Genomic DNA, 65,929 nt, shown 5'->3' on the forward strand with positions numbered 1-65,929 from the left:
ACGCTGGGACCACGGAGCCCCTGAGGGACTCCAGGCCACGTGTCGGGGGTGTGATGAGGACAGCCCTGTGCCCCAGTCAGAAGAAGCAAGCTCAAGTCCGTGGCCGTGGGGTGTGTGTGACCCCCCCCCCCTTCGTGTGGAGAGCTGGGTGGCAGCTGCTGGAGGCACCCGGGTCATCCCTGGTCCCCACCTGCTGATGTTTCACTCCGGCCGCAGGCAGTGCTGTGTATCCCAGAGGGAACTGGACCCAGCGGTCCTTTCTGCACACACCTGCTCACATTCTGGATCTCCTAGCCTCCGTGGGTCCTCTGCACTTGGCCATGTGTGCCCTCAGGGCTCCCCCACGAGGCACAAACCTTGTCTTGCAAACGGCCCTGTCCAGCCATGTCCAGTTGTGTCTCCTCAGGTGACAGGTGGTGAGGTCAGCCTTTTCAGGTCACGGCTGCTGAAAGGAAGGTGCACTTGGCTTTATTTTTTAATTTTTTTTAAGCAAGATTTCTAATATGGTCTCTAAAAGATGAAGACAATACATTTAGGACTCAGGTGCTTTTTTTGTTTTTTTTCCCCAAGCCAAACTGTATCCAGCTTTATTAAAGATACTTTTCATAAACAACCATGGCATTTCAGGCAGGACATGGGCAGACAATCGTTAACAGTATACAACAACTTTCAAACTTCCTTTGTCAATGGACTACCAAAATCAGAAAGCCACTATAAAACCCAATGCAGTCTTCATGTGATGCTCGGAGCAGGGAGGTTTAGAGTGAGGGCGGACAGTTCACATTTAGCATGTTGTTTAACAACTTTTCACAAGCCCACCCTGACTTTCAGGAGATGAAATGAAAATGGCAGGGCTCTCCATCTGAAGATCCACGAGCTAAAAAAGGACCTCCTTTGAGGGACGCCATCTCAGTGGTGACACTCTGTCAAGTCCAGATTGCCTGACGTACTGGGAACCATGTCTTGGGGGTCAGGTTCCAACAGGTCTCTGGGTTTAAGGGAGTCGAGTCTATGTTGAAGGCAGAGAGGGAGAAGAGGACATAAAAACTGAATTTTAGTTTTTTCCACGCCACCAAAGGATTTGTACCCGGGCGGCTCATGGGTGTCAACATCAAGGAACCCCTCCTCCTGGGAGCCAAGAGGAAGTTTCTCAAAACTAGGAGGGAAAGGTGTTTTTCCCCGTGTGTCAATCTAGCTTCAGAGATATTCTATTAGTGACATATGCCCTTCCCCCAAAACAACAATGAAGTGTTTTGTGTGTTAACAACATAGCTTAAAAAAAAAAAAAAGTAAAACAAAATTCTGCATTTTTATAAAACTTGATAAAAAAAAATAGTATTTCGAACTGTACAGTCACCAGAAGTACACAGTTACCAAAAACGCACACCCTTCCCTTGGCATCTCCAGCACCTTCAGCTTTCTGTGCCTGGTCTGTTTTGGCATCTCCGTTTTCTGTAGGGTTATTCCCATCCTTGTTGGCATCAGCTTTCCCCTTTTTTCCTTTTGGGTACCTTCTCTCCCTTGTTTGCTGGGGCCTTTCTAGGCTTGGGCTCTGGCTTTGGAGGAGCAGGTTACGCAGATAACCCTGCAGATCTTCTCTGCAGCTCGTCCTTCACCTTGGCTTTATCTCCTCTAGCATCCCCCTCAGCCTTTCTCTTGGGCACGGTGGCGACGGCGGCGGGATGTAAGCGCTGGACACGGGGATGTAGCATGTAGCGGCGCGTGAGCTTTGGCCGGTCCGGGGGTCGTCTTCTTCTCAGGTGCTTTGTTTTTAAGTGAATTCTGGACTCCGTGGGGAAAGCGCCAACCATCTCATCCACGCCAAGGAAACCCTGGTGTGTCTTGTCCTGATTCTCAGCCCATTGACAATGGGTTGGAGACGGAGGTGTGGGAGTGCTGTGTCACTGAGCGAGTTCTCGGGACCACACATGGAGATGTGGGGGGAGGGCATGATCCCGCAGGGGGCTGTCTGGCAGCTGGGCGAGCCCCAGCTCTATGACCATGACCTGCAGAGCTCCTAGCCCAGCCACTTCTAGCTCACACAGGGGAACTGAAGCCCAGAGACAGGTGTGTATTGTCTGCAATGGAGCTGGGATTAAGAACACGGGGGCCCTGACCCAGCTCGATCCTGAGAGAAGCTACCAGGCCGGGGGAACAGAGCTTCTAGACCCCAACATTCCTGTGGTGGGAAATCCCACAGTAGAACCCCCCAGCCTGGGAACTCTCAGGGTCAGACAGTGTCCACAGTGCTGTGGGGCCTGGGACCTTTGTCATCCCACCTGGGTTCAGGGCCAGGGCTGACCCGGCTGGTTGGTCAAAGCCTTTGCAATCAAAGGTGCAGGCAGGGGAAGCCTGAGTGAGGGGCTGAACCCCTGCAGACCCTCCACGACTTTGAACCCCCAGCCTGGGAACCCGCACACTCCCCTGGGCGTGGATGGCGCCCTGCAGGTCAGTGCAGGCCTGCGGCATTGTCCAAGAGCTTGGAGAGTCCCTGGGAGCCCCAGAACGCTGGGCAGGTCCCTGGGGACTGGCCCCGGGGGAAGCCAGGTAACAGCTCTGTCCCTGCAGGACGCCGACTAGTGAGCCCATGGAGCTGCCCGGGCTCCCCCTGCCAAGTGGGCCAGGTGGGGACGCTGCCCTGTGTAGCCAGGCTCCGGGATTTTCCGGAAGAGCAGGATATCTGGCTTACTTGTGGCGTCTCTACCCCTTGAATTGTGGAAAGGGATTCAGAGACTCTCGAAGCTGTGTGGGTAGAGGGCAGCTGATGGTGGGTGGTGCTCACTGTAGGGGATGGGAGCTGGGAGCTCCAAACCCTGGCCTTCTGCCTGGAAGAAGCCGCGTCCTGGGACCAGACACACAGCAAGCCCATGAGGCTCTGCACAAAGCCAGCCTAGGTCTCTAGATGGAGGGATGGTGTCAGGGCTGTCGGCCAGCAGAAGCCCATCCAACGCTGTAACGGGAAGTGGGCACCCAGCCCCCAGGCTGGGCCCGTCCTGCCCCCTCCATGGAGCCAGCAGTGGCCCCCAGCCCCCAGCACATCCACCCCTGTGGCTGAGAGGCAGTCACCAGGATGCCTGGTGAGAATACACATCGGGGGTGTGGACGGGCACTGGCTTGGGGCCCCCACACTTGCTAACCTGTTTATGCTCCCAAACACTGATAAGCTGAGTGTCTGCCTCCCTCTGTCTGAAGAGCGGGACAGAAGCACAAAAAGGTTAAAAAAAAACTTGCCAGATGAGGACGCAGTGGCCCTGGTGGGGATGCTGTGAGGTAACTCTGCTCATGGCCTGATTATCTGAAGAAAGACGTGCCCTTTGGGACTGGGATGCTACTCAGACTCACCTGAGGACCCAGGTCACTTGGGAACTTGTTTAAAAATCCATATTTCTGGGGCACCTGGGTGGCTCAGTGGATTAAGGCCTCTGCCTTCAGCTCAGGTCATGATCCCAGGGTGGTGGGATCGAGCCCCGCATCAAGCTCTCTGCTCAGCAGGGAGCCTACTTCCCCCCTGCCTCTCTCTCTGCCTGCCTCTCCACCTACTTGTGATCTCTGTCTGTCAAATAAATAAATAAAATATTAAAAAAAAAAAACATATTTCTGGGCCTGACCTGGGAGATCCTGATGTGGCAGGTTTGGAGTCTAGAATCTGATTTTAAGGACAGCCCAAGTGACTTACGATGAACAAATATGGGTCACAGGAGACGCTGCCGGTCTTTACTGACCCGCTGCCGGCGTTACACTGGAGCCTGGCACACAGTAGGTACTCAATAAGTGTTGGCGGAGTTCCCCAGCCAGCTGCCCCCAGGCCCAACTACAGAAACCAGGCCCCAGAGAGTGGGGAGCTCTCCTCGGCTCAGTGAAGGCAGGGCCCTCCCAGAGGCTTCCCAAAGCACCTGCACCCCCACGTTGGGGGGTGTGGGGGGAGGTGAGAGCCTCTGGGATCCTACATCGCCCTCTCCCACCCGCCCCAGGCTGCTCTTCTCCTCCCAGCTCGGGAATGCTGACCCGGGACTTCCTATACAGATACGCCAGAGGAAGGTCAGGGAGGAGACTGGGCCCCTTCCAAGCAGGGCGGGCTGCTGCCGCTGTGGGCGTGACCAATGACCTGGGCTGACTGCTCTGGCCACCTGACTGGGGCCTGGAGGGCCTGGCGGGCTGAAAACGTGCACCTTCCTGTCCCGCCTGCGCCAAGTGGCCGGCCTTCCTGAGAGCCCCAGACGGCCACCCGAGGCTTGGTGGCAGCCCCAGGGAGCCTCCCTCCCTCCCTGGCCGGGTAAGTTCTAGGGGCCCTCCCTGCCAGGAGGAGACGCCCCTGCACTGCAACCCCCAGTCCCACGCTTGGGGCCACTCCCAGGTGGGTCCTGGTCAGGCTGGGGTTCAGGCGGCCACGGGAGGGTATCCTGATGTCCCCACGTCCAAGAAAGGGGCGGAGAGCTGGGCGGGTGAAGCTGGGTGTCGTCACGGTAGCCATGGTGAGATGGGGTTGTGCCTCCCCACCTGTGGGGGCCTCTGCGGGGTTCAGGAGGCTGTCGCCCCAGGGGCTCTGATCCTGGCTGAGCACCTGGGAGCAAGTGGTTCTATATCTCTGTGCCTCAGTTTCCCTGTCTGTAGGGTGAGAGCGTCCCAGGGGCCCAGCACAGGTCTGCCCTTGGTCAGTGGCCGCTCTCCAGTGCTTTTGACCTGGAGCAGAGCAGGAGCTGTGGCTGGCGGTGGGGGGCAAGTTTACAGTTTACCCTTGCCCTGATGCTGCCCTGCTCCTCTGTATATTTCAGCACCACGGTCTCTGCACCCTTTTTCCTCCAGCCTCCATCCTAGCCCCCAGGGGCCGGAGTCCTAACAGCCCTAGGGGCAGTGGAGGGGCAGCAGGAGAGGGACGGGGCCTGATTTGGGAGGGACAGAGGGGAGGCTCTGCCCCCACGGTCCCCCCACCCCGTGGGGGAGTTTGCACAGGCTGACAGGGTGAGGGGCCTCTCTGGGAGCCCGGGGCCAGGTGCGGCTCCTCTCCACGCCTCCATTCCTGGGTGTGCACAAGAAGCCTCGTGACTGCCCCTTCCACAGTGGTTGCAGGCTTCTCAGGGGACCGGTGGAGGGGTCCTGGTCCTTGATTCACAGAGAGGCCGAGGCTGTGGGTCGCACACCCTGCCCAAGGGTAGCCGCTGGACTAGAGTGGTGACTACAGTGGTCCTCCCAAGGCCTGCCTGGGTGAACCCAGATCTTTGGCTCTGCCCACCCCCCACCCCTGTGTCCTCCGAGCCCCGCTGAGGGAGGCTCCCTGGCCGGCCCAAGGCCACAGCCTGAGGACAGGGAACTTCGCCCCGGGGCTGTCGGGTCCAGGCCTGGCTGCACCTGTGGAATCTTCCGGCCATAAAGTTTCTCTCTCCACACACTTTGTGAGTGTTTCGGCTTGCTGGGACTGTTTGGTTGTTTTAGGACAGTTTTAGATTTACAAAACAATTGCCAAGATAGCACGGAGTTCTCATAACCCCTCCTACCCAGTCTCCTTTGACTACTGACATCTTATATTAGATGGGTACATTCGTCACAACCGAGGAACCAATATTGATCCATTACTATCAGCTAAAGCCCACACGTGGTTCAGATTCCCTTAGTCTTCATCCAGTGTCCCCTCCCCCATCCCAAGATCCTGTTGGGGACATCAAGTGACATGCAGCCGTCCCATCTCCCCAGGCTCACCTGGGCGGCGACAGTTTCTCAGATGTCCCTGGTTTGCGATGACTTTCGTGAGGAGTACTGGCAGGTGGTCCGTGTGGCATCCTTCCGTGAGGACTGGTCTGGTTATTTCTCATGATCCGTGGGGGATTATGGGTTCTCGGCAGGGGGTGGGGGGGAGACCCCAGGAGTGCAGTGCCCGCCCGTCCCATCAGGTCAAGGTCACATGCCATCAATGTGACCTGTCACAATGATGGTGACTTTGACCCCATGGTCAAGGTGGGCTTTGCCAGGTTTGCCTGTCCCCTAGTCCCCCTGCCAGCTCTCCCACGCTGTGCCCTTAGCGGGGAGGTTACCGTGACCCGCACACACCTGGGGACTGGGGGGGTCCTCTTGAGGGTCACTGGGAGCTCTCCTGCTCAGGACATTTATCCCTTCTCCCTCATTTATTTGGTCATTTATTTATGTTGGATAGACTCACATACTAATTTTATACTATGGGTTATAATCTAGTACTGATTAATTTAGTTGCTCAGATGTTTCTAGCCTTGGTCATTGGGAGCTCTTTCACTGGCTCCTCTGTCCTTTGGCACACCCCATGTGTGTGATTTCATTCATTCATTCATTCATTCGTTCATTTTTTCACTTCATTACTTGCTGGCGCCACAAGCCAGGCCTATTGTGTACCTTTGCTGGCCTAGTCCTGGAGTCAGCCATCCTTCCAAGGGTCCTGGTTCCTTTAGTCGAAGAATGGTCTTAGGAAGCGAGATCTGTGTGTGCTCTGAGTGTACCTGTTGCTACCTGGGTCTTTTGGACACCGATCTATGAGTATACTAACCTATGTGTGTACATCTCTAAGTTGGTGGCTGTGTGCATCTGGTTTGGGTGCGCAGGTCTAAGCGCTTCCCCAGGTAAAATGTGTCTCCACATCTCATCCGTCCCCATGGGGACCATTCCAGTCCCCTCTCCTTCATTTCCTCCAGCCCTGAGAAACTTGGCTTTCACATCTGCCCTCCTTCTACTTGGTTGTTCAGACTCCTGCTGCTCCTCACGCATGGGGAGTGTAAGAATTCGTCCCCCTGCCCCGTGGGGAGCCGGATGACCAGCTGGAGCCCCGTGCAAACGCGTGGTTCCTTTTGGCTGTTCATGTGTGGGTAACATGGTCCTCGTCGTGTCACGCGGCCTGCATCCCAGCGTCCCCTGACCTCCTGCACCCACAAGGCTTTGTGCCGCGTGCTGCATGCTGCCATGGTCCTTGACACACGTGTGACGTCATGTAGCCACTGCCACTGTTCCCGTGACTAGTTCACTGCCTGCATAACGCCTGCACTCCCCTACTCAGCCTTTCTGTGCTCTGAGCCTCTAGCTTTGGCCACTGGGAGCTCTTCACTGGCTTCTGTGTCCCATCATTGTGGGGGTCTATCTATCCATCTGTCACTTATCCCACCCTCCCTCCCACCTCCTCCAAGGTGGCACTACAAGATGCTCCAGGCTTGGTGTTTAGTCCCGAGGGGAGTGTATGTCACATGCCAGGGTCCAGCTCAGAGCCCCCTCCTCCAGGCAGTCTTCCCAGCTGTCTCCAGGCAGGATCCCGGTTGTCTGGTGGCCCCTGGCTCTTTGGTGCTGTCTGGTTTCCATCCATTTTCTGGGCTGTGGTTACCTGTAGGCTGAGCGCTCTGGGGGCAGGGCCGTCTGACGTGTGCTTGCCCCAGTGCGTGGGGCTGGTAAGTTCAGGATGGGCAATGTGGCTAGTCCCCCACTCCTGCCCTCATTGAGCAGCAGTGACAGTAGTGCTCTACTTTGTGCGACCCCCCTCTGCACGCCAGGAGAGGCTAGAGCCCTTGAAATTTTGCCCTTCAGTACCCCTGCATGGTAGCACGTGGCCAGCGTGGGAATTCACAGGGCAGGCATGTGGGGTGGCTGGACAGCAGAGCTGTCCTCTGTGAATGCAGGAGGGCTCTGCTAGGGAAAGGGAGTGGAGGACATGCCCATCCCACAGTGAGTGAGGGGGACCCCAGGGCTGGCACCCCGGGCTGCTGCCAGAGCAGTGTCTCGGCCTGTGAATCCTCGCAGCTGGGCAGCTGGCGTGGGAAGGGTGCAGGTGGGATGTCCGCGGGCAAGGGGCAGCGGGGCAGAGCCCACGGGGCAGGGGGCCACGGGGAGGAGACGGAGACCCTGACCCTACCTCTCCCATGTGGGACAGAGGGCAAGAGTGCTGTGTCTCAGTCCTGCCAGGCGCCTTCCCAGGTGCTCCAGGTCTCACCAGCCAAGGCTAGGAAGCTCACTGGCAGCCGTGCCCGGCTCCAGGCCTGAGTGCTTCCCTCCGGCCCGGCAGCCTCCCCGGAGAGCTGGGAAGAAGGCCAGCGCCTGGAGAGTGGGCAGCTGGAAAAGTCAGCATCTGTCCAACTTACCGCATCAGAGGTGTGTTGCTCAGGGGTCTGCCCCTTTTGCGCCTTTAGACAGGTGGCCCTGTGCCTGCGGGCTGGTGTTCAGTGTCCTGTGGGGTGTGGCCCGCCCCCACCCCCTTTATTGACCCTGTGTCTCTGTCATTAAGCACATTTGTGTAAGGCTATGCCTCCAGGTGCTCCCAAAGGTGCTCCACAGAGATGCTCCCTCTGTGCTAACTAGGTGACGGTGTCTACAGGGACCCTAGTCACAGCGCCACGGGCTCCGGACACTCCAGGATTGCAGGAGGGTGGGCTTGTGTGCTCAGGGCGAGGCTGGGAGGAGACAGTGCTGAGGGAGATTGTGGGGAGTGGGGGTCAGAGCCTGGTGGAGCAGGTGACCGGGAAGAGGGACATGCGGATGCGGCCAAGGCTGGAGGCTCCGTTGTCAACAGGAAGAGGGGGCTGCTGGTGCTGGTGACTGTGGTTCAGGGGAAGGTGGGGGAGCTGTGGGCAGTGGGGGGGCAGGTGTCCAGTTCCCCTCCCAGGGGAATGCCCTGCGGCTCCAGCTCTGCCGCCAGGCCTGAGATAGACGGCACCCTGGGCTGATGCACGCAGACAGGAGGTTCTAGAAGTCCTGACCGGCGGGAGCTCCCAGGGCCGGTGTAGACAGAGAGGAGGAGCAGGCGCAGGAAGAGGAACACCAGGAAGGGGGAGGAGGTATGCAGTGGGGTGCTGAGGTCAGCTGGGCTGAGGAACCTGGGAGGAGAGGGCCGCTGGAGGTGAAACATGAGGGAACTGGCTGTGTAGACGAGGCCGGTTTTGAGGGGCCCTGGGTGGGTGAGGCCAGGCTGAGGAGGGAATGAGGAGGTGTTGCCAAGAGGGGAGCTGAGAAATGGGAAGCAGCCAAACAGACCCCCTGAATGTTCTCAGTGACCTGGGGGCTGACAGTGTCCCCCTTCTCCGCCTCAGCACCGCGCCAGGGGAACTTCCAAGGGGCCTACGGAAATTCCCACCTCAGACCTCCACCCAGCTGCCTCCCTTGACCTGGGCCTGGTTTCCAGGGAGATGGGTCCTGGCTGGGAGGACTTGCGTGCCCCGGGAGGCTGGGGTTGGGTTAATGTTTGCATAAGCCTGGTTCCAGATCCACCTCCTGGTGACTGCGCTGCGGAGAATGTCCAGAATTCCAGCCCAGAATTCCACCCGGGGGCCCACCCAGAGTCAGTAATGCTGGTGCTCTGGGGACTGAGGTTCTGCGGGATCGGGGTATCCCTGGGGTTTCATCTGTGAGCAGGGGTGGCGGAGACCTCTCTACCCCATATCCTCCATGCTGCGCCCTCTGGGTCACCCCATGACTCACAGCCAAACAGTCCAGGGGGCTGGATGTGCCTGTCCCTCAAAGGGAGAAACTCGGGTGCTCCTGAGACTGGCCACTCCCCTGTAGTAGAGGAGGGCCCCCCTGCGGTGTGATGGGAGGACGCGCTCCCAGGGCCTTGCTCCCCGGATGGGCCGTGAAGACAGCCTTTATGCATTTCTGACCAGCTTCCTCTGAGGACCCAAGGTGCCTTATTGGGGATGCTGAGAAGGGACACCCCTCCTCTGAAGGCTCTGTTTCTGGCCAGGTCAGATGAAGGAGCACAGTTTGGAGGACTGCCCGGCGGATACGCCCGGGCACCTGGCCAGCTCTTGGGCCGGCCCTGCCTGGCTAAGGAGGAGCTGCTGCACCACCGAGTCAGCGGTCCCTGGCTTGAGGGCGCCGCCTGTCCTGATGGGGTCGGATGACCATGACCCGGGCCATGGCGAGGGTGTGGGTGTCTTCAGTCCTGGTGGAGCTCGGGAACTGCTGACAGCTTCCTGCAGCCCAGTGCCCCGGCCCGGGGTGACCGTCTGTCATCAGAAGCCTGTTTGGTCCCAATATCTTTGTTTTGCAAAGTGTAGTTCCTGAAATCTCGGGGATTAGAGCTTTACTCGTCTTCGGGGTGGTTTCAGCCACTAAGGCAAAAAATAACAAACACGGGCTGAGTCTCGCTGAGTACGGCCCCCTGTTCTAGCCCTTTCTGTGTGTCTTGGGGCAGCTGGGTGCCAGGCCAGCTGTCTCTGTCTGTCTCTGTCTCTGTCCCCAGACCCCGGCATGCTAAGGACAGGCATCTCTAGCCCCACCTTCCCGGTTCTGTAGACCCAGGCAGGGTTCAGGGAAGTGCGCATGCACCATGGAAGGTCTGAGGTGGTTCTTTGCATGTTTGCCTGTCTGGGAGACGGCACTAGGCTGGGTCACATCGGTATCTCGCACATGTGGAACCGGAGACCAGGACAGACGATGGGGTGTTGCTTAGCATGGACCATGCGGACATGGGGACCCGCTTTCCTGCAACCCTGGGGGAAGGGCCTTCCCTTCCCGCATCTTGGTTCCCCATCTGTAAGCCTGTTACCCAATCACCCATCTTTATGTCGTGCTCATCTCCTGTGCTCTAAGTGCTGGGTCTTGCTGATCCGTGACAAGTTAGCTGTCTGTGTGTGCAGTGACTGTCGTAAGCAGGGTGGTCAGCAGGACCCAGCTCCATGCAGTCTATCCTGTGCTAGCCTCAAGCCCGTTCCTGTCCCTGGCTCCAGGGCTGGCCTCCACCTCCTCTGCCTGAACCTCTGTATATCCCAGTCCCTTTGCAGCAGGGAATGCCTTTGAGCGGAATCCTTCCTGCTTTGGTGGGTGAATCCTGAGATGCTTCCCACAAATCCCCACCCCACCCATTCTCTAGAGCAGGACCCACTAGAGGGCTGAACCCAGCCTGGGTTTGTCAATAAGATTTTACCAGCACACCGAGCCCCTGCTTTGTTGATCGTTTTGGGGACTGCTGCCTCCTTGGCCTTGTCTGTTCGAGGTATCCGGGACCCACCCAACAGCCCTTTACAGAAAGCGTAGCCACTGGGCTCTCGCTTGGCTTGTTTCTACTGCCCAGGGCCCCAGGTGAGTGGGGAGTAGTCACATAGCCCACCCCGCCCCCCACCCTGAGGGTCTGCACATTCCTGAGAGTCAGAGATCTGGCCTGTTGTGGATTAACCCTTAGGGCAAGAGTGTGACCCAGCCCCTCCAGCTTCCATGGTGGAGCAGGATTATCTAGGTGGAGGTGGGGTTTACGTGCTCTTCTGTCCAGCCCTGACCCTGGGAAGACCTTTACACCCCCTCTTTGCCTAGGTCCTCTTCCTCTGAGACTTGGCCCAGAGGTGTCCACCTCCAGGAAGCCTTCCTTGATTTCATCCTCCTCTCCTTTCCATCCCAGGCTTCCCTTTGCCACTGCAAGGATCGAGCTACATCATCCCAGTCTGTTTCCAGGTCTGTCTCCCCAACTTGTCTGCGAGTCCTGCATGGGTGGGGACCTGGAAGGCAGAGCTCAGACAATGGAACCAAGATCATGGGTGGTGGGGAGAGGTCCGAACCCCAGAGAGCAGAGCTATCTCAAGGTGTGGGACCAGGAGGAGCCTGAGCCATGTGCCAGGGAGGCCATTGGGGGATCCCAGCTGGGTGTCAGGGACGCCTGGGTTGTCACAGAGAATCAGGGGTACTTTAAGAGGACACGACAAGTTCAGAAGCGCCTTTTGTCTTCATTTGTCTCCACTGCTTGCTACCTACCCCCTGAGGTAAACAATAAAAATAAGCAGAGGGAGGAAGGTATTTCTCAGCCCCTACATCTGGCCCCTGCATCTCATCCTAGGGCTCTGTCCCTACTGAGTTGGCGTCCAGGTCTGAGCTGGTGTCCAGGTCTGAGCCAGGGTCGGGGTCCAAGCTGGGGTCAGGGTCTCATCTAAGGTATGGGTCTGAGCCAGGGTCTGGATCCGAGCTGGGGTCCAGGTCCAAGCCAGGGCCAGGGTCTCAGCTGGGGTCTGGGTCTGAGCTGGGGTCCAGGTCTGGATCTGAGCCGGGAGCAGAGTCTCAGCTGTGGCCTGGTTCTGAGCCAAGGTATGGGTCTGAGCCAAGGTCTGAGCCAGGATCCAGGGTCTGAGCCGGGGTCTGGGTTCGAGCCAGGGTCAGGGTCCAAGCTGGGGTCCAGGGTCCAAGCTGGGGTCAGGGTCTGAGCTGGTGTCCAGGGTCTGAGCCGGGGTCTGGATCCATGTCTGTGGTCCTAGTTTCTGGCAGGAGTTGCCTCAGGACTGAGCTCCTCTGAGGAGGAGAATGTCTGCCTGTCAAGGACTAGATTTAGGGAGAAGGAGGAGCCCCTATGAACACTCGGAGAATGCCCTAGAAGATCCTGCAGAAGGCTTGGCTGAGGGCTTCAGGGCTGTACCCCTCCCGAGGTGCAAACTTTCCCAAGGGAGGGACTCAGAACCAGTTTGGGGACTTTCCAGTGCTTCCTGGGGCGCATTCATCTTGAAGGAAGCCTTTAACCGTCTTCCATGCAAAAGATGCTGAGGAGACAGGGACCCAGAGTGGCAGTGTGGGTTTAAGGGAGCGCAGAGTGCCGGGTCCCCCCTTGAGGAGGCCTTGCCAGGGGATCCTTGTCCATGTGGCTCTCCAAACCTCCGTTTCCTTGCGTGACGCCCTGAGGCTGCAGGGAGGAGGTGGCCAGGCCAGCCTCCTGCCCTGGGCTCTAGCTTGGGGCATGCAGCCGCCGTCAGTCCCTGGGCCTCCGCAGACACACGTGCTTTCCCTGTGGTGGTAACCGTGCCCGCGGTGTCCACACTGGCTAGAAAATGTGTCTCTTGCCTTTGTCCTGGGAAGCCATCCCTCTTCCCCAAAGGTGCCTGTTCCTTGGCCAGGGAAAGAGCCTCCCTGGGGTGATTTGGTGGCTTCCTCTGCAGCGCCCTCAGGGGGACGGAGAGGCTGCCGAGGAGGAGGGCATGAGCGGAGAGCTCTGGAGACGCTGAGGCTGTGGACAGCCGGGCAGCACCCACACGTGCCCGCACACCCTACAGTTCAGTGAGACGTCACCCATCCTTGTGATGGGAAAGAGACCAAGGCGAGTTCTCTCTCTCTCTGAATTGCTGCCTGAAGAGAATTAAAATCAGGGTTTGGTGCTGGAAGACACAAGGATCTGATTACAGCGAATACTCCAGACTCGGATGGGACTTGCTCACCAGAGCTCCTGGGAATTGGGCTGTGGTTTCTCAGGCTGCTTGTCTCAGGCCTTAGAGACTCGGGGCATCTCCTCTGGCGCCAGGAGAACCTGAGACCCCAGCTGTGTGCAGGTGCCGCGGGGTGGGGGGGTGGACCTGAGACCCCAGCTGCTGGCATTGCCCTCGGGCGGGTGACCCTGGACAGTGGCCGCCTCCATACCCATCTGCCTCGGTCCAGCGGATGGCGGTAAGACTCACACTGGGAGGGCTGTAACCCCTGGATCCAGCATCTCCTTGGCAAGTGACGATTGGAATTTATTACAACAGTTGTGCCAGGCCCCAGAGGTGTTGCAGGTGTTGGGAGGAACTCAGAGTCCTCCAAATCTGATTCCGCCGTCTGCACGGGGCAGAGTGAGGCCCAGGGAGTGATGGGCTTTCCCAGAGGGACTTAGGACCAGGCTGTGCGGGCCTGCCCCATGCCTACCCTGTAGTGGGGACCCTGGTTTGGAAAGTCCCGTGGCCTAGAAAGCACATGTTCTTCCTCCAGAAGGCTCTTGGGGTACACTTGCAGAATGTGGGTATGCTCTGGAATTGGGGTGCACAGTGCAGAGTCAAGACCCTGGCTTGGGGTGTGCTGTGTGGATTTGGGGTGCGATGTGCAGAGTCAGTGCTGGGCACAGTTGGGGAAGCCCTTGGAAACTACCCCCGGCCTGCGGCCAAGAGCACAGCTGTGGAGACAAACAGGATACAGAGTCCTGGGCCCCCAGCAGGGGACAATGGCCAAGAGAGGAAATGTGTCCAGGCCCTTTTATGGATGTGGAGCTCATCTGGGACTTCTTTCAGTATAATTTCCAGAAAAACAGAGAAGAAGCCAGGCATCTCGTGTTTTGCACATTGTGGGGTTCTGAATGTGGGCTGAAGGTCCCAGCTCACAGACAAGGGACGGAGGCTGAGAGGAGCAGGGGCTCCTCCCTCCTGCAGTGGGTTGGAGAGGTGCCCTTGTCCAGCTTCCGCCTATGGCCCCCCGAGTCCTGCCCCGCCCCAGGGCTGAGAAACCAAAACCCCAAGGTCCTGTGGCCAGCACAGCAGAGCTGTCCGGTAAGGTGCTGTGCCTGGACGCAGGTGCCCACCTCCCACCCCATGCTGCAGCCTGAGCTCTTCCCTCCAGTGAGCTGCCCAGAGGGTGGTGGAATCGGGGGCTGGGGGAGGCTGTGGGCCCATCTGCAGGTCCCAGGTGCCAGTGACAAGGGGGCCCGGGGCACCTGTGTCTGGAGAGAGGAGGCAGGCTCGCCCAGGAGAATGCCCCCAGCGGGGAAGCACCCACCCTCCAGAGAACGTGCAAGAAATCCAACTTCTGGTCCTTGCGAGGGGTAGGGCATCACCGTTTCCATGGCTGTGAAGACAGAGGCTCAGGGAGCGGGCTGCACAAGGCTGGAGGCAGAACAGGACTGGAGAGGAGGGGGGAGAGGGAGAGGCAGGTGTCTTCCCGGAAGGGGTGATGAGGACTTACCCCTCCAGAGGAGCTTCAGGACAGGGTACCTGGACCTCATTTGCCTCCGCCCCGGACCCTAAAGGTGGGCAGGAGAACAGGGCCTCCTGAAGGCCAGCAGGTCGCTGAGGCCGAGGGGAGCCGTGACGGGTGGGCAGGCAGGTGGACAACAGCATTCACAAGCCGCCCTGTCCTCCACCCACTTCCTGTGCCCATTGGCATCTGGGAGTACGGGGCAGGATGGTGGCCCCACAATTGTATGCATGGGAACCTCTAGACATGATCTTGTTTGGGAAAAGGGTCTCTGTGGATATAATTAAGGTAAGGGTCTTGAGACGACATGGGCCCCAGATAGAATACGAAGGAGAAAAGCCACAGGGAAGGTGGCTGGCTGCTGATGCGGGAGACGGAGTGATGTGGCCAGGAGCCCAGGAGTGCCCTGGGGCCCTGGAGGCTGGAAGAGGCGGGAAGGACCCTCCCAGAACACCCAGAGGAAGCACTGCCTGGCCTGCATCTTGGTTTAGAATTCTGGCCTCCAGACTGGGAGGGATTAGGCCTGGGTGACTTTAAGGCTCCCAGTCCGGGGAGGTTTGTCCTGGTCGCCCCAGGGCATTGTCACAATGACGGTCACTGCTGTCCTTCAGAGAGACAACTGCTCCCACTCCATGGAGGGGACAGCCCAGCTTTGAGTGGCCACACCTCCCAGTGGAAAGGAGGAGCTGCCAGTGGGAGCTGCCGCCCCTGGTCTCTGGAACCCCCTGGGTAGCTTCCAATTGGCCCTGTTAGTCAGCTCGCCGTTATGGGGTCAGTGAAAAAGTCCTCCCCATCCCTCTGTGTGGTCTCCATGCAGTGGGACCTGGCCGGGCTGGGTGTGCTGGGGGCCCAGGTGTTAGGCCTGGCTCTGCGGGTGACCTGCTGTCCCACCCCCGAGGTGAGTGGCTTGCCTGCTCTTGGCCTCCATGGCCCACTCTGCCCAGTGAAATGCCTGGGCTCCAGCCCTGTGGGGAGGGAGGGGACTTCAGGACTTTGGGGCAGCAGCGCATGACCCCAGGATGGGCAGCGTTGTGTCACCTGGAGGCAGCTCAGCCTGGAGCAGCAGTTTGGCCCCGCATCATTCCTGGTGACTTTTACCTGGAGGGGTGTCTGGTTGTCATGGGTGGGGTCTGGGGGGTGGCCTGGGGCAGACTGGCATCTAGTGGGCGAGACCAGAGATGCAGCTGGGTCCCAAGTGTGCACAGCAGCCCCTCCCCCGTGACAAAGAGGCATCACCCACGTGTCAGTGGTGGCACCCTTAGTACCCTGGCCTGAGGGCTCAGTGTCTGTCAGACTTGGTTCTGGGCCCTTCTAGTCATCACTGGCCTTGGGCATATCCCACGACCTCTCTGACCTCGGTTTCATGTCTGCAAAGCAGTCACCTGAATTAGAATTAGAGATTTTTCCTAGTGTTAATCCAGGCTGTGTGTGTATGCCTGGTCTGTCTCACACAGGATGGAGGAGGAGGTCACTGTCCTGCTCCCGATCCCTGGAGCTGGGTCGGAGCTGGGCCCCTGCCTCAGGGAGGGTGTGAGGCTGCCCGCAGTTCATTTCCTGCTTGTCCCAACTCCCTGGAGCCCAGAGCCCCGGCGGGGGGGGGGGGGGGGAGGGGGTCCCAGGCCCAGTGGGAGGTCAGCAAAGCGGGGTGGGGTGGTGGTGGTGGTGGTGGTGGGAGTCTGTGATCTGAGAGGCTTCTGTCCCTGGTGGGCCAGTAGGCGGGGGCAGCACCTGGACAAGGGAAGGGGGTGCACATGTGTCTGTGTGTGCACGCACATGTTTGGTGTGTGTGTGCAAGTGTGCGTGCATGTGGGCATCTTTGTGTGTGCACACGTGTTGTATCGTGTATGTAGTACATGTGTCAGGTATGAATGTTGCGTGTGCACACAAGTGCCATGTCACACACATGTGTATATGTGTATCACGTAGCAATGCTATGTGTGGCGTGTGTGCACACATGTGTTGGGTGTCGTGAATGTGTATACACGTGTGTCGTGCATGAGTTGTGTTGTGGTGTGTGTGTGTGCCCGTGTGTCGTAAGTGTGTGCACCGAGTGGAAGAGGAACAGAGTAGAGCTGAGGGTGGCTGGGCCATGGGACGGGCAGCTGGGCACTTCCCCAATCCGGCGTGTTCCCTGGCCTCTGTCTCCTAGCTGGTGGGGGCTGGGCGGTGGGTGGGACGAGGCCTGGAGCCAGTCCAGGGAGGAGCTCAGGATCCGCAGGAGGCGCCCTGGGCCTGCCTCTCACCACCAGCCCCAGCTGCGGTGCGGTGCAGGGAGGAAGTGTGGCAGGAAGCAGGGGGTGGTGGTGGCCGCTGCGCAGCCAGCCGGGCCGTGGGCGGCCGCCGCCTGTCCTGGCCGCCAGAGACAGCCCGCAGGGCCAGCCAGCCAGGAGCGGGGAGCGGCCCCCCGGGGGCTTGCTATCCTGCTACCTCCCACCCAGCCGGGAGCTGCCTCTGGGGAGTGGGAAGCAGGTACCAGGGGGCGCTGGGGCAGGTGGGACGAGGATGGTCTGGGCAGGCATGGTCCGTGGAGCTGGGGGCTGCTGCGCAAGGGGGGTTCGAAGACTAGCCTTCCACTTTCACTTTCTTGAAGACTCTTCTGCTTCTTGGGATGGTGGGGAGCAGAGCTGAAGTCTGGGGAGTCCGGAAGGCTGTGGGTGCCCGGGAGGAGACCGTAGCCAGCCGACAGAGCCCCTTGCTTCTGTGATCTGGCTTGACATACCCCCTTCCCGTGGGCACTCAGCGCGTGCCAGGGTCTGGATGAGGCGCAGAGCCTAGCCAGCAAGAAGGGAGTGGGCCCCCACCTTGAGGAGGTTGCCACATGGGGCAGACACCCCAACGGACAGCACGAGACATCCCAGGGCAGCTCTGCAGCTCTGACCTGGCCGGTCTGAGGTCACCACCCCAGGGCCTCTTTTCCGTCTGCTGTGGGGATGCAGGGGCACCAACCAGATGGGTGTGGGGGAGGATATGGACCCAGGACTTGTCATGCCAGGTCCTGTGCTGTGTACGTGCTCCCAGAACACCACTGAGACCCTCTCTTGGCTTCCAGCGGCCCCCCCCGCCGCCCCTGCCACTGGCCGGCTCTGTCTGTGGCAAAGCAGCATTGCAGGGAGTAGGTGGAACTGGCTGGTGCTGGGAGCTATGGCTGAACTCCTGGTGGGAGGCCAAGTGGGGCCAAGGCTGGGTGCCTGCAGGGTGAGGGCAGGCCCTCCAGCCTGTGTTGGAAGCCCATCTGAGCCCCCTGGCAGGCTGTGTCCCTGGAGCAGCTCACTGAGCCTGGGAAATGGGCACAGTGCTGTCCCCGCCCACAGGTCATCAGGAAGATGAGATGGACATGCTCAGTTAGCACCTGAGGGTGGCGGCTGTCTGGTGACAGTCAGGGCCACTGTCGGGGACCAGGACGCATGATGTATGGTGTGTTGTGTGCCCATGATTCTCACAGGATGCGCTATGTAGGTGAGGTCCACCTGCACTGCCCCCCCCCACTGCCCCACAGAGAAGGAGAAGGCACGGGGGTCGCAGGTGAACAAGTGTCCCTGGGCTCGGCATGCTGGGGGGCTCACGGTGATGGGAATTGGCTGCAGGGGAGGGTCCTTCTCTCCTCTTCTGGGTCCTGGGGCTCTAGGCGTCCTGGGCTCCTGCCCACACCCCTCCATCTGGCCTCTGTGGTCCTGTGGGCCCCCCGCCCCGTGTCTGTCTGCGTCCCTCCTCTCACAAGACATCGACACTGGATTAGGACCCCCTCCCCACCGGTGCAGCGTGACCTCATCCTAATGAGTCAAATCTGCAAAGACCCCATTTCCAAGTAAGGCCACGTTCCAAGGTACCAGGATCTGGGGCGATACCATTCAGTCCCAACCAGGGATGACCAGACAACCCCCTAGAGGTGCTTCGTGGTGAAGTAGACAAGGCCTCCATGGGCCCATGAGGTATTGGTTCTGTATGAGCCCTGTGAGGGCTCCGATCAGAACCCCTGCCCCCAGACCGGCTCAGGGCTGGAACGGTACTGCCTCTCCCTTTGTGGAACCCACACATGTTCGGTCCCAGCTGTGATCTGGAGTGCCTTCAGTGTAGTCTGTCGACCTCGTCATGGGGCAGGCGTGTTTGCTCTCACGCTCCTGGTGGGGGTGGAGGGGCAGAGTGAGGCAGAGAGAGCTCTTCCAGACCTGTAGGAGCACGCAGCTCGGTGCTCCTGAGGTCCCAGGACCCGGGGCCTGGGAGGCCAGGCCAGGCGGTTACAGGAACCGGCGGGGAGGGGACTATCCTGCACAGATTGGGCCCACTTCCTCATCTCGCCGGGGACTAGGAAGTCCCATACTGAGATTGTTGCTGGGGCCCGGCCTGCTCAGGCCCATCATCGCTGGGCAGGTGGGAGGGTCTTCGAGCCGGGGAAGCCTTCCCTTTCCTCAGGAAGCTGTCTGTGAGGCAGTGGGGAGCAGGCCCGCGGGTGGGACTCAGGCACTGATGGGCCAGTCCTGACCCAGGGGGGAGGCGGGCAGGACGAGCAGCTGCCACAGGACGGGGCAGGATCCTGGGAGATGCCTGGCTAGCTGCTGGGGGGATGTGGCCTGGCAGGGTGGGAAGCTCAAATGCCCTGTGTGGGCTTCGGAAGGGAAGAGAAGAGAGAGGGCAGGCTGGCCTCCCAGCCCTTGTGCGTCCTGGCCCCGACACCCGACTGTGGCTGGCTATGTGCAAGAGCCGCGAGGTCCGGGATCCCAGTGGGTGAAGCCAGGAGGGAAAGCACCACCAGGTTGGGCTCTCCTGGGGTCCGGGGAGGGCGGCCGGCACACAGAGCTGTGTCCCGAAAGGTGGTGGGGGTCTTCAGTGCTTTAGGAACATGGAGACAACCCAGGGACCAGGGGGTGTGGGGTGCCAGGGCCAGAGTGACATGTAAGCCCTTTGACAATGCTATGTGAAGAAGGTTCTGGGCATCTGCGGTTCCGACAGGCCTTCTTCCCCTGGAACAGGGAGCAGCCGCCTTGCCCGCTGCTCCCTGGGCCAAGCAGCTCCGTTGGAGAGGAGCTGCTGGCCAAGCTGTGTGTGGGATCCCCTGAGTGCTCCCGGTGGTCAGGTGCAGCCTTCTCCCCACCCCCCACACTGTGCCCCATCCCTCCGAGGGGGTTCCAGATCAGACTCAGGTCCTGTTGGGGGTAGGGGTAGGGACTGTTGGAGGCATGGCTTCTGTAAGCCTTGGGGGCCTCGGGCTGCTAGGGGTCTGGACAGCCCGCTTCACCCCAGTTTCTCTGCAATGAGGGGCTGTTTGGGACCAAGGCCATGGGAGGGGCACCAGATTAGTTCGGTTAGAAGCATGGGGTGTCCTGCTTTTGCAGCTCCCAGGGCCACTCCAACTTTTCTGTCTCTTCTTGTCTTTTTCATTTGGATTGTAGAAGTGATCCTGGCTTGTGATGGGCTGAAAGGCCGGCCTTGCCAAGCCCTAGCAGTGATGATTCTAAACACTTAGGCGAGGCTCCAAGGGGCTACCGACTGAGCAAAGCCCCTGTGGGTTGAGGCTCCCCCAGGTCCTGTCCAGGGAACCCAGGAGGTGAACTCAAGGGCTGAGTGGTGCCCCTGGGACTCCTGCTGGGGTCCGGTGCACAGAGGCTTTTGGGACGGGAGGACACCGGTGGCTGGACTGGGTGTGTCTGGTGCCAGGCAGTGGCTCCCACGGGACCCCTGACCTCAAATCCCCAAGGACCAGGAAGGAGGGTGGGCAGGGGGCCTCGCTACTGACCCTGTGTGTCCTGTCCAGCTTGGGAGGAGCAGACGGCAGGAGGGATTGGCTGGCTCCCCTGGGATCAAAGGGTTGGGAGTCTGGGGGTCTGGGAACCCATTGTTGCTCTGCAGCTGCCCAGCTATGTGGCTGCTTGGGCCACCCGTGCTTTGCTTGGTCAATTCTGAGTCCTTGGAACAGTTGGAGCCAAGGTGACCTCGGGTCTCTGGCTGGCTCTGCCCACCCCACCCCCACCCACAGCTACTGGGGGCTGTCCAGGCTCTGTCTTGAACTGTGCCCATCATGGGGGTCCAGCTCCCCACCATCCACCAGGATGGGGGGTGGCCAGGAGGAAGCCTGATTTGCTTCTGGGTTGGCATTATTGTCCCTGGAGAGGGGACCGGAGGGTGCCTTCCTGTCCCCGGGTGCTCCATGCAGAGGGAATCCCTGCCGGGCTGTCCTGGGTTTGGTTTGAAATCTGAGAGCTCAGTATCAGGGCTCGGGGGGCCCACAATGAGGGGGTTCCCTTGCTTGTGCGATCTAGCTGTACTCTTGGCAATGTTCTGGGCAAGCCAACAGGACCATCCCTTGTCTTCTCTGTCCCCGAGGCTTCTCCTGCCTCTGTGGCTGCAGCGGGAGGTCTGCCCTTGCCTTCCCCAGCCCTGGCCCCCCTCTTGCCAACTTTGCCTCCACCCCCGCCCCCACGTGTCCCATCTGAAAGGGGATTTAGTGTCCTGTGTCCTGATTGGTGACAAAGCCCCAACCCCAGGAGCACGGTCTGTGCATCTGTAACAGCCTCTCATCTCTGACCCCAGGAAGGACTGAGGCATAATGACCGCTCTCTTGGCAGTGGGCGGGGGGCAGGGGTGGCGAGGGCACCCTGGAGTGGGGAGCCATTGCCCGTTCTGCCTCATTCTGCCTCGGCCACTTCCTTCTTCTCTGCCATCCGCCACCTGCTTCCTTCCCTCCCTGGACGGCCCTTCCTTCCTGACCCGTGGCATGGGACGGTGTTCCGGGGCCCTTCTGGAGCCCAGGCCTCTTCCGGTGGGTGAGGCAGAGCCCTCTTGAGCCAACTGAACCCCGGGGGTGGTGTTATAGGGAGCAACGGGACCTCCTGGGAACCCGAGACCAGATCACAGCAGAACTGGGGCTTGTGGGAAGCGGAACTAGGTGGGACTCTCCGGGGGTGGGGGGTATCTGTTCCTGCCGGAGCAGGACGGGACGTGTGGTGGGCCTGCTCCTGTCCGAGGCACCTGGGTGTCCCCCGAGGACTTCTGCTCGGTTCCCATGTCTGTCCTGCATTGGTGGGAATGTTCGAGCAGCCGTAACAAGTCAGGCTCTGAGCTGCTTCCTGGGGTTCGTGGGTGACTGGCCTGCATGGCTTCCAGCCACTGCACCTGGGCCACGCTGGCCCGTGTCTCAGAGATAGCCTGAGGCGGGGGCTCGTCGTTGCTGGAGAAGCAGCAACAGACTCACGGCAGAGCTCTGACAGATGTGCAGAGGGCGGCCCGGCGAAGGGGAGGGCATCTCTCCTCCCGACCCCAGCCCTTGTGGCAGTGTTCTTGGGCACCTGCCTGTGTTCCCGGGGAGGACTCCCTGCTAACCAGCACCCTTTCCTCTTCCCTCAGCGGCCAGGGAGCATGCGGAGCCCCCGGTGCTAAGGCCACTGCCGGGCATGGAGGGCCCAGTGGAGGAGCCAGCCCCGGAGAGGAGAGGGCCCACAGCGGCACCCTCGGGAGGCAGCGGTGGTGGTGGCCACAAGGTCCCGAGAGTGGCCATGAGTGCATCCGTCGTCTGGGAGCGAGCAGGGCCCAAGGAGGCCAAGGCTATGGTCGGAGGTGGTGAGTATAGTGCACGCCGTCTGCCCATTGTCCCACAGCCCATGAATGGCACAGGGTCTGCACGGTCAGTGGGTGTGTGGGGACAGACGCCTGTGCCCAGTGAGTCACCATGAGGGACGAGGGCCCCAATAGTGTTTCTCCAGGAACACAAGTGTGTCAGTGATCAGAAAACAGGCACGTCAAAGGGGGAGGGTCCAGAAAGTTCTGGAACGGCGCCCCCCCACCCCAGGCCAAGAGGGCACGTGACTCCTCGGTGAGTGACAGCTTCAGACGGGCTGAGACACAGCCCTGTCAGCCCGAAAGCCAGGGTTCCTTTTGGGCTGCCCCCTTCTGTCTGTGGTCAGCAGACGGTCAGCAGACGGTCAGCAGCAGGACAGTATCCCCTGAGCAAGTCCACATCTCTGTCCCCAAATATGTAGCAAAAGTGATTTTGCGGGTGGTGTTAAGTGAGAACCTGAAGATGGGAAGGTAAGCCCGGGGTCCGAATTGGAGACCTTGACGTTGGCCTGGCTTCTGGCTTGGAAGGTAGAATCAGAGCCACAGGCCAAGGGTGCAGGCCGACTCCCCTGGGAGCTGGGGACATGCTCTCCCCACGGAGCCTCCAGGAGGTACCAACTCTGCTCATGCTTTGGTTTTAGCCAGTGAGATGGTTCCCGAATCCAGCCCAGCAACACAACACACTGGTTTGTTTTCAGAGGCCTCCAAGCGTCGTCTGTTAGAGCCAGGGAGAGCCTCACACCCCCTGTGTCCTCCTTGGGCCTTTGTGACCTAGGGGCAGGGGACGTGAGGGGTGGGGGTTTGTGTGGACACACAAAGGTGTCCACACAAGGTGTGGACACACCTTGTTTCTTCCAGATTACCAGGGGCATTATGCCCTCACAGCCCAGAGTTGCCTGTTCTGACCTTGACCCCACTGTGCTCTGTTACAGATGCCACTCCTCCCCCTGGTGGCTCCGGGCTGGCTGCTGGGACCCCTCCAGTCCAGATGGGCACCTACCCCACAGGTAGACCTGCACAGGCACCACAGAGTGCGGCAGGGTTTAGTCCGGGTGGAGCCATGAATGTGGGCTCCCTGGGTGTGCCCCTTCCCACTGCAGGTTCAGGAATGTCTAGTCCCCAGACCCCCAAACTGGGGATCACTGTGGGGGAGGGGAGGATGCTAAAGTGAAGATGGCCAGGTCCCGCGCCCAGATTCCGATTTGGCCTTGCTGGGAGATAGGGCCCAGGATTGCACTTCCACTGGGGGCCTGAAGGCTGAGTCCAATGCCCCAGAGGCTGGGCCATGTGAAGGGGCGAGACTCTGGAGAGGGGTCGCATGTGGGACGTGTGGGAAAACCAGACCAACCAGCTCACTGTGCTGTGGGCGGGCTGTGGGGGGTGCAAAGGGAGGGGCAGGGCCCCTGGGAGAGGTGGCCAGGACAGCGTCTGGGGAGGGGGCTCTGAGGATTGGCAGGATTTCTGTATGGCGCACACGAGGGGAGGCAGCCCTGTGTGGTAAAGGAAGATGGGGCGGTTAGAAGCCCCCGGACCCTGAGAGCCCACTTGCGGCCCCCAGTGGGGGTGGCCTAGAGACCCCACTGTTGCTGGCGGTTCACCTTGGTGTCGACACCCGCCTGTCTTCCCACTTCCTTCCGGGGACCCGGTGCTGCCTGTGGTCACTCACGATGACCAGGGGGTATTGAGCAAGCAGCAGATTATTTTGGGTCTGAAAATGCTGCCCGCCCTCTTACGGGAGAAGGAGGCGTCATGTCTCAGAACCAGTTGTGAAATGTTGGGCTTGCTTCCTGCTGGGGGAGTGAGTCTGATTCCAGACTCCAGAGGTCTCCATACTGCTCTCCTCTTCCTCCCCCTCCTCCTTGGTCTCTTTCTCCCCCCTCCTCTCTCCCTTCCCATCTCTCTCCTCCCCTTTCCCTTCTCCTGCTCCCACTCCCTTCTCCCATGTCCCCTCCACCCCTTTGGAGTAGCTCATGCTCTGGGGCTCTCAGTAACACAGTTGGGGGTCCTCTTAGGGGGCAGGGATGCGGGCGGGCAAGGGGCGTTTGAGAGTAGATGTGAGCTGTAGAGCAGCCTTGTTGGAGGCCAGGATTTGTTTTGGAAAGAGTGCTCCACATGGACCACGTGCAAAGGCCCTAGGGCAGTGTGTGTTTTAGGGGGAGGGATGTCCTAGAGAGCCTGGAGCGGCCCCAGCGTAGAGGGGAGGGAGAGAAGAAGTGATGGGGGCAGAGTAGAGCCAGAGGTTTGAGGCTGTGCTGGTAGGAAGGTAGAAAGACCTTGCATCTTACTATCCCTGAGCAGGAAAAGCCTGCATCCATGCCGCCCAGTATGGGAGCCACACAGTTTATATTTTCATTTAACTTAAATAAAATGAAAAATCTGATTGCCACAGTTGCACTGGCCATATTTCCAGAGCTCAAAGGCTCGACATGGCTGGAGGTGGCCTGGGAGGGTTGAGAGCGGGGCGTGCAGCCAGCCAGAGCTCCCTGTCAGGGGGCCCTGGGGTTCTCCGTGGATCAGAGGATTGCGTGGTGGGAGGGCAGGGCCTGGACAGCTGCCTGGGGCAGACCTATAGGACCTGGGCCACAGAGAGGGGGCCCACTGTGGGTTCACCTGGTTTTGCAGTTCACGGGGGGACTCAGGTGCTATGTGGTGCAGGGAGGTGTCCTTGGTCTGAACCAGGTCGGGGCTGGGGGCCCCTTTGGAAATGGGAACGACAGGGTGGGGTTGGGGTTGGCTTAGAGGACAAGATGGTGAGTCGTGGGACGCCTGTGGGTGATCTTCTGGTGCTTGAAGGCCCCTGTCTGGTGTGGTGGGGAGGTCGGGGCTGGAGGTCACAGTGACTCTGGTGGCTTTGCTGAGTGCTAGCTCCGTGCTGCCCTTCCCAGACCTGACCCTGCAGCTATTGGCCGTGCGGAGGAAGACGGGGCTGCTGGACCCCAGCCTGCAGCAGACCGTGAGGAGCCGGCTCCGCCTGCTGGAAAATGACAGCCGGGAGGTGGCCCGTGCACTGGGGGTGAGTGCGGCTTCCCGGGGGGCCTGGGAGGTTGGAGGGGGTGGGGCCCCTTGGAGGGGCTCCAAAGCTGAGAAGGGGGACAGAGGACGGGGTGGACCTAGGAGGAGGGCTCTTGATGCTCAGCTCTCTGTTGCTGAGGGGCCAAGGCCACAAAAAGGGAAGACACCCCTAGAACTCACCACGTGGTGGCACTGTGATTGTCCCTGGCTATTCTCCTGGATGTCTGGGTCAGGGAGCCACTGATCACACCTGCAGATCCAGCCACATGTGGCCCGTGGTGCTCCCAGGGTCTCCTCTCTTTCTCCGTGCTCCCGACCCTGCTGAGATTCTTAATGTCTCTGTCATGGGGAACGGAAGGAACTGGCGTGTGCTGATCTTACTCTGATGAGGGGGCCAGGCCCCTGTTGGCCTCTGCACAGTGGACTTTCAGGCAGGACCATGGCCCACGAGGGGGCTGGGCTGGGCAGCCACCAGGTGACCTTGTAGTAAGCCTGCCTGACCTTGGCCTCTGTAAACCCAGTTTCCCCAGCCACCCGTCAGGGATATTTGGTGAGGTGTGGATCCTGCAAACGGCCGGGAATCTCAGCCCAGTGCTCTGCCGCGGGGCCGCCCTGAGTGACGCCAGGCCAGGGGCAGAACCCCAGCTGTGCCATGTACTAAGGGTCAGACCCCAGATAAGAAACGTGGCCTTAGTTTCCGGTCTGTCAAGCAGACCCCAGAGTAGCACCCTTCCCTCGCACAAGTACCCTGTGCCTTCTAAATGCTGGTGTTCAGTTCATGCCCGATCGCCTCCCGGGCGTTCATGGGATGGGAGTCAGAGGAGGGGGCGCTGGAGTTCGGACAGTCCCCGCATCAGTGCTGTGGGAAGGGCTGGGAGGCAGGGTTGGGTTGCGTAGGGCTAAGAGTCCAGCCTGCTGGGAGAACCTGCTTGTCATGGAGGGTGGGGTGGAGCATGGAGTCCCCAGGGGCTCCAGGAAGGAGCAGGGCATGGCACAGGCACTGGGGAGCCATGGCTGGCTTGAGAGCCCCCCTCGGGTCATAAAGGAATTGGCTCTGGGCTTCCACCCCCGCCTGGTCACCTGTGCAAAATGTTTCTGTTGTGCGGCTCTGTCCTCTGGGTGATCAGATGCCCAAACACCCCTACTCGGGACTGTTTTTCCCCCTTAGGAGTTGTCAGCCAGGCTGCTATCTATCCACAGTGACCAGGCACGGATCGTGGTGACCTTTAAGACTTTCGAGGAAATCTGGAAGTTCTCCACCTACCACGCTCTTGGTAAAGTGGGACCCCTCTCAGAGCAGTTGTGGGAACTCCACTCAGAGGACACTTGTCACACACTGACCAGGCGCTTACTGTAGTAAATCGGGCTTTAGCCAGGGATGGCTCACACGGAGCAGTGGGACTCGGGAGTCCGTGCGCACCTGCTTGGGGAGCAGTGGTGTGATGGGAGGCGGGGGCGTGCAGAATCTGTGCCAGAAGGTGGGCCGCCTTCCGAGTCCTTCCCGGGCTGAGCTGGGTGCAGGACTTCGCATAGCCAGACCCCGAGGGAGGCTGAGCTCAGACATGGTGGTTTTCAGCCCAAAGAGCTTTCTTTCTAAAGCAGTTCCGTCCATTGGGCGGCGTCTGTGGGGTCTGGCTGCGTCCTCTGGGGAACTGCTCCAATACCTTGGTCCGAGGCTGGGAGACTGGAAACTAAGAGTGACAGTGTCTTGAGTGTCTTGTGCTGGGCCTGTGCCAACCCCCAGCGCATGTGCTCGCCTTGAATGCTCCTGCCCCATCTTGTGGGTGAGGAGACTGAGGGTCATTCAGGTGACTTGTGCTTGTCCACACTCGCCAGGACACAGGGAAGTCCAGGCTGTCTCACACAGCCCTGACGGTCAGACCAGGGGCCTGTCTGGGTTGTAGATGTCCCGTGAGTCCCAAGGCAGAGCAGGGCTCCCCAAGCCTTGCTTTGGAGCCTGCTGGTGACCTGGTCCATCTGGCCCCCAGGCTTCACTCATCACTGCCTAGAAAACCTGCTCGTGGACCAGGTCTTCTGGCTGCTCTCGCCTAGTGAGGACGAGGAGACAGCTGTCCACGTCCACGTGGACCAGGAGGCCTTGACACGGACGCACGAGAGCCTCCTCGCCCAGGAAGGTGAGCGCCGCATGGAGACGGAGACTTCGGCTGGCTCCACGCTCTGTGGGGGATGCCCGGTGGGGAAGGGCCCTGGAGGCTGTGGCGCACCTGGGAAGACTGATGGGGCCTCATCATGCAGGGAGAAGTAATTATGGGCGACCCCAGGCCTCGTCATTCTGCTGTGACGACCTGATCAGGCTCCCGGGGAAATAATAGTGAAAGTGCTTCTGAAGAGGCATGCCCACCCCGAGGTCCTGACCTGAAACTGCTTTGAGTGCCAAGGTGGCCTCATCCTTGGGTGTGATTCAGCAGCAGATGGAGCCCAGAGCTGCCTGTCTTAGCCTGGCCTCAGAGAGGAGAGGAGGCCAGGCTCTCAGCAGAGGTCCACACACACAGGATCCCTGAGATCGCAGGTCGGGCCCTTCAGACGGGGAAACTGAGGCCCTGAGGGTCTGAGGCTGGGGGAGGCATGCGGAGCAGGAATGAGCAGAGCCTGGGGCCGGGGAGACCCGAAGCAGGGCTTCCTTCACACATGTCACCTGACAGGACTGGCGGGTCCCACCTGGAGGACTGTCCAGCCACACTGAAGGACGGTCTCTGTCCCTCTAAAGGTCCTTTCTTCGTCTTGTGTCCTGACCACCGCGTGCGGGTGAAGACCAGCCCCCAGGGTGCAGGGAGCGGCCCCCAGGCACTCAGGCGAGGCTCGAGGGTTCCCCAGGGAGAGGCAGCCCCGGCAGTGGACCCTTCTGCTCCTGGCTCCAGCACGTCCTCTGAGGACATGGCAGCGGCAGCTGCTCCAGAAACTTTGATTCCATTTCATCAGTAGGTACCGACCTTTGTTTCTCTGCTTCCTGCCCATCCCACGGGTTGCTGGCTCATGGAGACCCATGTATGCTCCTGTTCTGTGGCTCCTACTGTGTGGCTGTGGGCTCCTACCTGCATGAGGAGGCTGTTGTTCCCGGATGGAGCTGTGTGGGCAGGAGGGTACCGTACAGAGCTCTTGCTTCATATTCTGGCTCATTATTATTATTTTTCTAAGTAGTCGGCTTCATGCCCAGCATGGAGCCCCATGCGGGGCTTGAACTCATGACGGTGAGATCAAGCCCTGAGCCAAAATCCAGAGCTAGATGCTTAGCCCTTTGGAGCCCCCCAGGTACCTCTACTCTGGCTTGTTCTAGAAAGCTTCTGAGGGAGTTAGCTGCGTAATGTGTACCCATAGCCAGGAGACACAAGGCAGATAGTCTGGGGAGGGTGAGGACGGGTAGCACAGACACTCCTCACATGCTGAATGTGGGGTGTTAACAGGGCTTGGAGCTTCCTGGCAGCCAAAGCAAAGAGAGAAACTCGATGACCTGAAGTTCAGAAGCTGTGAACTAAGAGGCAGTGGCTCAGCTCCTGTCCTGAGTGAATGGAGGGAGGGCCCCCAGGATGCCAGCCGGGGTGGGGGCGGCAGGAGGCACCTGAGTGGGACAGCACTGGGATCCCTGCAGGTTGTGCTGCATGCATGGGCCTGACGTGTGTGTGTGTTTAATCGGTCAGGTAGTGGAATTTGCTCGGGTCCCTGGGGGCTGCTGATCTGTACAGTTGACACAGTTTGAACTTTCCCTGAAATCCTTTCTTGTCCCACTCCAGGTGGGCTCTTAGGGTCCCCTGGGACCCCATCGACGACTCTGTGAGTGGACCTGTGACATCAGATATCTCACTGATGGGTAAATGCTTTCACTAGCCTTTCTGCCCTGGGAAAAGGGGTGGTCGACTTGGGGCAGGCACCAGCATTCTGGAAGCTTCTGTGTTCACCCTGAATCCTCCATAAGCTGGAGAAGGTGGTTAGACTCCTGTCCAGTTGGTGCTGCAACAGCTAAGGCTCAGAGAGATCCCATGGGTTGGTCTAAATTCATGTTACGTGGTACAGTGAAGCCAGGGCAGGTCCCTGGCTTGCTTCTTAGGTCTTCTCTTGAAAAGACAGCATGGGCCCTTGGCTTGGGGCTCCTGGTCCAGTGCTCTCTGCTCTGCCCCAAGCTGGCTGCTGCAGGGATGGCCTTGTGTACCCACTCAGTGAATATAATGCCCCATGGAAGAGGGACCTATGTTTATTGCATCTGCCCTGGGGGGTTTCCTGGCCTGACCTCACCAGCATAGGACAGAGGAGAGATCCCTGACCATGGGGGGGGGACACCCCTGGGCCTCAGTTTCTTTTCCTCAGTGTAGGGATCAAGTGCCCCCTCCAGGGACCACTAGAGGCCCAGCCCCTTGGGTGCAGAGGCCACGCTTCATCGCAGCCTTGATCACCCATTCCTGGGAGAGAGCCCCCGGGGTCTGCCCCCAGCGCTGACCGTGTGACCCTCCCCTTCCCTTTCCCCTCCCCCCGCAGCCACAGGCCTGGCCACAGCGGTGGCAGACTACCAGGGCTCCGGGCCTGAAGAAATGACCTTCTGCAGCGGCGACATCATCGAGGTCCTGGGCGCCCAGGTGCCCGGCCTGCCCTGGTGCCTGGGCCGGCACACGGCCTCGGGCCAGGTCGGGTTTGTGCGGACAAGTCTCATCAGTGTGCAGGGCCAAGTATCTGAGTGAGTAGCTGAGGCTCTGCCCCCTCCTAAGCCTGCCCTTGTGCCCTAGTGTGGGGCTGCTCCCTGAAATCCCATTACACAATGGTGTTCGTGCTGCCATGACTGTCAGGGCTGAGAACGTAGAGAGCTCTTCTGTCCCAGTTCTCTGCTCCATCCTCCTGTGCCCCCCACCCCCGCCTTGGGTCTTCCTAGAAGGACATGAGGCACTGGCTCAGGGCCTCCCTCCTCCAGTGTGACCTCATCCTAGCTAATTACACCTGCAAAGACCCTTTATTGAATTCTGCATGTCCCCACTGTGTGGCCCCAGGCAGCAGCAGGGGCGTCCTGGAGAGCGATCCAGGAGCACTGCTGCGCCCCTCTGTGGTGCCTTTCTGTTCCCTTGGCCTTGAGCTTCTGTGGTGAAGGCCTCAGACAGGGAGCCTGGCTGGCCGTCCACGGGGACTCCCAGCACCAGGAAGGTGCGGCAAAGTCTGACCTCCTCTCTCTGTTGGAATGTGTTTCTGCACTAACTTCACCTTCAGGACCCTCTCTCTGCCAGCCCTCACAGCTGGCATTCCTTGGAGTCCTGCCTGGGGACCCTGGGTCTAGACGATTCCCGTCACGTCTCTGGGTGGGGGGGCGGGGGTTGCACAACTTCTGCATTGATGGCTGGGCTCTGCATGGCTTAAACCCACCCTGACCTTGTCCATCCAGGCTCTGAGCTGGATGAGCTCGTCTGTCCCCTCCCTGACTGCAGGGTGATGGGGCTGGTGGAGAGCCCGGCAGGTTGTTGTTCGCTCAGCATGTCTATTCCAGACCCTGCGTTTTCATCCTTTGTTCAGTGAGCAAACTGGTGGCTGAGCTTTCCCCCACTCTCATGCATTATTTCAGACTTAGGGTAAAGTTGCAAAGAGGGCAGGGAGTTCATCTCTTCACCCAGATTGCCCAGATATGAGTGTGTTAATGACAGTTTTCCCCCATTTCCTTGCGTATGAACCCCACGCAAGTTGGCTCTAACAAGCTGCCTCTTTTCTTGGTGAGTGGGGTGGCATATCCCCAACACCGGGGCACTCTGCCGTGTCCCCACAATCGGGAGATGACCCTGCTGCAGAGCTGCTCTCTGCGGACCACGCTGAGATTGTGCCAGCATCCCAGTCCTTGCCCTCTAAACCCAGAGAAAGTTCCTTGTCCTTCGGGACGCCCGCCCCTGAGGAATACAGGCCTGGTGTTTGGTTGGGTGTTCAGACGCTGCTATGAGATTTTCTGCAGCATCTCAAAATAGCTCCTTCCAGTCTCAAAGTGCTTTTCAGAGTTTCATACTATGCTGCTAATTCAGTCCTATAAGGTGCAGATCGCCTCTTCCTTCTCTCCTTGCTCTGCGTCCCGTTTTCTGTCTCCCCGACTTGGAGCAGGCTCGTGCCTGGTGTTTGTGTGGGGTGCCGTAGGGAGCACCCACACAGGCCGTAAATGGAGCCGCAGGAGCTCAGGATGGGGAGGGACTGATTCTGTCCACAGCTGTCAACCACCCGCCTGGCAGGGGAAGGGGCAATTGAAGTGGGACCTTGCAGGCTGCCTAGAAGCTCACTAGAGAGTGGAAATGGGTCTTCCTTAGGAAGTGTGCCATTTTAAGTAAAGCGCCTTCTTTTTTTCCAGTCTGGAAAATGTGATTTTTCTGAATGAGGAAGAAAAGTCATTCTTCAGCAGTGAAGGGCGCTTTTCTGAGGAAGACGCCAGGCAGCTGCTGAGGAGGGTTTCTGGTATGGACGTCTGCACAGTGTACAGCTTGGGTAGGTCACAAGACCTGCAGCCAGCCGCCCCCTCCAGCCAGGTGCCCAGGTCGGTTTCTGTGGGAAGATTCCCAGAAGGACAGGGGAGGGTTTGGAGCCAGACTGCTTTCCCATAGGGCCGCACTGGCTGGTGGCCTCCAGCCCTAGCTCCCCAGCCCCAGATATGGGCGTCCCCCTGTCCCCTCAGTGGAGTGGGATTGTTCTGGCTTCCGTGCACTGTTCACGGTAACCCCCGTATCTGTTCCCTTTCCAGGAGGCCCAGCTTCCTCCGTTGGTCCATAGAGTGCATGAATGCCAACCTCTGGGCACTTAAAAGTGACCAACAGATGCTCTTGCTGCCTGTGGGGCTTCTGGGGCAGTAGACAGGCCAGACACAGAGAGAGGGACAGAGAAAGGGGCCCGGAGATGCCTCCAAGTGACCCTGAGGCTCCTTGCTGCCTGAGGAGCATGACCTAGGAGCTACTATCCCTCTGCGGGGGCGGGGGGTAGAATGCAGGCCTGGGGCTGGCCCACTGCCCACAGGCCTCCCCTCCCATGGTCTCTGTGGGAGCGACCGTTCTCCCATTGCAACAGGGCAGGCCTGGGCTCGTATGGCTGGGGTCTGGCAGGGTTGCCTGACCTCTGCGGGGGCCAGGGCTGGACCCCAGGGCTGCCACCCCTTGAAGATAATGCTTCTCCCTTTGACCACACCACCCTGTCCTCAGGGGAGCCATGGCTGTGGGTGAGATGGGGAGCACGTCAGCAGCAACAGGGGGAATGGCGCTGGAGCAAACTCGCTGGTCGACGGCCAGGGTGCTGTGGTCACCGGTTCCTTCATCCAGAAGATGGAGGGGAGTACATGTGTGCTCACACACACACACACACACACAGGTGCACACACCTACACATCACGTGTGCAAACACGCACACACATCACACACCTGTCCACCGTGCATGCATATCCATGCACACACCAACACAGCATGGGTGCAAACGCATGTGCACATGCCTGCACATCACACACATACACACGCACCTACACATCATACGTGCACACATGCACACACCACACCTCTATACCATGCACGCACGTGCATGCACATACATGTGCAAACACACATGCGTACACACACACCACACATCGCACATGCACATTTACACACACACTTCTCACGGCGTGCATGCTGACGTGCGCCGTGGGAACTTCTCCACCAACAGCCGAGTTAACCTTTCTGGGTTCCCACAGACTGGTTTCTCTTCCTTGAAAGGCAAACTCAGATCTCAGCTGAGCATGTAAGGCCGGCGTATGATGTCTTCTTCTCTCAGGAAGGCCTTCGGCACCAGTCAGTTGGTTGGGGGGGGGGGCGCACTGGGGGAGAGGACCTTTTCTGCAGGGGGCCACAGAGCTTCCCGTGAGGATGCACATTTGTCATAGCTGATGTCACACTTCATAGGACGTTTCCCAGCCAACTGCTAGCATCAACCCATTTTCAGGAGGTGGAAAACAAGGCTTCGGGAAGGCCTGGCCCTGGCACGAGGAGGATGGAGATGTAGGTGGAGCTCCCCCGGTTCCTAGGGAGAGCCCATGAGGCTGAGGGCTGCCTGTGATGGAGAGCGCACCCCTGTTCCCAGAGCAGTGGCCGCAGAAGCACGCAGTCTCGGGGGAGGGTAGGGGCCGGCAGAGCCTGCTAGTTGGGGATTCTCATCCCCTCGTCCAGGGGAGGCCCCAGCCCCACAGTCCCTCAGGCTGCTGCAGTGTTCCTGTCCCTGAGTCACTGCTTCCTCCTGGCATGGCCTCTCCTGGGGTGCTAGCCAAGGGTGACGCTTCTCTTCTCTCCAATTTCAGACAGATTAGAAGAAGCCGAGTTTGAACAGCTGGGAGATCAAGGTAAGTTCTTCCCACAGGGCAGAGTCCTGTGTCCCCATGGGGATGGGGCAGGGCTTCCCCGAATGATGAAGGCAGAGATGCAGAGCTGGGTTTGAATGGGGTGCTGGGCAAGGACCTCACACCTCCGTGGGGGAGGATGGTCAGGTGGGGCATCCCCTCCATTGCCTGAGCCCATGCCTGACCGGGGGTTCCTTTCTTGAAACCTAGACCAGTTGAAATCTCTATTTGGAGAGGGTAAGGGGTGTAGGGCCTGGATTTGGAGCTTTGAGCTGCAGAAACCCCTCTAGGACCCGCCTCTTCTTCCCCTGGGAGCTGGTTAAGGGAGAACCCCTCCTCCCTCCACACCTCCATCTCATCCCCCTCCTTCCCCAGACGGTCTGATCAGTGAGATCCTGGGGACTTGAATGCCCGAGGCCCCACTGGGGTTCCCTGGGCATGGGGTCCACTGAGATGGAAACAGGGAAGGGCCACTTTGGGTAATGGACAAGGAATGTTCTGGATATTCCTGGGCTGCTCCTGGCACCCCCTGCAACTTGGGGCTGGCTGAGTGAGGGGAGGCAGGACCTGGTGGCATTGAAGGGGCTAGGGTCGCGTTCACAGCCACGCCTTAGGTAGTTGGGTCAGACATTTGCCCCTGAACCACACTGAATTCTTTCTTACTCGTTTAGTTCTATTTTATTCATTCAATTCTATTTTAACTAAGATAATTAATTCTGAACATATTTTTTGCAAGTGAATGTGAAAGAGAAGAGTGTTTCGATGCTGGTTCCTTCTTCGCAAACACACTCCCCTTTAAGCTCGTGTTTTCGCAGCAGGAAGCTTAGCTCTGCGCTCCTGGGCCCTGGAAATGCCTCCGGGTACTGGCTCCATCCAAGGCCACCAGTCTGGCAGGCGGGCACTGGAGGCAGCGGGTGTCCCCAGATTCTCCAGCACTTCATCCCTTTAGTAGCTGTGGGCTTCATATTCTCAAACCAGCCAGGGGGAACACTGGGGTGTCTGGGAGCCATTCTTCAACCTTCCTGCCAGACATGGTCCCAGGCGCCAGTGGGACAGAGGGACACAGATGTCGCTGTCCTCCAGCGACGGGTTTCATCCGTTCTGTGGGTGGCTTTTGAACATGTGCTGACCTATTGCTCTGACTGGCTGGTAATGATTACATGGGGGTCCTGCACCTGACAAGAGTCACCCCCCCACCCCAAGCACTGGGAAGTCCCTCAGAGGCAGCTGTAGCTGGGAAGGTGGACATCTCTGTCCGTTAAGTGGTTTTAATTCTTTCTGGAGGGAAAAGAACTCTGAGTGATCACTCAGAGTGCTTTCAAATGAGAAGCATAGGAAGGAGTTCACTGGGTATAAAGCTTAGCCAGAGGGATCCCTATTCTTGTAATCATGACTGAATTCCCACTGAGCATTGGGTGCTGGGCTCTGGGCTCAACCCTTCATGTAAATTTCGATTCCTGGGTAGGGGAGACTCAGGCAATACCTGATAGGGACCCTGAGGCTCAGAGGGCTGTCTCTACCCCAGCCTAGACCCAGATCAGACTCTAATCCATCTGGGGGTTTTGGTGCTTTGCAGAAATGCCTCTGCCTGGCCTGCACCCAGATCCATGTGAGACCCTCCAGAAGGTGAAGAATGTTCTAGAACAATGCAAGTCCGGCCAGGGCTGCCCCGAGGAGCCAGTGTCCTGGGGTCTGTGCATGGCGTCCAGTGGTACAGGCTCCCCGCACAGTGAGGAGCCCTCCTTCTGCTTGGACTCGGGGGCTGACTGGGCCCACCCAGAGGTGCTGGGCTCACTGCTGCTGTTCCTGGATGCGCCTGGGTATGAGGCCTGCTTCCGTGGCCTATATGACCTCTCCCTGCCGGGGCTGAGCACCCTGTTCCCGGGCTTCACCGACGAGGAGGAGCTGGCTGAGCACCTGGCACAGGCCCGGGGGGCGGCCAAGAAGGCCGGCTTCCCCATGGCTCTGGCCAGGCTCTGCTTCCTCCTGGGGAGGCTGTGCGTGCGCAGGCTCAAGCTGTCCCAGGCCCGCGTATACTTCGAGGAGGCCCTGGGGGCACTGGGTGGTCACTTTGGCGACCTCTTCCTCGTGGTGGCTGTGTATGCCAACCTAGCCACCGTCCATCTCAAACAGAAGAACAGGGACAGGTGTGCCCAGGTGGTCCCCAAGGCCTTGGCCTTGCTCCTGGGGACGCCCAGCCACCTGTGCAGCTCCGAGGCAGAGTCGCCGCTCCTAAGGCTCGCCCTGCGGCGGGCCATCCTCTGCCACAGCCCCCAGGCCGAGGCCCGGGCCTGCTTCCTGCTGGCCAAGCACCACACCCGCCTCAAGCAGCTGGAGGAGGCCCTGCCCTTCCTGGAGAGGCTGCTACTGCTGCACGGGGCCATGGGCGCTCCAGAGGCCGCATGGCCCGTGGACTGCTACCTGCTCCTGGCAGACATTTACAGCCGCCAGTGCCTGCCGCATCTGGCACTCGGCTGCGTCCGGGGGGCCTCGCTGCGGGCCCGGGGCTCACCGGGCAGCGCACTCCGGAGTGTGGACCTGGTCCTCCGAAACTCGCCCCGGCTGCACCGGCCACCTGCCCAGACGGCACTCTACCTCAGGCAGGCGCTGGCCTCTGTGGCCCCCAGCCCGAGCTGGGCGCTGCGTGGCCTGCTCTGTGCCAGTCTGGCCCAGCTGCACAGCCGCCATGGGCAGCAGGACACAGCCATCTCCTTCATGATGCAGGCCGTGGACGTGGCCATGGGGGCTGGCAGCCACCTGGCCGTGGACTACATAGTGGCGCTGGCCTGGCTGTATGTGCTTTGTGGCCAGAGCATGGTGGCCCTGGACATCCTTGAGTCCATCCTGGACATGGCCGTGGCCAGCGTGGACCAGGAGGGCGTGATCGCTAACATGGTGGCTGTGGCCCTGCGGAGGACAGGCAGGATCCGGCAGGCGGCTGAGGGCTACTACCGTGCCCTGCGGGTGGCCCGGGCCCAGGGCCAGCTGCAGAACCAGGCGGTGGTCCTAGCCAACTTTGGGGCCCTGTGCCTGCAGGCCGGCGCAGAGAGCCTGGCCCAGCACTACCACCGGGAATCTGTGACGCTGTTTGCACGGCTGCCCAGCAGAGAGTGCGGCCCGGACCTCACCTGGGTGCTTCTGCGGCTGGGCCACCTGTACACCCGCCGGGCCCTAGCCCGGCAGGCCAAGTGCTGCTACGAGTGGGCCTTCCTGGTTGCTGTGGAGACAGACCACGTGGAGGGTAAGCGTCCGCCGTACCTGGCTCCTGGCCCCACGCTTCCCCAGGTCCTGACTGTGCATGCTGGTGTCCTGGGAGATAACGTGTTTTCTTCCAATTGCTGCCTGGAGCACACCCTCCCGGGATTTGCGACCCAGAGGCAAGCGGTGGTTTTCTCCATTATCCAGGGTGTTGACTGATGGAAACCTGCAGATGTTTGCAGCTGCTGTGAGGCTGACTGGGCGGCGGCTCTCAGAGTATGCCAGGCTCTGTGCCAGCTCTGCCAGAAAGGGCACCCACATGGGCTGGTGGCCAAGTATGGGAACCCGATGCCCAGGTCACAGGAGGCACAATGGGGGGGTACTCCCTGTGATGACAGGAGGCTCCTGGCCCTGACTCTGGGACCTGAGGGTTGAGCCACACATGGGGTGGAGGGCAGGCAGAAGGTGCCATCTGTGCAAAGGCTCTGGGGTGAGTAGGCTGGGCCATGTAGGGCAATACAGTGTTTGGGATGGGCGTGTTGGATGGTGGGTGATGTGAACCTTGGCTGAGGGTTAGGCAGGGGCCAGGAAACCCAGACTGTGGCCTGGAATTTTCCCCAAGAGCACTGGGAAGCCATTGAGGGATACAGGACTCTCACTGAGCCTGGAAGGAGACCCTGCGGACCTAGGAGGAACCAAGAGCTGGGTCCCCAGATGTGCCCTGCAGCCTCAGGCAGGTCCTGGTCATGCTCACAAAGCTTCTGTCCCCCCTGAACCTCGGGGACACTGAGAGTCACGCTGAATCTTCTGTGAGCTGGTTTCAGTAGCCTGTGTCTCCTGAGGCCTGTCTGTTTTATCGAGGTTGACCTTTGTCAGCATCGATCGCCCATCTTTTCTGTGATCCTTTCATTTCTGTAAGATTGATGCTGAGGTCCCCCTTTCGCTGCTGATTCTAACAATTGACAGCTTTACTTCTGGTCTGGCTAAAGAGAAGTCCACTTTGCCCATCTTCCCAAAGATTCATCGCTCGGTTTCTTTCATTTTCTCTCGGTTTTTCTATTCTCCCTGTTACTAATTTATCTTTGCTCTGGGGCCTCTGTTGTTCCTTCCTTTTGGGTCTAGTAACCCCCTCTTTTTCTTGTTCCCTAAGGTGGACATTTTTTATCTGAAAATTTTTTTTTTCTTCCTTTTTAACATAGGCGTTTATAGCTATAAAGTCCCTTTAAACGCTGCCATCCTGCATCCTGTAAGTTTGGGTATGTTGTCCTTATATCTCCACTCATGTCCAAAACCCTTCAATTCCTGTTGTGGTGCCTTCTGCCGGCCGTGGGCTGCCCAGGAGCCCATTCTTCACGCCCGCCTATTTGGGAATTTCCCGAACTTTCTTCCTACTGATTCCTGGTCTCATTCCATGCTTTATATAAGACGTCTGTCCCTTCACAAGTCTTGAGAGTGGCGCTGGGATCCGGACAACAGGACGCACAAGATCGTATGGCCACGGGGTTGTTCTGGTCATCTGTGCCCTTTTCCATGTCTGGATCAGTTTAGTTGGGAAAGCGCTTGACGGTTCTCAGCCCCCAGTTCAGGCAAGGCAAGTAAGGCTGTGGGCTTGGATCCTGGCTTTGTGAAGGAGCTGGAAGCTGGGTCAGAGTTCCAGCCCGGCCATGTGCTGTGTGCCCCAGACTCGGAACTCTGCTTCGGACTCCATGTGCCTGCCTGCTGCATGGGGGAGGCCAGTGATCCCTGCCTGGTCAGCATGGTGTGAAGACAGCCCCTGTCTGGCCAGGAGGGGTTTTGGGAAGCAGAGAAAGGCAGGCCAGGACCCCCAGGCCTAAGAATTGTAGAAGTGGTCGGCAACGTGTCTATGGCAGGTCCTGCCCAGGCTTATCACAGTGTGCGACCTTGAGCAGGTGGCCTCACATGTCTGGACTCAGATTCCCCACCTGCTGTGACCCCAGCTGGAGGCGCAGAAGGAGCAGGCACAGAGCAGGGACCTTTGAGCTCAGCAAACATCCCATGTCTCTGCAGTGTAGGACAGTGATGTCCTCTTCCTGTCTCCCCCGCCCAGGCCAGCTGCGAGCCGTCCAGCGGCTATGTCATTTCTATAGGACCGTCATGCCCAGAGAGGCCCAGTGTGTCGTCTACCATGAGTTCCAGCTTTCGCTGGCCCGCAGGGTGGCCGACAAGGTGCTGGAGGGCCAGCTCCTGGAGACCATCAGCCAGCTCTACCTGTCTCTGGGCACTGAGCGGTGAGGATGCCGGCCCCGATCATGGGGCAGCCTCTCCTGGGGGACCGTTTCATTCCTAGTGTCAGTCAGGCTGTGAGCCAGTAGGCCTGGGGGGTTGTCATGGCTCACAGGTCCCGGGACAGATGTCTTCTGCCCACATACCTCCTGACCTCCCAGTGGAGGAAGAGTGAATTTCTGGGCCATTCTTCACGTCCTGATGGCTTTTATAAGCTGACTGCTGCCTGCCCTGAGTCTCCTCTGGCCAGGACGCCTCTGAGCCAGACAGCCTGTCCCCAGCAGTCCCCCCTCCAGATGTCAGGACGGTGGCCATGTGGACCTGAAGGATTCTTATCCCTGAAGAGGTAGCTGGCTGGCCCACCTTCCTGTGGGCAGAGTGCCAGGGTCACGTGTCCTGGGTGACACCCACACTGAGCATCCTGAGCAGGTGGGGTGACAGGATGGCCCGGGGAGACCTCTGACCATACCCCCTGTAGCTGGGGACTCCCTGAGAGGCAGGGAAGGAGCCTCTCCGCTGATCTCGGCCTCCACCCCACACCCTTGGGCCTCAGTTTCATGGCAGGTATAATGGACAATGACCTTGATCGATATGTCTCAAAGCGGGGTCCCCAGACCAGCAGCAGCTGCATCCCAGGGGAGTCTCCTGAGAACGTACCTTCTCAGGCCCCAGCCCAGACCCACTGAGAGCAAGGCCGTACTATCATGGCCGAGTGTGAGAACCACTGGCTAGATGTTTGCTGAGTCTCCGCCTGCTGCTAAGGGTCCCAGCTATGGGCGGAGAGCTCGCATGCCCATGTCTAGCGAAGGGGGTGCAGAGACAGGGTGGCCCGCTCCCCCTCCGTATGCCCTGCAGAGAGCCTGGTCCCCACTCAGGCGCGGGAAGGAGCCGCCCTGGCCTGGGAGCATGCTCTGAGCGGCTGGCTCTGCTTCCAGGGCCTACAAGTCCGCGCTGGACTACACCAAGCGCAGTCTGGGGATCTTCATCGACCTGCAGAGGAAGGAAAAGGAGGCGCACGCCTGGCTGCAGGCAGGGAAGATCTACTACATCCTCCAGCAGAACGAGCTGGTGGACCTCTACATCCAGGTGCCGGGGCGGGGCATGCGTTCAATCACCCTCCATCCCCGACCCGCTGTGGGCACCTGCTGTGTGCCAGCCCACCTCTGCCATCCCCGCCCTGGGCCCCCAGCACCCAGCATCTTCCACAATAATCCCAGCCCCCATCTGCTTGCCCACCACCATGTTGGTATACAGCAGGTGCTTCCTAGATGCACAAGTGATGCGTTCCCTTGATTGACACACAGAAGAACTTGCATCGGCAGCATGTGGCCCATCTTCTTAAAAAATGCATTTATCATGGGAGCTCTGTTTCCAGCCACGTTCCCACACATGACATGATTTGGAGTAAACTGGGAGGCTCATGAGGTTCATGAATGTTTTCATTTTTGAGCACCTGCTATGTACTTCCCTGGGACAGGGGTCCAGGATTGCAAGTCGGCAGCTGGCGGCTGAGAGAGGGCGGCAGTTTTGACAGCTTGTGGCTCAGGGGTGTGGGCAGCGGTGTGGTGGTGCAGACAGGGGTCACAGGGAGGGTGAACAGAGGCTGCTTTCTGTAGCAGGGTGAGTGGGGCTAGTGCCCACCTGGGAGGAGGGGCTCCCAGTGGTGGGAAACACAGGGGCAAAAGCCAGACATGCATGGGAGTGACAGGTCTGGACTGCCCACGGCGCCTAGTCCACTGTTGTCTGCTCACATGGTGTTTGCTGAGCACCTTGCTGGGCCCAGCAGAGAAGCGACATCCTGAGCAAGGGGAGTGACAGGATGGGAGAGACGGGAGGCGTGCGCGGGCAGCTGTTGCCAAGGGCAGTGGAGGAAGATGGAAGGGAGCATGCCAGGGTCTGGGAGCGGTTGGCAGGACTCAGAGCCCCCTCTGAGCTCAGTCGCAGAGTCTCAGACTCAGGGCCCTAGCTGGACGGTGCTCCCCCAGGATATTGTGGGAGCTGATGTCTCCAGTTGCACAGGGTCTGGAACCAGGCCAGTCCCCGCTGAGGGACGGAGGTGTGAGAAAGGAGATACCCAGTGCATCCTCGGCATGCCCTTGAGGGTCTGGGGGCGGGCTAGGGAGGCCGTGAGCTTGCAACCGATCACTGTGGTCTCATGAGAGTTTCTCCATGCCCACAGGTGGCACAGAATGCGGCCCTGTACACGGGGGACCCCAACCTGGGGCTGGAGCTGTTTGAGGCAGCCGGGGACATCTTCTTCAATGGGACCTGGGAGCGGGAGAAAGCCGTGTCCTTCTACCGGGTGAGCTGGGTGATGAGGACTGGCTCTGGAGCATGGCCCCCCACAGGCTGGGGCCTAGGAGTGGGGCTTCATTTCTGGGTGCCTTTGCCTGGGGTGATCTTGACCACCCCTCCACCCCCAACCTGGGAGGAACAGAGAAAGGAGGGACCATCTGAAAGACAGACACAGCTCTAGGCTTCCAGGCCCTCAAACAGCTGGGAGGTGAACCCTGCTCCATCTTGCCGATGAGGAAGTCAAAGCTAAGGAAGGCACAGGACAGCACTGTCAGTGGGGGCACCGGCCCCAGGGCTCTGAACTGTAGGAGCCTCCCAAAGAGGCCGGCTTCTCCCTACCCGCCCAGCTCCTGGCGTGCAGCTCTGCCCTGGGGACAGAAAAACGCATTTTTAGATCTCAGTAGGGGGTGGGTGTTGGACCCTCCCGGTCAGACTCTCATCGCCCAGGGGTGGGGAGCTGGGCTGAGGTTCCCAAGATGGGCGGTGGGTTGCACCACAGCTTACTAATGTCCCAGTAGCCCTGGGGCCATCAGGGCCACTCCAAGCTGACTTTTCTTCCGGGGACCGGAGCTGAATAAGATGCAGCAGGATGATGGGGTGGGAGCTCCCTGTGCACGTCGGGGGCTCTCTGGGGATTCTGGGCTGGGGCTGGCTGCAGTGGGTGGGGCTCTCTGGGGATTCTGGGCTGGGGCTGGCTGCAGTGGGTGAGGCCTGACCCGCTGCCTGTGTGGCAGGATCGGGCGCTGCCGCTGGCCGTGACCACGGGGAACCAGGAGGCGGAACTGCGGCTGTGCAACAAGCTGGTGGCCCTGCTGGCTGAGCTGGAGTTGCCCCACGAGGGCCTGGAGTTTGCCCACATGGCCCTGGCACTCAGCATCACCCGGGGTGAGCCCTGCATCCCTGCCCCAGCGGGGCCTTGGCCTCAGACCCCTGCAGGGTGGGAGCAGAAGGGGACAGCTCGGGAAGCCTGTAGGGCTGCTTGGGGCTGTAGCCGTCCTCTCCCCTGCCGGGGGGCTGGGCTGACTGGCCCCGAATCCGCCCCAGGGGGAAGCTTTGGGTTTCTCACATGTGCCCTCTCCCCTGCGTCCCTAGGGGACCAGCTGAACGAGCGTGTGGCCTACCACCGGCTGGCTGTCCTGCACCAGCGGTTGGGCCACGGCGAGTTGGCAGAGCACTTCTACCTCAAGGCGCTGTCGCTGTGCGGCTCACCCCTGCAGTTTGATGAGGAAACCCTGTACTACGTGAAGGTGTATCTGGTGCTTGGTGACATCCTCTTCTACGAGCTGAAGGTGGGTGGGGGTCGGGTGATAGGCTTAGGCACTGGGGTCCCTCTTGGCATGGACTCAAGCCCAGACCCCCAGGACAGGGTCCTGCCCTCCACTAGAGCTGGCCCCAGTGTGTCCCCGAGCTCAGGCAAGGCGGAGAGGAGCAGGCACGGTCAGCAGACACTGTCTGAACTCCCATACCGGCCAGGCCCTGTCCTCCAGAGCTCAGCGTCCCTGGGGTGCTGATCTGTGAACAGACTTTGGCCACCATGGGGTCAAAACAAAAAAGCATGTAATCAGGGGAGCCTCCTGGAGGAGGCAATGCAAAGTTAAGTCTTAGCATCAAGTCAGAGTTAACCCCCCTAAAGCAGGAGGGAGAGAGGGACATCCCAAGGCATCGGGCAGAAGTCAGTGCTATCCCCAGAGACCCACGCTGAAAGGTGCTACCCAAATCCTGGCACCTCCTCCGGGAAGCCTGCCCTTATGGGCAGAGCAATTCCTTCTTGGAATCCTGAATCCCAGAGAGGGAAATGGGCTGGGGACGGGGTACAACCTGTGGGGTTTGGCTTAGTCCCTGCCCTGTCGGAGCTGGAGGAGCTGGAGCTGGGCCCTTTCCCATCTGCTCCTAGCAATGGACGTAGACCAGAGCCTGGAGGGGTCTCCCTTGCTCCCCTACACAGGCTGCTGCCCTATCGCCCCACCCTGGGTACAGCACTGCACTGCGCAGTGTCCCTGCTCCGTGTTTGCTGAAGTGGGGGGCACCCCAGCTCAGGGCTGACTTTTTCCCCTTCTCCTCCCTGCTGAATGGCATCGAGGACTGGGTGCCTTTGGAAGACCCCAGCCAGTTGAAGACCGGTAACTCCCTGCCTGGGACAGCCTTGGCTATGCATTAGTGTCACCTTGTGGTCAGAGGTGGTCACTGCGGTTAGAGTCACTGTTAGAGTCCCATAGTTCTTGGGAAGCCTGTGGGCAGTGGTGTGTACTGCAACTTAGACTCACTGCCTTCCAGTCTGCATGATTAAGGCTCTGTGTGATCCAGGCTTTGTGTGTTCCAGGCTCTGTGCAATCCAAGCTCTAGTGATCCAGGCTCTGTGCGATCCAGAATCTGTGTGATCCAAGCTCTGTGACATCCAGGCTCTGTGCCTTCTAGGCTCTGTGATGTCCAGGCTCTTTATCATCCAGGCTTTCTGCGATTCAGATTCTTTGAAATTCAGATTCTGTGCGATCCAGGCTCTGTGCAATCCAGGCTCTGTGCTATCCAGGCTCGTGTGGTCCAGGCTCTTTGTGAACCAGGATCTGTGGGGTCCAGACTCTGAGACATACAGCCTCTGGGACATCCAGGCTCTGTGAATCCAGATTCTTGTGTGATCCAGGCTTTCTGCCTGCCGTGCATGACCTGTGACATCCACATTTTGTGTGATCCAGGCTCTGTGACATCCAGCTCGATGTGATCCAGGCTGTGTGTGATGCAGGCTATGTGTGATACAAGATCTGTGTAACCCAAGCTCTGGGACATGTGGACATCCAGGAACTGTGTGATCTGGGCTTTGTGTGATACAGGATCTGTGATATCCGGGCTGTCTGCCATAGGGGCTATGTGTCAGTGAGTTCTGTGTGATCCAGGCTCTGTGATATATGGGCTTTGTGTGATCTAGACTCTGTGTAGTCGAGGCTCTGTGACATCAAGATTCTGTTATTTCCAAGCTTTCTGTGATACAAACTCTGTGACATATGGGCTCTGTGTGATCCACTTCTGTGTGATCCAGGCTCTGTGCCATCCAGGTTCTGTGTGATCCAGGTTCTAGGTGATTCAGGCTTTGAGTGATCCAGACTGTGTGATACAGATTCTAGGTGATTCAGGCTCTGTGTGATCCAGGCTCTGTGATATCTGGGCTCTGTATTATCCAGATTCTGTGTGAAGTAGTCTTTGTGACATGCAGGCTCTGTATCATCCAGGCACTGTGACATCAGACTCTGTGATCCACAGCCTGAGTGATACAGGCTCTGTAACATCCAGAGTCTGCGATATCCAAGCTATTTGTGATTCAGGCTTTGTGACATCCAGTCTCTGTGCAATGCAGTCTCTGTGACATCCAGGCTCTGTGTGATCCAGGTTCTAGGTGATTCAGGCTTTAAATGATCCAGACTATGTGATGTAGATTCTGGGTGATTCAGTCTTCGGTGATTCAGGCTCTGTGTGATCCAGGCTCTGTGATATTAGGGATCTGTGCCATATAGGTTCTGTGTGATTCAGGCTCTGGGTGATTCAGGCTTTGGGTAGTCCAGGCTTGATGTGATCCAGGCTCAGGGTGATCCAGGCTCTGTGATATCCAAGCTGTGTATGAGGCAGGCTCTTTGTGATCTAGATTGTGGTGATGCAGGCTCTGTGATATCCAGGTTCTTTGCAATCCCTTCTTTGTAATATCTTGGCTCTGTTTGATGTGGACTCAGTGTGATCCAGGCTCTGTTTGATTTAGGCTCTGTGAGATCCAGGTTCTGTGTGAATCAGGCTCTGTGCAAACCAGCATCTGTCCCAAATATACCCTGTGTCATCCAGGCTATGTGACAAATAGCCTCTTTGATTTCAGACTCTTGGTGATCCAAGATTTGTGACATGCAGGTACTGAGTGATCCAGTCTCTATGCAATACAGTCTCTGTGAAATCCAGGCTCAGTGTGATGCCATCTTTGTGGCCTGCAGGCTCTGTTCACCATATAGGCTCTGTGTGATCCAGGCTCTAGGCCATCCAGGTTCTGTGTGTTCAAGGCTCTGGGTGACTCAGGCTTTGTTTGACCCAGGTTCTGCATGATCCAGGCTCTGTTTGATCCGGGATCTGTGTGATCCAGGTTCTGGGTGGATCAGACTTTGAGTGATCCAGACTGTGTGATGTAGATTTTGGGTGATTCAGTCTCTGGTGATTCAGGCTCTGTGTGATCCAGTCTCTGTGTGACATCAGGGATCTGTGACATTCAAGTTCTGTATGATCCAGGATCTGGGTGATTCAGGCTTTGAGTGATGCAGTCTGTGTGATCTAGATTCTGGGTGATTCAGTCTCTGGGGAGTCAGGCTCTGTATGATCCAGACTCTGACATCAGGGATCTGTGCCATCCATGTGTGTGTGATCCAGTCTCTGGGTGATTTAGGCTCTGTGTGATCCAAGCTCTTTGACAACTGGGCTCTGTGTGATCCAGGCTTGGTGTGATCCAGGCTCTATGACATCCAGGTTCTGTGTGACCAAGGCTCTGGGTGACTCAGGCTCTGTTTGATCCAGGTTCTGTGTGATTCAGGCTCTGTGCCATCCAGGTTTTGTGTAATCCAGGCTCTGGGTTATTCAGGCTTTGTGACATCCAAGCTATGTATGAGGCAGGCTTTGTGATCCAGATTCTGTGTGACACAGGCTCTGTGATATCCAGACTTTCTGTGACCCCCTTTTTGTGACATCTTGTTTCTGTTATATGTGGGCTCAGTAGATCTAGACTCTGTTTGATCAAGACTTTCTGCAATCCAGGCTCTGTGCAATCCAGGCTCTGTTCCATACAGGCTCAGTGTGATCCAGCTCTGTTCCATCCAGCTTCTGTGTGATCCAGAAATCTGGGTGATTTAGGCTTTGGGTGATCTAGACTGTGTGATGTTGATTCTGGGTGATTCAATCTTTAGTGATTCAGGCTCTGTGTGATCCAGGCTCTGTGACATCGGGAATCTGTGCCATCCAGATTCTGTGTGATCCAGGATCTGGGTGATACAGGCTTCATGTGATTCAGACTGTGTGTCATGTAGGTCCTGTGTGAATCAGTCTCTGGGTTATTCAGGATCTGTGTGATCCATGCTCTGTGGCATCTGGGCTCTGTGTGATCCAGCTTTTGTGTGATCCAGGCTCTGGGTGATTTAGGTTTTGGGTGACCCAGGCTCAATGTGATCCAGGCTCTGGGTGATCCAGGCTCTTTGACATCAATGCTGTATATTCAGCAGGCTCTGTGCCATCCAGATTCTGAGTGACTCAGGCAATGTGACATCCAGGCTCTCTGCGATCCCTTCTTTGTGACATCCTGGCTCCATCTGATGCAGGCTCAGTGTGATCCAGGCTCTGTTTGATCTAGCTCTGTGCAATCCAGGATCTATGTGGATCAGGCTCTGTGCCATCCAGGTTTTGTGTAATCCAGGCTCTGGGTTATTCAGGCTTTGTGACATCCAAGCTATGTATGAGGCAGGCTTTGTGATCCAGATTCTGTGTGACACAGGCTCTGTGATATCCAGACTTTCTGTGACCCCCTTTTTGTGACATCTTGTTTCTGTGATCTATCCTATCTGTTCAAGCCAGTGTCAGTCTCAAACTTGCTCTGTGCCCTCTAAGCTATATGAGAGCCAGAATTTTTCATTTTGGACTCTTAGAGAACTAGGTTCTGTGACATGCAGGTACAGTGTGATCCAGGCTCTGTACAATCAGTGTGTGAATCAGGCTTTGTTCAAACCAGTGTCTGTCTCAAACATGCTCTGTGCCCTCTAGGCTATGTGACAACTAGCATTTTTCATGTTGGACTCTTAGTGAACTAGGTTCTGTGACATGCAGGTATAGTGTGATCCAGGCTCTGTACAATCAGTGTGTGATCCTGGCTCTGTGACATGCAGACTGTGTGTCATCCAGGATCGGTGACATCAGACTCTGTGTGATGCATGGTCTTAGTGCTCCATGAACTGTGACATCCAGAATCTGTTCTATCTAGGCTCTTTGAATCCAGGGTTTGTGACATCTAGTCTGTGCGATACAGTCTCTGTGACATCCAGGCTCAATACGATCCAGATTTTGTGACATGCAGCTCTGTGACATCAAGGCTCTTTGTGTTTCAGACTCTGTTCCATGCAGGTTCTGTGTGATCCAGGCTCTAGACCATCCAGGTTCTATGTGATTGAGGCTCCTGGTGACTGAAGCTGGTTTGATCCAGGCTCTGTGTGAATCAGGTTCTGTGCGAACCAGTGTCTGTCCCAAACATGCCCTGTGTCATCCAGGCTATGTGACAAACAGCCTCTTTGATTTCAGACTCTTAGTGATCCAGGTTCTGTGACATGCAGGCCCTGTGTCAACCAGGCTCTGTGACATCAGACTCTGTCCAATCCATGGCCTGAGTGATCCAGGCACTGTGACATCCAGGGTCTGTTGATATCTAAGCTATTTGTATCCAAGCTTGTGAAATCCAGTTTCTGTGTGATACAGTCTCTGTGACATCCAGATTTTGTGTGATCCAGACTCTGTTCCATACAGGCCTGTGTGATCCAGGTTCTATGCTACCTAGATTCTGTATGATTGACTCTGGGTGACCTAGGCTGTTTTTGATGCAGGTTCTGTGTGATCCAGGCTCTGGGTGATTCAGGCTTTGTGTGATACAGCTTGTGTGTGATTTAGGTGCTGGGAGATTCAGTCTCTGGGTGATTCAGGGTATGTGTGATCCAAGCTCTATGAAATCTTGGCTCTGTGTGATTCCAGTTTTGTATGATTTAGGCTTTGGTTGACCCAGGCTGGATGAGATCCAAAGTCTGTGTAATCCAGGTTTTATAACACCCAGGCTGTGTATGATGCAGGCTCTGTTTGATCCAGATTCCATGTGGCCCAGGTTCTGTGATATCCAGGCTCTGTGCTTTCCCTTCTTTGTGACATCTTGGCTCTGTTTGATGTGGGCTCAGTGTGATCCAGGCTTTGTATGATCTAGGCTCTGTGCGTTCGTTCCAAGCTCTGTGTGAATCAGGGACTGTGCAAACCAGGGTTTGTCCCAAACATGCTCTGTGTCATCCAGGCTATGTGACAAATGGCCTCTTTGATTTCAGACTTTGAGTGATCCAGGTTCTGTGACATGCAGGTACTGTGTGATCCAGACTCTGTGACATCATAGTCTAGTCTGTGTGATTGAGACTTTGTATGATCCTGGCTCTTTAACATGCATACTCTGTGTCATCCAGGCACTGTGACATCAGACTCTGTGTGATCCAGGCTCTGTGACTTCCAGGGTCTGTGATATACAAGCTATTCATGATCCACGCTTTGTGACATGCAGTCTCTGTACAATACAGTCTCTGTGACATCCAGGCTTGGTGTGATTCAGACTTTGTGACATCCAGACTCTGCATGATCCAGGTTCTGCTCCATACAGGTTTTCTGTGTTCCAGGCTCTGTGCCATCCAAGTTCTGTGTGATCGAGGCTCTGGGTGACTCAGGCTCTATTTCATCCAGGTTCTGTGTCATCCAGGTTCTGTGTCATCCAGGCTCTGGGTGATTCAGGATTTGAGTTATCCAGACTTTGTGTGATCTAGGCTCTGAGTTACTCAGTCTCTGGAGATTCAGGGTCTGTGTGATCCAGGCTGTGTGACATTGAGGCTGTGTGTGATCTAGGTTCTGTGTGATCCAGGCTCTGGGTGATTCAGGGTTTGTGTGATCCAGACTGTGTGTGATCTAGGCTCTGGATGATTCAGTCTCTGAGTGATTCAGGGTCTGTGTGATCCAAGCTCTGTGACATCTGGGCTCTATGTGATGTAGGTTCTGTTGCATCTCAACTATGTATGATCCAGGCTCTGTGTTTTCTAGGCTCTGTGCCATCCATGTTCTCTGTGATCCTGGCTCTGTGACATATTGGCTCTGTGTGATCCAGGATCTAGGTGATTCAGGCTTGATTTGATCTAAGCCCTGGGTGATCCGGGCTCTTTGATGTCTAGACTCTGTGATGCAGGTTCTGTGTGATCCAGATTCTGTGTGACCTAGGGTCTGTGACATACAGGATCTGTGCAATCCCTTCTCTGTGACATCTTGACTCTGTTTTATCTGGTTTCAATGACATCCAGGCTCTCTGCCATCCAGATTCTATGTGATTGTGGAGCTAGGTGATTCAGGTTCTGGGTGATTCAGGCTCAGTGTGATCCAGGCTCTGTGTGATCTAGGCTGTGGGTGATTCAGGCTCTATGTAGCCCATGCTCTGTTTGATCTGGGCTCTTATCTGGGATCCTGGAACCTACAATCCCCTCTGACCCAGGGATCCTGCATGCTCCATCTTTGCATGCTGTCCCAGGCTAGGCTCTGAGCTGGACCTTTCCCCAAATAGGAGCTGCAGAGGCTGGGGTCTGGCATGACTGTGGCCCACCTCACCTGCACTCCTTATACCCAGAACCCGCAGTGTTCTGTGATTTGTCCTCCTGACCCATGGGTCATCTGAGGAAGGAACCACACAGAGATTAGAACACCAGGTTCTGTGTGATTAATGACTAAGTAACTCTGTGGAAGAATGGGGAACTGAGGCTGGGGAGGTGAATAAGCTTGTCCAAGATGAGAGTCAGGGAGCCAGGCCCAGAAGTACCTGACCTCATGCCCAGGTTCTGGGGGCATTCTGGGGACCTTAACCTTCCACGGTCTCATGGGGCAGGAAGGAAAGGTCTCTGGGCCCAAGAAGCTGGGGTCAAGGGGCTTCTCAGCTGTGCCATGACTTCCATCAGCACCATGTCTGTCTTCACCATGAGCCAGTCTTAGGGGGCCACGGGTCGACTTCATCGCCTCCAGCAGACACCCAGGAAGGAAAGAAGGTCTTTCCTGCACCCCTGTACGGAGCAGACATGCACACATATGTACACAAGTACACACCACTATCCAGCTGCCTGCTGTGGCCAGTTCCTTTGTTGGGGTGTCCCCTCCTCCAGGAAGCCCTCCATTCTGCCCCAGGCTGACTCAGGAGCCTCCTGGTGCTCCCACAGGCTGCTGGTCACCCGGTGGTCAATGTCGCCCCAAGACTCAGCCATGGTTCCCGCCCTGCACAGGGTCCAGCGTCTGGTGGGAGATTGGGAGTGTTTGACGAATCACTACGTATACCTGCTTTGATTTTTTCCTGAATCCTCTCTGTGCAAGGCAGTGAGAAGTCAGGGCTGCCAACATTGGGCTTGTCCTCTGTTCTGGGAGCCATCTCAAGGGTTTGGAGGGAAGGGTAGGGTCTGGGTTTCAGAGTGGTTCCTGGAGAAGGTCTGGGGTGGGCCAGCCGGGGAGGCGGGGCGCAGACTCGCACTCCCCCACCCGCACCCAGCTGTGCATTAGTGTGGAGTGTGGCTAAACGCCTTCTCTCCTTTAGGACCCCTTCGATGCAGCCGGGTACTACCAGCTGGCGCTGGCAGCAGCTGTGGACCTGGGCAACAAGAAGGCCCAGATGAAGATCTACACGCGCCTGGCCATCATCTACCACAACTTTCTGCTGGACCGAGAGAAGTCCCTCTTCTTCTACCAGAAGGCCAGGACCTTTGCCACTGAGCTCAATGTCCGCAGAGTCAACCTGGCCCCAGCGCGCTGCTGGGGGCGGGCACCCTGGCTGGTCGCTGGCCCCCCACCTTGAGGTCCCTGTCTCCATGAGGGCTGCCTGCCTCTCCTAGTATCTCTGTGAGGTTCCTTTTCTGGGAAATGGAGGCACAGAGCCGGGGGTCGCAGTACTCTGTGTCCATTATTTTACGGGAGCGTGCTCGTACCTGCAAGGCCCCGTCCCCTGCTCCGCCTCCAGGGCAGAGTCCAGGGACCAGGCCCCGTCCCGGGGACCGCCCCCTGCTGCTACACCTCGTCCGTGGCCATGAACTGAAAGGACTGACCCGGGCCAGGGCCCTCTGCTGGCCCAACACCCCAGTTCCCCTGCATCAAAGCAGAAGCCAGCTGTGGGATTCTCTGGGCATTTTCTCCCTTGCCCTTGCCGTCACCATGTGTCCGGCTCTGGCTCTGCCTCTAGTCCTCAGGCTGACCTCTCAGGGGCTGCACGGTTGGGACTGTTAGTGTCTCCATTTCAGTGGAGGAGATGGAGGCACAGAGAGGGTAGGTGCCCAGCCCACTATCACACCACCTGTAGGTGGGGCAGAGAGCATCATGGGCCGCCTGCCTCGAGGGATGTGTCCACGGTGGGACACAGAGGGTCTACACAAAGGGTGGGTCCGAGAAGAGGGTGTTAAGACGTCAGTGTCCCTCCACCCCTTGTCCGTGTCCCGAAGGCAACAGAAACAGGGCAGGGGGAAGGTGGTCCCAGCGCTCCCCGACCTGAGTGTCTGCTGGCCGGCCCCACCAGGTCTGTGAGGGGTCTGCTGCTGAGCCTGTTTCCAGGTCATTGGGGTCGCCAAGCACCAGGAATCTTTGATTTACACGCAGGAAACTCAAACAGGCCATGGAGCTCCTGGATGCCTGTCATCCACACGGCGTTATTTCAATCTCCTCTTTTTTTCCTTTATTTATTTTGTTAAGTAAGGCGGAATACACATAATATTAGCCATTTAAAGTGGACTGTTCAGCGGCATTTTGTGTATTTACGGTGAAGAGCAACTTCCCCCTCTGCCTGTTTGGGAAACCTCCTCACTTCCCCATGGAAACCTGTGCCCCAAAAACATCACTCCCCATTCCCCCTCTGTGAGACCCTCCAGCAGCAGAAGGGGAAACTGAGGCCAGCAGAGGGACTGGCTGGTGGGGGCGCAGAGCTCTGGGTTTGGCTCCAGGCCCAGGAGAGACAACAGACCCTGGAAGGCCCCAAGGAAGGGGGGCAGGGGTTCTCTACCGGCCTTCCTGCCCTTGGGGTCCAGGGAGCCCCCAGCTCCTGCCCTGCTCAGAGGTGGCCTGCAGGCCTCATCCTGGCCACTCCCGCCAGGGTGCAGCAGAGAGCCTCCCAAAAGCTGGCTCAGCCATGACCCCAACCTGCCCTCTTGGGCTGGGCGCAGAGAGAGGGGGAGGCTTCACGGTAATTGAAAACAGGACAATATGATTACCCACGCTGGTGTGGAGGCCATGGCCGGCACAGTGACCCCAGAACAGATCTCTGAGGTCACTGACCGCTGGGCAGTGCCTGGGCCTGGGCCTGGGCCTGTAGCCACCCTGTGACGGGTGGGACCTGCTGGCCAGGCCAATTGGGGCCCTCCGCCTGCCTGGGAATTCACACCTTCCCTGACCTTCCTGGAGCTGTCACCCCCACTGCTCCTGCCCAGGGCTCCTGCCCCCACCCCCCACCCGCTGTGACCTAGGGCTCCGGGGCAGCAGACCCGGCAGTCTGAGGGGAGTTGCGGTCATCCCCACCCTGGGGACCTGGGGTGAGTCCATTTCTCTGAGCTCCAGTGTGGTCAGCATTTAAATGCGACTGATGACCCCGGTGCGGGGGTGTGGAGTGAAGGTCCGCAAAGCAGAGGCCTCAGAGCCAGATCAGGGCTGAGACTCGCCTATTTGCTTCTGACGATGTACTTTATACCGCGGGAAGAGTGCCAGCAGCCACAGGCTGCAGAGCTCTGAAGGCTGAATCATCTGCTCAAGTAGCCCAGCTTCTCAGACCCTCAGTCTCTTCTTCATCTGTAACCAGAGACAAAACCCACCTCAGGGTCCTGAGAAGGAGGAGCGACAATGTACCAGGAATGGGGGGGGGGGGGCTCACAGAATCAGGCAGTCACTCCCTTCGTTGTGGCCAAGGCAAGGAGGGGGTGGGCCGAGCCCTAGGCAACAGCCCCTGTCAGCAGAGTGGGTGTGGAATGGGCCGGTGCCTGGCTCCTATGCGCCAAACAGGCATAGGCTCAGCCTAGGAGCCCCATGGCCCTTGCTGTAGAAGGCGGCCCTATTGGGCCCATCAGGTAACCTGGCCATGCAGGCCATGCAGGCTCACCTGACCCCAATGGAGCAGAACTACTCAGTTACTCCATTAACCACTGCAGACTCTGCTTAGGCCTGAGCCATGTGGGGAGGGGGGAATGGACCCTCTAGGACGACCCCCTGACCCTTCTCGGGGGTCCCTGGAGTCTCTCTCATCTGCCTCCCCAAACAGAGAAGGAAAGTGACCTGCCCAGGGTCACACAGCCCCACTTCCTAACGTCAGGGTGCTGGAGCTCCACCCCAGCATGGCTGTCTCCACCCTCCTTGGAGACCACTTTCTCTGCACAAGCTTCATACGAGTGACAAATGTTGACCCAAGTCCAGGTTGGCCTCCGGCTTTGGACAAGGAAATGCAGAGAGAGGGATGGTGACGGTCCCAAGGATGCTCAGCATGTGTCCCCATCACCTCCGTGGAGCACCAGTAGCCCCACGGCCTCCAAAAGGGGGGCGGGCAGGGGCGCAAGACATAGGTGTGCCTGTGGGGAAGCTGGGCTCTCCCCAGGCATGGCCCTCTTCAGTGCGAGGACTCCCTTCCTGTGCCACTGGGCCTTGTCCCCTGTGCACTCGGCTTCCTGGCATGTGGGAGGATGGAGAGAGGGAAATCCAGACATCAGGAGCCCAGACTCTGGGCCAGCCTCCCGCACAGCTGCGGGTTTTCCCTTCCCTAGCAGAGGGCAATCTCCTGGACGGGTTTGCATCCCTGGGCAGCTCTGCAGAGCCTCGTTCCCTCTTCTATTCACTGCTGGGCTCCCCAGGCCAGCCCTCACCTCCAGCCAGAACCAGAAACATTTCACAACCTCTGTGGCTTTGGTCAGCGTTCACACAGCCTCCCGGGAAGAGGGAATGTGGCGCTAGGGGTGTCTCCGGGAAAGAGCATGTCCCTTCCAGAACACACAGGGTGGGCTCCGTGTCTGTGATGGGTCTGGCCTTGCTGTCTGCAGGGTGGGGGGACATCTCTGGGGACCTATCAATTTGGGGAGGTGGTGAGGCTAGGGGAGGACAGGGCTGGGCTTCCAAAGAAGTCCAAGGGAGGGATACTATGCTGTGTCAGGCTCGGGAATGGGCCCCACCCCTGGGGAAGGAGGGCGGGGGCGGCAGATCTCTTTCCAGGACTGGCCAGGCTGGAAGCAGGCCCCTCTCCTCACATCCCACCCAGCCCCCACCCCGTGGGGCAGCTCCCGCATGCAGCGTGCTCTGAGCTGGCTCCTACCCAGGCCCGAGGCCTGCGGGCCAGCATGGAGGACTCTGCAGGGTGTCACCCCCTTTGGCGTACCCTGGGCTTCTCTGTCCAGCGCGGCAGACACACCCGTTCCCTACCCGGCCTGGATCCTGGAGCCCAGTGAGAGGTTGGACGGGCCCCAACTGAAAGGACGTCTGCATTCCTGGACATGCCCAGAGGGTCCTCTCCCATCTCGGCTGGGTACTGGGGCACAGGCCACCCTGTGCCAGGAGGGTCCTGCTGGGAGGGCGAAGTGCTGTGAGCTCAGCCGCTCATGTGTCTGCACCCCGATCTCCGCCGACACCGTGGGGCAGACCCAAAGAGAACCCCAAGGCCCACGGAGTAGATGTGGGGAGGCCTCCGCACCCTCCCATGGACATCAGGGATAAACATTCCCAGCAAGTGAGGAACAGACCCGCCTCAGTGGACAAGGGCTTTTTGCCCACCGTGGAGCCCGAGCAGGGTCCCTGTGAGTCCGAGGAGGGGGCTGGACGGGGCCCCCCACTTCCCGTCCACATGATCCTGAAGGTCCTGGAAAAGCAGCAAACCAAGGAAAAAAGACAGGTTCAAAGGGTTGATAAAGAAGAAAGAAGCAGACGTTATCCGCAGATGGTCCGATCACTAGCACAGAAAACCCCACTCCCCGCAGCCTCTGGGATGAACAGGAAGGCTTCCCAGCAAATGGTCCTGCTGAACCCCGATCTTACAGACCCGCAGCACTGAGCTGGGAAATGCACTTTAAAACCCCTGCAGTTCACAGTATCAAGGATATACACAGATATCGGGGAATAGGCCTAACCCAGTATTTCCTGCGTTCCTATGCGGGAAATGTCAGTCTGGTAAAGACATCCGCAGCTTCGTGACGACTGCAAAATACAGTCCCACAGAGTGGATGTAACCTTCGCACACGGACTCTGGAAAGGCAGGAGGAACAGATGTCAGGCGAGCTGACCGCACTCTCCTGAAGAAGACACGTTGCAGCGGGGGCCCTTTTCCTGTTAGAGCGCATGGTTGGTTGTAAAACCGCTTCAGACTGTAGGGCACTATCCGGACGGGGTCAGAAAATAAATATGGAAAAACAGAAATGCCCAGAACTGAGTTCATAGATGCGTGGACATGGCGCCCGGAGAGCCGACCTGTGGCTGGCCCCCTTGAGGTCCAGCCTCGGCAGATGCTCGCTCATCCCCGGGCACGGGAGGGGAGGGGAGGACGCAGACGCGGGAGCTCCAGACACTGCTGGGCTGGGCTGGCCCCTGGAGATAGCAGTCACCCAGCACTGCCCGGCGTCATCCAGAAAACCCAGAAATGAGCTCCCCTTCCCGTGCACAGTGTTCAGGTGTGCACGTCTCCGTCCACAGCGAGCATCAGGCACGAGCCCTGGAGATGCGCCCGATTGCATGGAAACCCCCTTTGATGGCAGGTGTGGCAGAAGGTAATGGACACTGCTCTTCCCTGCATGGCTCTGGCTGATAGACATTCCTGCTCGGCACATAGGAGAAGGCCTGGAAACCATGGCCACATGGGTACAGGCTGCCTCCTGTGCACCGGGAGCCCTGAACCTCCGTGAGACCTGGCTGCGCCTCCTGGAGAACAATGAGGCCGCCAGCAGCAGAAGCCAGGTGTCCCCGATGGCTGCTGTCCATGTGAGTGTGGCCATCCCAGGTCATGCGGTTACTCAGGCAGCAGCTGGGCGCCCGGACACAGGACAGCTCGGTGGTCACCGGCCACACTGGCCCAGGGACTGACTTTGTTGAATGGCTACAGTTAGGCCCCGCGAAGTGTGGGGCTGGCTTGTGTGTGGTGGGAGCGGACGGAGGCAAATCTCCTCCAGGTCCAATGGCAGGAGCAAGGATGTCATGTCTGTATGGGGAAATGCCATCCGGCAGCGACAGTGAATAAAGGATGGCCTGGAGCCTGGGAAGGGGACTGGCCCCCTGGGAAGGCTGGTCTGTGTGAGCTCCGGGGCGCTGCGGGAGGCAGGATCCCAGACAGGAGCTGGTGGTTTCCTCCGGGAAAGCTGGAGGCTCAGGGCCTCCACGGTGTGTGTGACTCCCTCTGTCCTTCAAAGCTCCTTCATTCTGGGTCGAGAGCCTGGATTCTGAGAGCCGAGTGTCTTTTCCTTCAGGAGGGGTGATGGGGGAGGGGGCAGACGGGAGCCGTTCAGGGGCATTCGGGAGATCGGCCCTTCCGTAAAGCCATCCATCCCTTGATGCCTGTATGGCACAATCCCACCAGGCACTGAGGGGACCCAGGGTCATGATGGGAGTGACCAAGGCCACACAGCCAAGAGGGGTCAGAGCTCACAGTCATGGGTGTCAACCCCTTGGAGTCTTGGTTTCCACTTCGGTGAAGTGGGGATGCGACGTTGCTTTGTGAGAGTGTGTGTTTCAAGGACCCGCCCTCAGTAAACGGTGCCACTACTGTTCTGCTTTTACTGGGAAAGATCGTCTTGGGGTGGACCACAGGCCCCGGGCAAAAGTCTACCACATGGCCCCTTGCTCATGCTCCCTCTACCTGGAGGACTCCTACCCAGCAGGTAGGACCCACTGTGACAGGCCCCTTTTGTAAAGTCTTCCCTCTCCTCCTCTGTGTGCACCTCGCATCATGCCAGGTTGTTGCTGCCTGTGCACCTGCTGCCCGGTCCCCCCAACCCCCGCTCACTGTGAGCCCCGCTGGCCTGCCCTGGGTCTCATCTACCATCTGTGCCGCTACCGGCACTGGGCTCAAAAGCTTGGCGGGTGTCTGTTGAGCAAATGAACGCCAGAGGGGAGAGTGTGTGTGAGATGTTGTAAACGAAGGTGGCTCGGGAGGAGTGAGGAGCCCTCCCTGGAGAGGGAGACGCAGCCAGAAGTCCCCCCAGGGGCTGGCACTGCGGAAGGTCCCGGCCTCCCTGGGACATGGTGGGACAGGTGCATCCTACAAGACTGGGAATGAGCTCCAGAACCCCGCAGAGGAAGACGGGAATCTCTGCATTGAATCAGATGTTCTTTTCTCTTCTCAAACAACCCTTAAGCGCCCCTTTCCGGGACCCTATGATTTGCCATGAGTTGTTGTTGTATATTTTCTCCACTGAGGACAAGCCAAGCAAGTATCTGTTGGATTTCTGACACGGAGAACTCTGTTCGGATGCTGTTGTCAACTGCTTGTTCGACAGATGCCTGTCATTGAGTCCCTGCTCTGAAGCGCCACTCATATTCCAGGTGGGCAGAGACCACGTGACCACAGCCCCTTTGCACAGCTGAGAGAAAGGAATAGCAGGACTCAGACCCTCCCGCCATTCCCAGCTGCCCAACTCCCCTCACCTGGGAGAGCGTTTCCATGGTAACCCTGGGGGTGGCCTACAGGCAGGTGGTGGGGCTGCCCCTCCCTGGGACAATGTCCAGTGGGAATGCTTGGAGTCCCAGATCCCACCCCTCATCACCTGTGTTTGTCCATACTTTGCTTACTCGTGGATGATTTATTTCTTTAATGGTCATGAGGCCCCTTGGCCTGCAGCTGGGGGACAGAAGTGGCAGAGGGATTTGGGGTCAGGGAATCAATGGCACGTGCTATTTGCCAGCAAGCTGAAAATCTAGCTTGGGACTCCAGGAGCCTGGGGAGAGTCTGAGGACAGGTAATGGGGTGAACGGTGTCCCCCAAATCATGTCTGCCTGGAGCCTCAGAAGGTGACCTAATTGGAAACAGGGTGTTTGCAGATGGAATTCATTACAGATCTGGAGGTGAGATCCTCCTGGGTCATCATCCAGAGGGGCCCGAAATCCAGTGGCTGGTCCCTAGAGAGAGAGAAGAGAGGACACACGAGAGAAGGCAGAGGGGTGAGGCCTGAGGCTGGGTGGGATGGCCGTGGCCCCAGGAGCCTGCAGAGGCAGGGAAGGCCCCACCCTGAGCCCGTGCTGACACGCTGGTGTAGACTCCCGGCCCCCAGACTGAGTGGGGGAGAGCACACATTCCTGTAGTTGTGAACCCTGGGCTGCTGTTCACCAGACATTGTGTGGCAGACCCCGTGCTGGTCACTGAGCCTCACTGGCCAGGTCAGCGCCATCACCTCCACTTTATGGATGAGGAAACGGTATCTCAGACACTTGGATTGTTTGCTCAAGGCTCACAGCTGGGGTGTGGCTGGGGTGACTCGGAGAGGGGCATGTGGTCACCAGCGTACTTTCCAACACTTGGAAGCACTTGGCTGAACATAGACTGGAAATCAAGTCCCTTTGTCAGTCCTGGCTGTATGCAGTAGTGCTCACTCAATGCTCCTGGACTACGTCTCCTTGAGGGCAGGGCTCACATCTGCTTGGCTCCACATGGCCAGTAGAGGGGCCAGGAGGAGGCACCCCAGAGGCAGGGTGGGCTGCTGGCCACCCTCTGAGTCCAGGAGTCCGTGCCCCATGGGGATGCCCATTTGCTGTGATTCGGGCCCGTTTCACACTCTCCCTGGGCCTCAGTTTTCCCATCTGTATGGCAAAGGCAGATGCATCTCAGGCCTTGCCAAGCTCTGTCCCTCCTGTCAGCAGCAGCAGATGGGAAAGTAAATGTTCTTCCCCGAGGCTATTGGTGGCCCTGGGCTTCCGCCTTCCGCCGTCCAGGAGCCGGAGGTCAGTGCCGAGCTCTGAGCGTCCTGGGCCCCGCCTGCACCCAGCTGGAGGCAGCAAGCCCCCCTCTGCCATCCGGAAAGAATCCCAGGACCACAAGTCTGGGAAGAAGTCTCATCCTGGCCCTGGGAAGGGCCCTGGGGACCAGGACTGTCTGCTGGACAGAATGGTGCCTGCAGTGTAGACACTAACACACCCACACAGAGCAACACTTACACAAGCACACACAATACACACCAAGACAAAGTGATATACACGCACCACTTGCACTCACACAACGCTCACACACACGTGCACACCTGTATGCACACACTCATGACTGTGTTGCACACGCCTCCCCAGGAGGCGTGGGGATACCTTTCATGGAGACTGTGGAGGAGGCTTTGGGCTTTGTGCCCCGAGGGGCGCTCCTTCCTCGGATGGTTTGCCGGGTAGTACACAAAGCATCCGGATCCCTCCACATCCTGAGAGAACCGTGGGAAGGGTCCAGGGCTGAATGTTTGTGCGGAAACTTGACTCTTTCCTCAGGATAAGCTCCTGGGAACTGCAGGGCTGGTAGTGAGGGCCTGTCTTTGAAGGAGAATCTGTCCCTGTCTGTCCAGCTATCCCTGCCTCACCCCAAAAGGCGCCCAGCACAGAGGCACACCCCAGAGAACGCAACGGGCCATAGGTGAGTGGGCAGGGACCTTCCCTGAAGCCTCCTGTGGTTTGGTTCAAGAGATCACATGGTTCTCCTCACATGGTGCCCACCCTGAACCTTTGCACATAGCTCTCCTTGCACGGTGCCCACCTTGAACCACTGCACATGGCTCTTCTTACATGGCTGCTGCAAACACGAGGGTGTACCTGTTGGTCTGAAGCCCTGTTTTCAATTCTATGTGGCATTTACCCCGAAAGTGGAATGACTGGAACATACAGCAATCCTGCCTATGTCTTTGAGGACCTGCCACACTGGTTCCTGCAGCGACACGGCCCCGTGTCCGACTTGCACCTATAGCGCACTCGCTCCTAGATCCCCCCACGTTCTCGCCGAGGCTTGCTTTCTGTCTAGTTACTTACTTAACATAAATACCAGACATCTTAAAGGGCGTCAGGGGGGATCTCGTTGTTCTTCTGATTTGTGTTTCCCTGAGGATGAGGGATGTGGAGCATTTCTTCCTGTGTCTGTTGGCTGTCTGTCTGTCTTCTTCAGAGAAATGTTGACTCGGGTCCTCTGCCCATTTGTAAACTGTGTGTTGTTGCTGAGCTGCGAAGTTTTCCATCTATTCTGGATGTTCGCCCCATATCGGACCTATGACTGGCAGGCACTGTCTCCCCAGCTATGGGTGCCTCTCCACACGCTTCGCTGTGTCCTTGTCACACAGGATTTTTCATATTGATGCAGACCTGTGCCTTTGGTGTCATGGCTGAGGAATCATCACCAAATCCAACATCAGGAAGCTTTTCCGTAATGTTTTCTCCCAACAGTTTTAGACTCTTCCTCTTATATTTCGGTCTTTGATCCATTTGTGTGAATGTTTGGATATGATGTGAGGTCATGGTCCCACTCCATTCTTTGCCTGGGGATGTAACCAGGACTTTTGAAAAGGAAATTTAGGATGTATATGCTGACCACAGAAGCAGTTAATAAACACTTGTTGTACAGGAAACTGCTCAAAAAAAAAAAAAAAAAAGAACATTAAAGCCACAAATCATCTACAAAGAAGTGGCAACTTTAAACATTAACTTTCAAAAACTGTGTGTGTGTGTGTGTGTGTGTATGTGTGTGTGCATGTGTGTGTATGTTGGAATCATACAGGTGCATTGTTTCCAAATCCTTCTCTCTTCCTGCAGCATCTGGCAAGGGCTTCCATGCATCTCCCGAGCTCCATGTCCTGTAAAGCAGGGTCTGGTCCCCGCAAACTCTCAGTGGCTCCCACATACCTCCCTCCACCTGCCCCCTCCCTTCTTGAGATGTGCTGTTGGTTTACTCTCTTCTTAGTTTTCTTTCTGCTCCTCTTTAGAGAAAAACTGCAGGAAAGCACTGTCTCTTCTCTCTGCCTCCTCGACCTCCCTCCCAGCTCCCAGACCCCCAGCCAGGCTGTGTGGTTGGTGGACAGGTATCCTCTGAGGGGCCCAGCCCTGCTGCCCCTGTGGGACATGTTCCTATCACTGGACCTCTGGCCCATACTCTCCTGTCTCCCCATCTCCTGCTGTCCCCCTCTATCCCCTGTGCCCCTAGTCTTTACCTGCCATGATGAGCTGGGTTGTGTCCACCCCAAATCCAGATGTGATGTCCTACCCCCAGCACCCCCAGGACCTCAGATGTGATTGTGTGTGGAAAGGGGGCCTTTCAAGAGGGGATCAAGGTAAAAGGAGATCAGCAGGGTGGACCCTGATCCGTGATGGCTGGGACCCTTATAAAAGGGCAGGATCAGAACATGGACATGCAAAGAGGGATAGCCACGTGAGGACACAGGGAGAATACTGTCATCTACACACTAAGGAGGGAGGTCTCAGCAAATCCAACTCGTCCGCACCCAGATCCCAGACTGGCAGTCTCCAGAATGTGGGAGGAGAAATGTCTAATGTTGAAGCCTGGCCTGAGTGCTTTGTACAGCGGCTGAGATGCCTGCCCAATCTCTGGTAGTGGAGGCCCCTCTGTGATCCATGGACTTCCCATCCTCTCTGTCTACACTGCCTTCCTGGGCAGATTCCAGCAGCCACACAGATTCAAACACCATCTCTGCATCCAGGATTCCTTGTGACATGCCCTGCTCCAACATATCCCCAACCCCAGACCCACCTGCCTCCAGTGTGCAGAGCCCCACCTGCGGAGCCGTGGCCCAGCCTCACTGAGCAGGTCAGAGAAGGTGAGTGCAGGCCCCTGTGTGCAGAACACTGTGTGCAGAGCCCCTGCCTGTGGAGCCCTGGCCCAGCCTCACAGAGCAGGTCAGAGAAGGTGAGTGCAGAGCTCTGTGTGCAGAGCCCCAGTGTGCAGAACCCCTACCTATGGAGCCCTGGCCCAGCCTCACAGAGCAAGTCAGAGAAGGTGAGTGCAGAGCCCTGTGTGCAGAACACTGTGTGCAGAGCCCCTGTCTGTGGAGCCCTGGCCCAGCCTCACAGAGCAGGTCAGAGAAGGTGAGTGCAAAGCCCTATGTGAAGAACCCCAGTTTGCAGAGCCTCCACCTGTGGAACACTAGCCCAGCCTCACAGAGCAGGTCAGAGAATCATTTACCAACCAGCACACGGTGTGCATTTGGCTGCTGAGCATCTGCACACATCCCAGCCGCCCCTGTGCTTCCACCTGACAAGATGACACAAAGAGGAAAATGTAAAAGCTATCCCCAAAATGAAAGGTAGCCTACAGAGTGGGAGAAGATATTTTCCACGCACTTATCTGATAAGATGTTTATATCCAACATAGAAAAGGAACTCCTACAACTTCTGAAGAAGACATGCGCATGACCAATGGGCATGAGAAGGGTTGCTCACGTCATTATTCATCAGGAATGCAAACCCAAATGACGCGGAGCTCTCCCATCTCCTCTGTCAGAAGGGTTGGTATCAAGGACAAGAAGAAAGGTATTCGGCAAGGACGTGAAGGAAAGTGCCCCTCGAGCACTTTGGTGGGAACGCAGCTGGTGCGGCCACTCTGAAGAATAGGATGGAGGCTCCTCAGAAAACTAAAGATAGAGATTCCCTATGATCCCGCTTCGGGTGTAGAGGCCAAGGGCATGCAAACAGGGTACAGAGGAGTCACAGGCACCCCCACATTCACGGCTGTGTCTGTACAATAGCCGACACGTAGAAAACACCCCAAGCGTCCACCGAGAGATGAGGGACTCCAGAAGATGCGGTGCGTGCCGACAAGGGAGTGTTCTTCAGCCATTAGCAAGAGCCAAATCCTGCCATTCGCAGTCACACGGATGAGTCTGGGGGCACCACGTGGATGAAGTGAGTCAGGCACAGACGGGTACTACAGGTTCTCATGCAGGATCCAAAGCAGCTGAGCTCCAGAAACAGAGACCAGAGCAGAGGCCGCAGGGCTGGGAGGGGTACGTAGGGAGATGCCAGTGGAAGGGCAGGAACCTTGGTTCAGAGAGGAATGGTGGCTCAGGGTGACGACATAGTCCCACACATGTGAGCTGCAGAGAGATCCGACATCCTCACCGCAGAGACACAAGAGGATGGGTGACAGCGGGTCACAAGGGAGGCAGGAGTCCCCACCTGCTCCTCCTGCACATCCTTGTCTCAGGGGTGGACACCCCATCCTCCAAGAGCGAGGACACACACCCTGTGTCCTGGGCTCAGTCTTGGCTTTGTCCCGCAGGCTCAGGGGAGACAGGTGGCAGGGTGTCTGTCCCCAGACCTCCAGACGTGTCCTCTGAGTCAGCATCTGCAAAGTATGGATTCGGGTCCACTGACCGTGGGCCAGTTTTCAGGCCTGGCTGCGGTGGCCGGGAAAATACAAGCAACGCCCCCACCCATCTACAAAAAAGAGTGCATCCTAGGAGACAGTCGCAAGATCAAGGCCTGGAGGCAGGAGGAGACGGAAATGTCCACGCAGGGAGCCCAGTGAGGCCCAGGGTAGAGACGGGGTCAGTGGGGGTAGCCTCGTGTAGACCTGTCAGCAGGGGTACAAAACGGGTGCAGCAGGAGTGTGGCAAGGGACAGGCTCCGGGGTGAGGTCACCGAGGCAGGCTGTAGCCAGGGCAGGGACGGAAGTACCACGTCTGCACAAAGCCATGGCTGGGCTGGGGGTGACATGGCTGGGCCTCCCTGGGGCATGGAACCGTGGTGGCCGGTGGTTGAACCCTCCTGCCCACGGTGCAGGGTAATTATAGGGGCCCTGCCACGTGCTGGCTGGAAACATGCCACGGGCATGATCCTTCATGGGCTTCCTCCCGGGACTTGCCTGGGGGGCTTCCAGGGAGCACATCCACGCAGGAGCAATGAAGACTGAGGGGGCATTGTTCCAGAAACCCTAAGGCCCACAGAGGATCTCACCCACGGTGGATGCTGTCCTCTCTGGGCTCTGGCCTCGCCGTCCCCTGCCCGCAGCCAGTGCCAAGCTGATGGACACACAGCTCGCTCACCAGCCCCACAGTGGCCCCATCACTCTTAGAATCAAATCCAAGCCCCCCACTGGGGTCTGGCATCCTTGATCTGAGCCCACCCACCCTTCCCTGCGCGTCTCCCTCCCAGACTCCAGCCACAGAGAGTCTCCCTCAGCTGCTCCCTCCTGACTAGCCCGTTTCGCCTTCCCAGGGCTGGGACATTCCAAATATGTTGAGGGCTAGCGGCTGGGGCCATGCCCTCTGGCTGGACCTGGGAAGAGAACCTGTTCTGGACCCACGTCCCCTCCAGGGCAGCACTCTGTAAGCCTTGAATGCAGAACCCATGATGAGCCAGCCTCCTTCGTGCTGGCTGCAGCCACAGCCGCAGAAGGGCCCGACGTGTCCTGGTCTCCATGGCTCCTTCCTACCTGGGTTCCGGCCTGACTGCAGGCTCTCAGGCCGTGCACTTGCCTGACCTCACCCCACCTTGTTTGGCTTCCTCCAAAGCAGAGCTGAGTCTGACTTTGGTCTTGTGTTTGGATCTGTACAGGGGTGTACTTGGGACATGCCTACTAAGGAATTTAGGGATAAAGGGACAATGTGTCTGCAACTTACCCTCAAACAGTTCAGAAGATGTGCAGGAGGGAGAGAGGTGGAAACACTGGGGGAATCTGGGCCAGGTGTGCAGTGTCCTTCATGTTGTTCTTACAACTTTTCTTCAAATCTAATAGTCTCAAAATAAGAAGCCCATAAACGTGGATGAAGGTGGCATCACCAGAAGGAAATGCAGTGGGAGTAGGCTTTGGCTGGGAGTCGGGGACCCCTGCTCGGCGGTCGGGGCAAGGGGGTCACAGGAGTGCAGGTGCTCAGTGGGGCAGGGTGTGGGGTGCTCCAAGGGTGGTACAAAGCTGGTGGGAAGTTGGGGGCAGAGAGTGTTTGCCTCTACACCTATGTGGGGTATCAGGCAAGGTGAGTGTCTAGAAGGACAGGTCTAGCCCAGCAAGAGAGGCTTGAGGAATAATGGGGTCACCTTTGGCGTGAGTCCCTGAGTTGTGACAAGAGGGAGGCAGGGCCATCCACTGAGCGAGTGGCTGGAGTGGGGAGGCTTGGAGCAGATGGGGAGATGAGCACTCTGGGGGGCTTCAACAAGGTGACCATCCTGGGTGGTCTTCAGTTCCCAGTCACAGAGAGAGACAGAAAGAAAGGGAGGCAGGTCAGGGTTCTTGGGGTAGGGCTTACCAGATGACCATGACAGAGACAGACAGAGAGACACAGAAAATGGAAGAAAGGAGCTGAATTGCAAGGACGTCTTGATGGCTAAGATCTGAGCCACCTGTGGAAAGGCAGGCAGAGTGCAGTGAGGCCTGCCACCCAGAAGGTGGGTCAGAGAGTTGGGACACATGCAGGGGCCATGTGAGCATGCTGGTGGAGAGACAGAGTGTTAATCCATGTGGGGAGAGGGGAGGTCTCCAGGACCGTTCAGTGGGGGAAGGGACAATGTCCTCAGAAGGCAGTGCTGGGACAACTGGATGTCTCCATACAGCTGAGTGTGGCCAGACCCCTACCTCACACCACACACGGGAATGACCCAGAAGGTGTCACAGACCCAAAGGGAAGAGCTCAAGCCATAAAGCTCTTAGGGTAGAACGCAGGAGTAAGTCTTTGAGACCTTGCGTTAGGTGAGGCCTTCTAGGGATGAACCCAAAAAACACAGGCAATAAACACAGAAACAGATTGGACTTCATCACAATCAGACTCTTGTGCTTCAAAGGACACCAGTTAACAGACCACTCACAGAGTGGGAGAAAAATATTGGGAAATCATATATTTGATGAAGGGGCTTTTATCCAGAATATACCAGTAACACTTGCAATTCAATAATTTAAAAAGACAACCCTAGTTAAGTATGGGCAGAGGATCAGAAAGATGCTTCTCCAAGGAAGACGCACAAGTGGCCAAAGAGTGTGTG

The 65,929-nt window shown here is 58.0% G+C and overlaps 1 protein-coding gene and 1 pseudogene across 6 annotated transcripts; one reads left to right on the plus strand and one right to left on the minus strand.

Annotated features, from left to right (window-relative positions):
* Positions 1-579: 579 nt before the first annotated feature.
* LOC309863058 (non-histone chromosomal protein HMG-17 pseudogene) lies at positions 580-1,741 on the minus strand (annotated as a pseudogene). Its single transcript has one exon. The product of its transcript is annotated as a non-histone chromosomal protein HMG-17 pseudogene (transcript).
* Positions 1,742-4,139: 2,398 nt separating this feature from the next.
* On the plus strand, positions 4,140-51,767 carry SH3TC1 (SH3 domain and tetratricopeptide repeats 1). 5 transcript variants are annotated; one of them, XM_082727493.1, is made up of 18 exons: positions 4,140-4,273; positions 21,961-22,173; positions 23,103-23,177; positions 25,056-25,183; positions 26,351-26,456; positions 27,171-27,317; positions 27,911-28,121; positions 28,932-29,008; positions 29,671-29,866; positions 31,499-31,632; positions 33,458-33,499; positions 35,073-36,737; positions 38,763-38,943; positions 39,874-40,024; positions 41,118-41,240; positions 41,968-42,118; positions 42,326-42,522; positions 50,592-51,767. In XM_082727493.1, the coding sequence occupies exons 2-18, from the start codon at positions 22,008-22,010 to the stop codon at positions 50,847-50,849; spliced, it is 4,008 nt and encodes a 1,335-aa protein (XP_082583619.1). In that variant the 5' UTR covers positions 4,140-4,273; positions 21,961-22,007; the 3' UTR covers positions 50,850-51,767. The 5 variants fall into 5 exon arrangements, 2 of the variants coding, with proteins under 2 accessions (XP_082583619.1, XP_082583620.1); XM_082727494.1 differs by lacking the exon at positions 4,140-4,273 and adding an exon at positions 16,875-17,091; XR_014310868.1 differs by lacking the exons at positions 4,140-4,273; positions 41,968-42,118 and adding an exon at positions 16,819-17,091.
* Positions 51,768-65,929: the final 14,162 nt, after the last annotated feature.

This window comes from Mustela nivalis (genome assembly GCF_964662115.1).
Source record: "Mustela nivalis genome assembly, chromosome: 4".
NCBI classification, from domain to species: domain Eukaryota; kingdom Metazoa; phylum Chordata; class Mammalia; order Carnivora; family Mustelidae; genus Mustela; species Mustela nivalis.

Coding starts and splice junctions, on each gene's coding strand:
- SH3TC1 (XM_082727493.1), top strand. CDS start 22,008: ATGGAGGGCCCAGTGGAGGAGCCAGCCCCGGAGAGGAGAGGGCCCACA. Junction 33,500..35,072: donor TGAACAGCTGGGAGATCAAG/GTAAGTTCTTCC, acceptor GGTGCTTTGCAG/AAATGCCTCTGCCTGGCCTG. Junction 41,241..41,967: donor AAGCCGTGTCCTTCTACCGG/GTGAGCTGGGTG, acceptor CCTGTGTGGCAG/GATCGGGCGCTGCCGCTGGC.